This window comes from Pongo pygmaeus, chromosome 3 (genome assembly GCF_028885625.2).
Source record: "Pongo pygmaeus isolate AG05252 chromosome 3, NHGRI_mPonPyg2-v2.0_pri, whole genome shotgun sequence".
NCBI classification, from domain to species: Eukaryota; Metazoa; Chordata; class Mammalia; order Primates; family Hominidae; genus Pongo; species Pongo pygmaeus.
Window position 1 is genome coordinate 165,022,568 of NC_072376.2, and position 72,089 is coordinate 165,094,656.

The window sequence follows — 72,089 nt, forward strand, 5'->3', positions numbered from 1 at the left end:
GGAATGCCTTTGGAACAGTACAGCAATTTCCCACTTCTAACAGACCCCGTTCTGGGACACAAGGAGAGCCCACCGACCCAGCGAGATGCCGGGTTCTGCCTGGAGACTGACTGGCTGAATCCACATGCATCTCAGATAAAGCGTCTCAGATAAGGGACCACTCTGTCCCTGCTCAGGGAAGCAGGGAAGCAGACAAGCTTTGCTGTGATTACCAAACTTAAAAAGGCTGTACCTCTCCAACCTCTGTGTGTTTCAACAGCAAAAGAATCTTCAGCCATCAGCCCTGGCCTTGTGCTTCCACTGAGCTCTGGGTCCCTTTGCACTGCCCTCATTTGATGATGACTGTTTTTATATCTGTCCCTCATGTAATAGAATGAAAAGCACCCCAGCAGAAGCAGACCCTTATTTTTAAAAAGTGACCCCAATAAATCTCATGTATCATTCAGTCATCACAAACCCTGAGGGGTATTTGTTCATTCTCAACAGGTCTAGGCTTTAGGTGATTGGAGAGAGAGGGAAAAGGGGTTTCATAGACCCCTTTGGAAATCTGATAAAAGCTACAGGTACCAGGGGAGAAAAATGAACACACATGCTAAAAGTTGTATATAATTTCAGGAAGTTCAGTCACACTTTCCTTGAACTTCAGATTAAGAAATCCTACTCCAGTTGTTTCCAAAAGTAGGGAGGTGCCTAGATCTCTGTCATCCATTCTTGGACCAGAAGGACGTTTGTATAGAATTAGAGAGGCACTGATTCTCTACACGCAGCCCTCTTCACTTGGACAAGGTGAATGCCCTCTTTGATGCTTGTCTCTTTGCTGTTTATGGAAACAGTGCTTTTACCTGGTAACAGAGCATAGTGTGTGTGTGTGTGTGTGTGTGCAGAGAAAGCCATCAAGATAAAAAATCGCCCCCTCACCCATCAGATAACAATGGACTCTGATAGAAATTGGTTTTTCTTTTGATTTAGAGCTTTAAAAATCAAAATATAAACTACATGTTCATGGACTGCTTCTTAAAAGCTCTCCAAATGGTTTTATGCTACTATTCAACATTATCCACATCCACACACACTGTCGAATACCTACTATAGGGTAATGCCTTTTTCTTGAAGGTTAGTTACCAAGTGAGCTGTAGAAAAATGTTCATGAAATACCTAAGGGTATTGAGATTTCTGATCTAGAGGAGAGGATCACCTAGTGATTTTTTAACTGCCCCTACACCACTTCTTAGAGGAATAGGGATTCAGCAACTCATTTTTTGGCTACAGATTCAGAACTCATAAAGGTAAGGTGCCATGATTTTATTGTTTGTGACCTCCCTCCCAAATTCATATATTAAACTCCTAACTCCCAAGGTGATGGTATTAGGAGATATTGCATTTGGGAGGTGATTAGATCATGAGGGTGGAGTTCTTATGAATGAGATTAATGCCCTTATAAAAGAGGCCCCAGAGAGATCCCTGGTCCCTTCTGCCATATGAGGACTCTACGAGAAAATGACCTTCTATGAACCAGGAAACAGGTCCTCAACAGACACTGAATTTGCCAGTGTCTTGATCTCAGACTTCCCAGCCTCCAGAACTGTGAGCAATAAACTTGTGTTTATAAGCTACCTAGTCTAAGATATTTTGTTTGTTTGCCCTTTCTAGGGCAGCTATGTTTAAGCTGGATGCTCAGAGAAAAAGAGAATGCAGGGAAAGAATGAATAGAGCTGTAGAGAAAAGCAGAGGCAAAGTGCCATGTGGACAGGAAGAAAGAGTGAGCAACCTTGGTGTCTGTGGCTGGCTAAGGAGATTCTGTGCAAGGATGCCCACCAAGAGTCCTCTCAACCCGGTGTGTGTGCATGCTGCTGTCCCCATCAGGAGGTGACGTCTGTTAACCTGCCCTTGAATTCAGCTGGTCTTATGATTTACTTTGACCAAGAGAATGTGTTGAGAGTAATGCTGTGTGATTTCCAGGACAGGCCTTATAAGACCTTGCAGTTTTCATTTTCACCCTCTTGGAAGCCGATCAAATGTAATAATGCATGGCCTTGGTTTCTGAACTATAAAGACCATGTACTGAGAGAGAATTTATGTGAAGGCGAACTGAAAGGTCCCAGCCCACAGCAAAGACCAAGCCCCAGACATGCAACTGAGTCTGTTTTGGATGCCCCAGGCCAGTCTAGCTACCTTAGCTGACACCATCAGAGGGGAGAGACCTAGCCACACCAGCTTGTCTAAGGTGTTTCAGCCATTGCATGTGAAGTCCCAGACATGTAGAGCAGAGATGAACCATCCATCCTAAGCCCTGCCCTAGTTCCTGACCCATAAAAATCACAAGAAAATAAAGTGGTTGTTGCATCAAACTACTAGGTTTTAAGGTCATTTGTTGCACTGCAGAAGATAACTGCTACCCAATATCCCTTCCTTTTTCTTCTTTACCAGCAGAAACAGATTGTACATGAAGTCACAATTGGCCTACTAAAAAAAAAATGCTTTCTCAAATCAAAATTGCAATGAGATACCATCTCGTGCCAGTTAGAATGGCGATCTTTAAAGAGTCAGGAAACAACAGATGCTGGAGAGCATGTAGAGAAATAGGAACGCTTTTACACTGTTGGTGGGAGTGTAAATTGGTTCAATCATTGTGGAAGACAGTGTGACAATTCCTCAAGGATCTAGAACCAGAAGTACCATTTGATCCAGCAATCCCATTACTGGGTATATACCCAAAGGATTATAAATCATTCTACTATAAAGACAAATGCACACGAATGTTTATTGCAGCACTGTTCACAATAGCAAAGACTGGAAACCAACCCAAATGCCCATCAATGATAGACTGGATAAAGAAAATGTGGCACATATACACCAGGAATACTATGCAGCCATAAAAAGGATGAGTTCATGTCCTTTGCAGGGACATGGATGAAGCTGGAAATCATCATTCTCAGCAAACTAACACAAGAAGAGAAAACCAAACACTGCATGTTCTTACTCATAAGTGAGAGTTGAACCATGAGAACACATGGACACAGGGAGGGGAACATCATACACTGGGGCCTGTTGGGGGGTGGAGGGCTAGGGGAGGGATAGCATTAGGAGAAATACCTAATGTAGATGACGGGTTGATGGGTGCAGCAAACCACCATGGCATGTGTATACCTATGTAACAAACCTGCACGTTCTGCACATGTATCACAGAACTTAAGTATAATAAAAGAAAAAAAAAGCTTTCTCATCTTTCTTTCAGTCATGGATCTCCAAGTGGCTAAATTCTAGCCAATGAGATGTCACTGGGTGGAAACCCTCAGGAGCTTTCCAAAAGGTTAGATGTGTCTAACATTCCTTTTTATTTTATGTCCCTCTGTCTTTTTCCAGACTAGGATGCAGACCTCCTCCTTGGATGAGCAGCAGCTACCTTGCAACCATTCAAGGGTGGACAAAAGTTCCACCCCTGAATTGCTAATGACATGGATGACTGCAACTTTTGAAATTATTTCATGAGAAAAATAAGACTTCTGATTGTTTAAGCCAATATAACTAGTTGTTGGGGTTTAGTCGTTGTTTTGTTTCTTTTTTATTATTTATTTATTTTACATATTGTAAATTCCAGGCCCCATTGGAATTTGCAATTCAAGACTCAGCTGAATTTCAGCCCTTGGATTCTGTGAGATAACTCTGTATCTTAATACTTTTTATTCTTTTTTCTTCAGCTAGCTTGAGTAGGTTTCTGTTACCACTAATTAAGCAATCCCTCACCAAGACAAGGAAGCTTGAGTCGAGGGTACAAAGGGAGAGTTTTGCAAGGGTGATGCTCTCTTTTACTGAAGACAAGGCCAGAGACTATTTCTCAGCAGCCAAAGAGGTTAGGGCTATGTCCTACTCAGGTTATGAGCCATTGGAAAGATTTCCAGGGGTCTTTGAACAACCTCCTTCCTTGGAAATCATCTGAGTAGGGTGGGCAGCTGCTTTTGGGGGCTGGGTTAGTTAGGTATGGCCCTCCCTGTAGACAAGCACATCGGAGAAGTAATCTTAGATGTGGAGATGCAGTTTCTTTGTATAGTCAAACAGGCAGCTCAAGCAAAGAGCTAGAGACACTCCCGGCCCTCTGGCTGTACTCCGGTGAGGCTTCAAAGAAGATATTGCCAAGCTAAAGGGAGCACAGGCATGGTCCCTTCTACTGGTATTCTCTGTCCACAGGCTTCAGTGCTGTACTTAATGGCGTAGAATGGAATCATGCTATTCATTAGTTCTGGTTTCTTTGAAGCATCTTCTTCATAGCAATCCTCTGGTTGCAGGTTTCTTCTTTCCTGACTTACTGAAGCAGTGGATACGATTTTTAGATCTGACTGCTCTTGCCACCTGCGGTGGAGGTTGATGCTGGGTAAGGCCATGCTGACTGTGCTGCTGCAGGCCCTGGGTCCGTTTTGATGTGGTTTCTGGGTAGCACCATTTCAGCCCTCCTGGGGTGCTTAAAAAAACCCAGAGCCAACCACCATCCACAGCAGGTGGTGGGTCCCAAGTTGCTGCTGCTCCCCACGAGGAGAGAGCACTGTTCTCTGCTTTCCTGCTTGCAGGATTGTTCCAGTTTAGAAAAGGCCTACAGAAAATCAAATGTTCATTTCCTTCACAGAACAGCTGAGAGCCTCTCTTTTTCACACAACCACGAACTTCCTTCCAATAGAATTATTGATACTTAAATGTCATCTCAATGGTAGCAGAAATTTTTCACTTCTTAGTGATTTGCGGGCTGGGAAAATGTGGGGAAGCAGAAAATTTGATAGTTCTTTTTAAAATGCCTTATACGAAGGCATTTTCTGGAAGATGTTGGTTTGTTACTATCCAGCATTTGACCCCAAAGAGAAAATTGCATTCTGACGGAAAACTAGAAATTCATTTCTGAGCACTAAATTGTAGACATTTATCTGGAAAGATGTTCAGCATGTATTTTTAAGTGAAAAAAGGTGGGTCGCATAGCTATGCATAGCATGATCTTAATTTTGTCTAAATAAAGAAAGAGAGAAAAGGAAATGAAAGAAGGAAAGAGGAAGGAAGAAAAATCATTTTAAAGTTATAATTCTGTATATCCAAAAAAGACTATAAAGGTTAAATATTAACAATTTTTATGATACTTATTTGGGTGGGATTACTTGTGATTTCTGATTTCTTTTACTTACTTTTGTCTTTTTCCAGATTTTCTATAATGAACGGTAAAACATTATTAGAAGTATTATTTTAGCTGACATTAATCTTGCATACCATTTCTAAAAACCTTATATTGTTGTTTCTTACAATATTAACGTATACATGGGTTTTCCAACTATAGCTAGCTATCTATTGCTTTTGTTAATGAACACAACAAACAATGGAACAGATAGGGCACATAAATAATTCAAACTATCTTAGAATCTTGTCTTCCCTCTTCCAAGATTATTTGTAAGTTTCCAGATGAATTTACTATGGTTCTATTACTAGTCATGTCTCTTCATTCACTCACCAAATAGTTTTTGAGCATCTACTATGCGTGGTGAGCTAGAGAGAAACTGTGGCTATGAGACACTATCTCTCTAGGGCCTACTCAGAGTGGATGATGAGTTCCATCCTGAAATCTGGTTTCTGCTGAGGGTCAAGGTCACTGGAGTGCATGTGAAAAAAATGTGCTGAGACCGTGTGTGGGCTCAGGGGGAAAGAAAGCCATGGTCAACTAGGAGGCTCTACCATAGCTGTAGGAAGAAGAAATGAGGAAGGTGCATAGGAGACTGGCCAACCTTGGTGATGTTTATGGTCAGGGAAAAAAAGGAACACAGGAATGGAACAAAATAAGAGGAAAAAATGTGATTAACCTATGTAAGAAATACTCGGCCTTTGACTAAGAGAAAGCTGGTGATATGGTTTGGCTGTGTCCCCATCCAAATCTCATCTTGGATTGTAGTTCACCTAATTCCCAAGTGTTGTGGGAAGGACCAAGTGAGAGATAATTGAATCATGGGGGTGGTTTCCCCCATACTGTTATTGTGGTAGTGAATAAGTCTCATGAGATTTGATGGTTTTATAAGGGGAAACTCCTTTCACTTGACTCTTATTCTCTTCTCTTGTTTGCCACCATGTGAGACGTGCCTTCACCTTCCACCATGATTATGAGGCCTCCCCAGCCATGTGGAAGTGTGAGTCCATTAAACCTCTTTCCTTTATGAATTACCCAGTCTCAGATATGCCTTTATTAGCAGCATGAAAACAGACTAATACAGCTGGCCTTTGCCCTCCCCCGACTCCCACCTCTAAGGCTGCTGGTTTTCCAATTTGCTTTTCCTGTTCCCTGAAGTTCTGCATAGTCACTGAGAGCCTGGCCTGCTAAAATATTTGCCCTTCCTTCCGCTTTTCTCCCATATCCCCTTCTGAAGGGAATAACTTTGAAGGCAATGATCCCACAGGACCTTGATCCACCGCAGCCCCTCTAGCATCCCATCTGCACCTGGATAGTATAGATACCCACTGGAATCTTGTTTCTTTTTCATTCAAGAAAGCAAAGATCAAGGTTAAGTGTGCCATTTTGACAAAAATAAAATAAATTTGAAAATGCTGGGGATATGTGGTTTGCTGATTCCCACCTTTACAGCCACAACCACTTACAAATCTTTCTAATGTTTTGTCAGATTCTGGATCCAATACATTGCAGTCATGCAGAGATGCCCATAATGGTTATTTATGTTCCAGGTGAGTTTATTCTCCCATTCTGCTAGGGTCATTTATTTCCACAGGAGGGTGATACCATACAATATTGGTTTTCATGAGGTGCTGCACTGACATTTTTGTACTGCAGGAGCAATGGGGGCTTAGAGAGGCAGACCAAGTTCAAGGGTAACCAGCTTAGGAGCACATCAGAGCTGAGGAGCCTCTCAGGCCTTTATCCATAGGTGCACCTTAAGTTGGTTTTGTAGGCAAATTCTAAGCATTGGGTTAAAAAATCATTTGTGTAAACAGAGTGGGGTCCCGGGAGTGGGATCCTGTGGAAGGGGACGAAAGAGAGACAGGTACATCGGGTGTAACTTTTATTGAAGACAATTAGCATTTCAGTGGGCTTGCGGAATTCAAACCTGTGTTGTTCAAGGCCAATTGCATTAACAAAAATTATGTGTAAGGCTGGTGTTGGGGGCACACGGAGCCAGCACTTGCTATGAAAAGTCCAGGGAGCTTTCCAGTGGGTAACAGGAAAATAAACCTGAATGTGTAACTTCTGTTTATGATGACGGTGAACAAGAGAATGTACCCTAATTTAAGGAAGAACGCCCTCTTATCTCTGTGCTTGGCTCATCTCAGCCTTCAAACAGTAGTAGAGTCTGAAGTGAGGGAAAATGAGAAATTATAGCAGTAAAGAAAAATCTGGGAGGCTGAGGCAGGATAATTGCTTGAATCCAGGAGGCAGAGGTGGCAGTGAGCCGAGATCGTGCCACTGCACTCCAGCCTGGGCAACAGAGAGAGACTCTTCTCGAAAGAAAGGAGAGGAGAGGAGAGGGGAGGGGAGAGGAGAGGAGAGGGGAGGGGAGGGGAGGGCAAAGGCCCATGAGTGAATAAACTCGGTGACTTTAAGGGTTCCTTGGGAAAAGTGAAAAAGCCATGAAGCTCAGAAGAATTGGGACACATGAAACCTCTATCCGGTTTGGGACATACCCAGTAGGATGAATTCCACCTCGGCCAGCTTCTTGAAAAGCTGGGGTGCCTGAGGAAAAGGGAGATTTTTCTTTCATGGAGTAAATAGGTAGTGCAGGTTAATGTTTGATGGGTTGTGTGAAATCCCCAGAAGTCTCAGGGCATTAAACACCACAGTAGATTAAATGACACCAATTACCATTATATTACCGTGAGAGAACGATTAAAGTGTAAACCATCACAAGGAATTTGAGTGATCTACATGACTCAATCAGCAAAGCAACCACACCATGAGAAGCTTTTGAAGCTAATGGAGAAGCATCCCTGCATGCCAAGTAGCAAAACGTCTAAGTTACAATTCAACCTGCTCCAGGAACTCAGGTGCTCTTAAGCCACTCGATATAAGTATATATCAATTCCTAAAAATTAGTGCTGTGGTATCCTAATAACTTACACTGGAATAGCTCTTTGCAGACACTCAATATAACAGTTTTTATTAAAAAGTTGACACATATTATTGCAGAGCATTTCTCCTCCAATGACAATTCATAATAAGTACAGAAAACTCACAACAGAGAAACATCATGTTTAATAAGCATTTATTATGTCCCCACAGCATGCCATTGCTGAAAAGGATGTAGATATAGAAAGGAACTTTACACTCAACTAAATTAAAATCCAAAGAAAGGAAGAGTTGACTCTTGAACAACATGGAGATTGGGAAGCCAACCTCCAATGCAGTTGGAAATCCAGGTATAACTTCTGACTCCCTCAAAACTTTACTAATAGCCTACCGCTGACTGGAAGCCTTACCCATAACATAAACAGTCAATTAACACATATTTTTAGGCGTTATATGTATCGTATATTGTATTCTTTCCATAAAGTAAGCTAGAGAAAGGAAACTGTTAAGAAAATCATAAGAAAGAGAAAATATATTTACTATTCACTATGTGGAAGTGGATCATCATAAATGTCTTAATCTTTGTTGAGTAGGCTGAGGAGGAGAGGGAAGAGGAGGGGTTGTTCTTGCTGTCTCAGGGGTGGCAGAGGCGGAAGAAGTGGAGGAGGTGGAAGGGGAGGCAGGAGAGGCAGGCACATTAGTGTAATTTTATTGAAAAAGAAATAGCATTTCAGTGGGCTCGCGGAGTTCAAACCTGTGTCGTTCAAGGCCAATTGCATTAATAAAAATTATGCATCAGGCTGGTTGTGGGGGCACATGAAGCCAGCACTTGCCATGAAAAGTCCAGGGAGCTTTCCAGTGGGTAACAGGAGAATAAACCTGAACGTGCACCTTCTGTTTATAATGATGGTGACCGAGAGAATGTACCCTCCTAGCTTATTTTCTTCCCGTCCCACTCCTGCAGGAATAGAATTAGAAATGTAGCTGCATATAGAATTTTTTGCATGTAGGCAGTTATTTCTAAGATAGTCTCCGTTGGCCAACCTGTCCTGATGACATTTCATATAGAAACTCTAAATGTCCTTGCCTCAATAGAGAGTCCTGATATTACCCAGGTGACATCAACACTGTGGCTTCATTGTGTTCTTTCCATCAGAGTTTAATTTCCTCAGTCAAACACAACTCCTGATAAAGAACCACCTATCACTCTGCCCAATTCCTCTGACCTACTTTGACCAAATGAAATAACATCTATATTGAATGTGGCTTTTTTTCCCTGACCAGGCAAATCTTCAGAGGAGATGCTGCCGTGCAGTGCAGTCTTTCCAAGTTTTTCATGCTATAACCTGCGGTCCGTCTTGTAAATTAAGTATGATTTGGTTTGGTGGAGTTGATCTCTGGGACATTGTCCCCATTCTGCCTGAATTTTCCCTCCACTGTTCTAGTCCTCCTCCTCGTCTGTCTCAGATCGTCCCTCACAGAGGCAGTACAGCTTGGTGCAGAGAATATGGATTTTGAAGGCCAGTTGCCTTGGGGTATAAGTCAGGCACTGATACTTGCTGGCTGTGTGGCTTTGGGCAAGTTACTTTACCTCTTTGAGCATAGATCTTTTCTGTGTAAAGACAATAATTCCTCCCTCAAAGGGCAGTCAGTTCCAAAGCTTACATGAGATAATACACGTCAAGTTTTAGACACATAATTGATAATCCATGTCAACTGCCACTAACTTGCCTCACTGACAATCCTGGGGCCCAGGACCAGGTTCCCTGCCCTCACTTGGCTTTATCACAACCAGTTATTGGGTGTTTTTTGTTTTGTTTTGTTTTGTTTTCTTTTTGTCTTCAAAGAAAGAACGTAACAGTTTAATGGATATAAAGGATAAGCGCACAAAATACAAACATTTCACTTTATTTTATATTTCTAAATATTTATATACTCTGCTTACATATAAGAAAAGGTAAATTCTGAAGCAGGCTGAGAATTAAGTAACTGTAAAATTTTTTTAGCAGAAAGTAATTTGGATACTGAGACTAAGCTGAAAAAAAACAAGGTCTCACTCAATATTACAAAGGGAAAGAATGTTTTTGATGCGCCATGATCAAAGAGGGAACCCAGAATGATTTATAACCGTGTTTGTCAAACTCTAGAGTATGTGGAAACCACCTGAATATTCACTGGATATTCACGGTGGGTGCTGAATAGTAACCTGCATTTTAATAAGCTCACCAAGTTTTTTGTTGTTGTTTTGGTTTGTTTTTTTTGTTTTTGTTTTGTTTGTTTGTTTGTTTGTTTTTGATGTAGCAGGACTAAACTTTGGTAAACACTGACTTAGAAAGGAGCCCATCATTAGAAGAAAAGACCAGCGACATAACCCAGCATAACCCAGCAGCCAGACAATGTTTCCCGTCTCTTTCTTCTCCTCCTCCCCTTAGTGCTTTCTCGCCTTTCTGTCTCTGTCTGTCTCTGTCTCTCTGTCTCTCCCAGCTCTGGCTCAACCATGATGCTGGGGAAAAATGGAAATGTAATTGGTTTCCTCACGTATACAGTCAAGGTAGGGGTAGAGGATTGGGAAGAAGGATTACTCAGCATCATTTGCTAAATGAGAAAACCTGTGGCAAACAAAAGATTCCTTTCTTGGGAAAAGTTTAAATCTACAGCAGTGGAAAAGCTACACAAATTAACTATCCGGTGAAACTCCCAGAATTTCTAAAAGTCCCAGTCAAACATGGGGGGTAGGCATGTAAAAGGAGGAGAAGATAAATAAATCCGAGTCTAATCTAAGACCACGGAAAACAAGACTGAGTTAAGCAAGGTTTAAGACGAGTCAAAGATTAGGGAAGAGGCACCCAAATCTACGTAAACACTCATACATCTCCAAAAGGGTGTTTCACACACTTTTTAAAAGCTGTGTATATTAGTCACAATAGGCTAGATTATACGTCAGCGATGTATCAACCCCTAATCTCAGTAGGTTAAAACAGAAAAGGATTATTCTAACTCATGCTGAATATCTATCTAAGGGTGTCTGAAGACTCTGCTCTGTGCCATCCTTGTTTGTCATCCTCATCCTGGGACCCAGGCTGAGTGGCCACTACTTGAAGCAAGGCCAGTAAACATGGCAAAACAAAAAAGAGAGGGGTGAGGGTGATCTGGATGGTCCCGCATTGGCAATGAAATGTTCCAAAACAGAGAGATGTGCTCATTGCCCCAGATCAGTCACATGGCTCCACCCAACCATTAGAGGCCAGGAAGGACAATGCTACCACGCACCTGGAAGGGGAAGAACCAGAATTGTTGGTGGACAGCACTAATGACAAAACAATGTGGCATCGTGGCACTTTTTTATTCAAATAAAATATTATGCAGGACCCAAAATATGAGATATGTTTACTGGAGCTGCTCTGATTCAAGATGAGAGGAGAGGGTGAGGTTGGAGTTCAACCCCCACCATGAGACCCCTCCTCAGGCAGCCCCTGACACATCTCTGAGGACCCAGGACTCCTGGAGGCAGTTTGACGACCACTGCTCTAAAACACGCATTGCATTGTGTGTCTTACGTAAGTGCTGTTCTCTATTTATTTATGATTAATTGTTTTAATAAATAATTTTATTCTAATGGAAAGGTTTAATTAAATAGAAAAGCACTGTTCCGTGGCAAGCCTTTCTGTTTGAAAAGGATGGTTATAAACAAAGCCTTACTTTTTACATATCATAAATGCAGACAAAATACTTATTAGAAGATAAACAACTCTAAAAATAGCCTCTGAACTTTACACCTTGCCCAATAAAATGAAGCGTACACAAAAGCTGGTTTCAAAGAGTACCCATGCTACAGCATGCATAACGCTCAAGGCCATTATGCTGAGCGAGATGAGCCAGTCACAAAAAGACAAATGTCATAGGAGTCTGCATATGCAAGGTATCTAGAGTGGTCAAATGCATAGAAACAGAAACTAGAATTGATGTTGCCAGGGGTGGAAAAATGAGGAGTTACTTAGTGGGCACAGAGTTTAGTTTTGCAAGATGAAGAAAGTTCTGGAAATCGATTGCACCACAATGTAAATACTTCACGCTACTAAACTATACACTTAAACATGGTTAAGATGGTACATTTTATTATATATATATTTGAGATGGAGTCTTGCTGTCACCCAGGCTGGAGTGCAGTGGCACAATCTCGGCTCACTGCAACCTCCGCCTACCAAGTTCAAATGATTCTCCTGCCTCAGCCTCCTGAATAGCTAGGATTACAGGTGTGCACTACCACATCTGGCTGATTTTTGTATTTTTAGTAGAGAAGAGGTTTTACCATGTTGCCCAGGCTGGTCTCGAACTTCTGACCTCAAGTGATCTGCCCATCTCAGCATCCCAAAATGCTGGCATTATAGGTGTGAGCCACCACACCCAGCCAATGCTATGTATATTTTACCATAATTTTTTTTCAAATAACCTTAAAAATGAATACCAATGGTTCCTCATTCTTGAATAAAACTTTATTTTTCATTATACCTGTTCACCAGCTAACATTTAAAACACTTTTCTTCCTTTCTACATCTCTAATTGTAATTGAATTAAAATTTAACCTTCTGATCATAACAGAAAACATGCTTAGAGTCCAGTCTTTATTTGCTGTCATCTTCACTCCCCCATCCTAGATCAAAATAAAATATTTAACTTGTTTTTGCCCAACTCTGTCTGGTAGAAAACTATCTTACCCTGCTATTGACCTACCCATGACTGTAGTGGGTTTGCACCAGGGTCTTTGGAAAGTACGTACTTTTTGAGCTTTTCTGGCCCAGATGGGAAGGAGACGCTGCCGTTTTCAGAAGTTCTGCCTGACGGTAGCCTAGTATCTTAGGAATTTGCTGAACTTGCTTTTGTGGAGGCTGGCACACTCTGAAGTCCTCCACCAGAAGGATGAGTGGGCTGTGGAGCACACACAGAGCGGTGGCTAGAGGGGAACGCACCAGGTCTGCATCATGGGGGGAGCGTGTGCTGGGGAGAAGCACACAGCTCTGAGGTCCGAGGAACCGGTGATCTCAGGAAAATTGCTTAACCTTCACCTTCAGTTTCCCCACCTATACAGAAGGAATTAGCTGAAATCTAAGGGTATATGAGAATTCATTAACTTATTTAAAAAAAAACATATTGAGCACATTATGTGCCAGGCACTGTGCTAGGTGCTGGGAATATATCAATAAACAAAACAGACCAAAATTCTATACTCATGGAGCTTGGATTCTTAGTTGGGAGAGACTATCAGTAAATAAATAAGTAAAGTATATGACATGTTAATGGTGATAAGTGCTATGAAGATAAATAGTGTTCATGGGTGATTGCGTGTGTGTGTGTGTGTGTGTTTAATTTTAAATAGGATGACCAGGGAATTCCTCACTGAGAAAGAGATATCAGAGTAAAAAAAAAAACATAAAGGAGGTGAGGGAGCAAGCCATGGGGATATCTGGCAGAGAGAACATATGTGCAAAGGCCCCGAGGCCAGTGTGGCTGGATCAGAGCGAGAAGCAAGCAAGTGGTAGGAGATGGGGTCAGAGCAATGTCAGCAGGTGCAGAGGCAGATTGCTTAGGGTACTATAGGCCATTGCAAAGACTTTGAATTTTACTCTGAGTCAAAAGAGAGGATACTGGAGCAGTGGGGAAGAATATTCTCTAACTCACATTTTAACACTGTCTTTCTGGTGCTCTGTTGAGAGAAGAGTGAAGGCAACAAAGACAAAAGAAAGGAAGCCTGTCAGGAAGCTTCTGCAATGGTCCAGGTGAAAGATGAAGGCAGCTTGGAGCAAGGTGGTGGTGGTGGAGGTGGAGAGATTAATTCTAGTGAAGCACTCACTACTGTTTCTGGCACAGAATAAGCGCCCAATGGGTGGTGATGGTGCTTATTATTATTAACAAAGTACATGGGGAGAAGTGGGAAGTCAGGGGCAAAAGAAAGCCACCACATTCAGTGTGCCAGACATTATCTGAATAAAGGGAAGGCAGAGCCAGAAACCTAGGATAATGACAGCCTGGGTATCAGGGGTAATCTCAGAGGCACTATTTTGGGACCAGAAAAAAAGATTGTTCTGAGCTTCAAAGGCACCATGCGGGTGCTACAGCAAGGGATCTGTCCCTGAGCCAAATCCTCCAGAGAAGCAGAGAATTAAGAAAAGTCAAGGTCAGCTAGGAGACTATCTGGATTCAGAGACACAGGAGACACAAGAGTGAGGGCATTTTGTTTGTTTATTTTTATGTACCAAGATATATAATGTAGAAACCTCCCTGGTTTCTACATGGAAGCTAGAAACCACATAAACACCTAAACACCATATCAGAAACACTTTAATTTCTCTAAATCAATATACAAAGGGGCAAATGGAAACCAAGTTTGGCCTTTCAGAAACCTAATGATCCCTTGCCCTTCCTGTTTAGGGGTAGATACTGAATCTCTCGCCGTGGCCATGCAAGAAGGGGAACTCGATTTGAGAAAGTAAATGCTTTAAGGGCAATATTTCCATAAGGTTTTTTCTTTGTTTGTTTGTTTTGTTTTGTTTTGTTTTCTGAGATGGATTCTTGCTCCGTCACCCAGGCTGGAGTGCAGTGGCGTGATCTTGTCTCACTGCAACCTCCACTTCCCGGGTTCAAGCAGTTCTCCTGCCTCAGCCTGCCAAGTAGCTGAGATTACAGGCATGTGCCACCTCGCCTGGCTAATTTTTGTATTTTTAGTAGAGACGGGGTTTTACCATGTTGGCTAGGCTGGTCTCGAACTCCTGACCTGGTCATCTGCCCGCCTCGGCCTCCCAAAGTGCTGGGATTACAGGCATGAGCCACTGCCTCCAGCTCTCCATGAGGTATTTAAGATTGCTCCCCGCTTTCCAAATGTAACTAAGTCACTCCGCTAAATGCACAAGCACATTGGCGGTTGCCAATTGCTCCCAGGCCTGGTCACTGCCTGCGCTAACTAGCTCTCCATAACTGTGTAAGAGGCTTTGAGTGTAAAATGTACAGGCAACAAAAAAGATAGGCCTGGGGTGAGTCACTGTCAAGAGCCCCTGTGCAAAGCCCCTCCTCCTTTCATCTCTTTAGGGATGTAAGAAATGCTTGACATGCAATGATGTCTGTTTTGCCTCTGCCCCCATGCAGGTAGGAAATGGCTCTAGAATAGCACTGTAGCTCTTTCTGCAATGACGGAAACGGTCTACGCCTGGGCTGTCCAATATGATTACCACCCGGCCACATGTGGCTGTTGAGCATTTGAAATGTGCCTAGTGCAAATGACAGACTGGGTTTTTAAATTTTATTTTATCTTAACTAAAAGTTAAACTAAAGAGCCAAATGCGGCTAGTGTTTACTGAATTGTACAGCACAGCTCTGGAAGGTTTACTAAATTTAATCCCAACTCCTGTCCTTTGAACTCGGTAAAGAATGTAAATGTCTCTGGGATTGGAGCCTTTTAGTAATTTAGGGAGCATGGCACTAGAGTCCTACATGAGGGGTAAGGTCTGATGAGGACTGGAACTAGCCCTGGAGAGGCAGGTACAATAACCAGCAGCTATAGGACCGGCACAAGCCCTGATGTCTCTCTGAGCCTCAGTTTCTTCACTGACTTCCTCACAAGGAATTATGAGAATTAAGCCACTCTAAAAATTTAAGATTGTTTTATAAAGGGATTGTTCTGTTACGGGTCCTGGGGTTTCTAAACAAATGGGAAACCATTTAATGATAAATATATGTAGAATGGTCTATATTCCTCATTCATTTCTAAATTCATCCCATCTTAAGGCAAAAAGAAAAGCAAGTGGCCTTTTTTGGGCCATATTCCCTATATTTACAATATGAAATCTCAAGGCCAACTATAAGCCTAAGTGGTAGAAGCAGAAACAGTGCCAAGCTCTGAAAATAGCAACCAAAAGAGCCAATCAAAGAACCTCGGTCCCATTTCCACAAAGTGGAGTGTTGGGCTGTCGTTTACATAACTTACCTTCATAATTAAAATGACAGGAACAGAGTGGTAATTTTATATCGGTTACATGACCTTTAAATGGGAAGGTTAATGAGAAATATAAGAATCTATGTTTTTTTTCTTTTCACATTAAAAAAAATTTTTTTTGAGACAGGGTCTCGCTTTGTCACCCAGGCTGGAGTGCAGTGGCATGATCTTGGCTCAATGCAGTCCTTCTTGGGCTCAAGCGATCTTCCCACCTCAGTCCCCCAGTAGCTGGGACTACAGGCATGCACTACTACACCCGGCTAATTTTTAAAACTTTTTTTGTAGAGATGCGGTTTCACTTTATTGCCCAGGCTGGTCTTGAACTCCTGGGCTCAAGCAGTCTTCCTGCCTCGGCCTCCCAAAGTGCTGAGGTTACAGGTGTGAGCCACTGCACCTGGCCAAGAATCTATGTTAAAGTGAAAACTTGTCACTGCTACCCAATAGTGACTGATGCTGACACTAGCCAGAATAAATACAAAACTGTGCACTTCATAAACAAGGCTGGACACTGAAATGGGAAATGTATGTATTAAGCACCTGGCAGGCACAGAAAGGTGCTTTCACTCATGTATCATTTCCTATTTGATCCTTTCAACAAACCTATGATGTCGCTATTATGATTTCAAGAGAGGTTAAGTAAAAAGCTCAAGGTTATAGAGATGGGAAGTAAGAGAGTCAGAAGTCCCATCCAGGCTGCCTCCACTGCATAGCCCAAGCATTTCACACTCAACAACAGAAGATGGCTTGGAATAATATTCAGAAGTTTTTTTTTCTTTAAGTTAAGATTTGTATCCTACTTACTTCCAAAAGACTTGAGGCAGCTTAAAGATTAAAATACAGTGCAAGAGAAGGCATTTAAGGATAACACTCTTGCTGAAGAATGCAAAAGAAATAGATGGTTTTAGACACCTGAGTGGAGCAGATTCTAACACTTGGGCATTTAATTAGGTTCTAACTTTTCTGACAGCTAAGCCAAAAAGAGAAGCATATTGGATTGAACAGAGTTTTGTTTTCCAACAATGTAAAGCATACATATTCATCTACAGAGACAAAACGTTTTCCTGGTAGGAAACTTAGGTAGAAATTCATCATGTAGGTCCTTGGATAAAGGACACTGAGTGACACAGAGAACCTTACTCTCTTACTCTCATTTGTAAAAGAAGGGGGCCACATTAAGGTCACCTTCCAGTGCAGTGAGTGCATGAAATACTGCTAACGAAAGTTCCACAAAAGAGTCAGAAACACTGTTCAACAGAGCGCTGCTTTTATGGACCCTCTATAAAGACTGAAGACATAATATACTAAAGCACAGCTTAGTGAAGGAATTTCTGTAAGGAGCTGAGAGAATATGCGCTGGGACTTTGCTTTATGGAGTCTAGCAGAGCAGAGAATGCCTTAGAGAATATCAATGATGAAGGGTTACCCAGTCTTCGGCCCTCAGAGACGCTACACATGCTGGACAATGGGAAGATTATGTGGGTAATGTGGGTGAGGCACCACTCTTTGGGCAGTAGGCCTCTACCTACAGGTTCGAAACAAGATATATAAATGCATATTAAACATTTATAGTCATTCATTTTAAATAATTGAATAACATTCTATTTCAAGCTGTGTACTATGGAGGATAAAAAGAATAGGAGTGTGGTCTCTGCCTCCAGGAAGCTTATAATCTAATACAGGATTTCTCAACCTTGGCTCTGTTAACGTTTTGGGCTGAATGCTTCTTTGGTGTGGGGAGCTGTCCTGGGCATTGCAGGGAGTTCACAGCAGCATCCCTGGCTCTACCCATCAGTAGCATCACCGTAGTGTGACAACCAAGAATGCCTCCAGACACTGCCCAGTATGCCCTGTGGTAGAGGTGGGAATCACTCTGGTTGAAATCCACTGATCCATTATGTAAGAGAAAGGGGGAAGAAATGCATGAAGCTGAGAATTTTAGTAATTCTAGTGCAATGGGTATAAATTATTACAATGATCTAAAGGAAGGAAGTGTTCTCCCAGTGAGAAAAGCAGACATTGAAGAAAAAGGAGGAAGGCAGCTAAGCTGAGCCTTGGTGGATTTGGTTAGGTTCTTGCCAATAGCAGCCTAAGAGAAGGCACGGAGAAGAGGCTGAGAAGCAGGTTGGGAGAGGCATGATCGTTTCTGTGGAGCACACAGGGTGTATGCAAGGGAGAGATCAAGGTCAGGCTGGACGCTTGAGGGCAGAGAGGGGATGGCTGTGAATATCAGGCAACAGACTTGGAGCCTGATTCAGTCATGCAGGGGGAGATTTGAAAGCTTTGTGTAGAGAAGAGAATCCTCTAATCTGCCCAAATAAAATATCAGATATCTGTGTAAAGGCTGGGTCCTATCATCTGCATGTTTGTGTCTCCCCAAATTCATGTTGGATCCTAATCCCCAATGCAATAACGAGGCGGGGCCTCTAGGAGGTAATGAGGTCATGTGGGTGGTGCCCTCAAGAATGGATTAGCGCCCTTACCAAAGAGACTGCAGAGAGGTAGCTCGCCCCATCTACCATGTGAGGACACAGCGAGAAGCTGCCGTCTATGAGGAAGAGGGCCTTCACTAGACGGAATCAGCTGGCATCTTGAGCTTGGATTTCCCAGCCTCCAGAACTATGAACAATACATTTCTGTTGTTTATGAACACTCAATTTAAGGTATTTGGTTATAGCAACCCGAACAGACTAAGACACTGTGTAAGAGGGAGTGGGGAGAGGAGGGAAAATGCAGCAGCCCAGATGAGAGCAGAGAGTGGCAAAGTCAACAGAACATAGGAATGTTACATGGCAGGGAAAACTGAGGGGCGGGGAGGACCCAAAAATCCTGTGGGGATGTGCCTTCCATCAAACACACACAAACTCCCCTCCAGAGGGCTTTAAAAAGACCCCACCATTGCTGCTCTTAAAAATGTAGGCTTCCCAGGAGATTCTCTAAGGAGAGAGAGAAGAGTGGCCTCTGAAGACAGGGACAGGGACTCCTGTCCTGGTACAGATCGTTTGCATTTGAGATCAACTATCCATGATCACCTGTTAGAACTGCACTGAGAGCTCAACCGTTCCTGTGTCCTCAGCCCTGGCTTCATTTCTGTCCTCATTTGCCAGATTGCCCCAGCCCCTTTCCTTCAAAAAGGAGGCCTCTGAAGCTCTGCTGTGCTGAGGACTATTCTGCAGGGTGAGCACTGAGAAGCCCCTTTCCCCTGCATGATTTCAGGCTTCAATACAGAAGACATTTTATAGTCTCTCTGTTCCTTCCAGTCCACTGCTCTGTTGGGGCTGAATAAATATTGACTAGCCTATAAAACATAAGGCCTTTTATTTATACATCCTCCTGCTCTGAGGGCTGTGCTGGAGCCCAGTCTCAGAACACACAGTGCATGTGTGGAGGGCTAGGAGCCACCACTGCAGTGCAAACCAGCAGCCACAGCTGTCAGGATGGGGCTGCCTTTTCTGGGATGCAGCCTATAGCAGCAGGTATGAGGGCTGGCACAGTGGGGCCATGTCTGCTGGGAATGCTTATTTTATAGCACATGGGAATGCTTTTGGTTGCAAGCAGCAGAGGAGTCCAGGACTGTGGAGTACCATGAGGAATCCTGGCTTTTTCTCATTCTTTGCTTTGCTGCCCTTAGCTGTTGATTTTCCATCCTTGGTATTATTATCTTATGGTCCTAAGATGGCTACTGGAGCTCCAGGCTAGAAGGAAGGGAGGGCATAGCAACTCCCTCTTCACCAAAGCAGTCCTCCTGCCTCAGCCTTCCGATGTGCTAAGGTTACAGGCGTGAGTCACTGCACCCTGCCAAGAATCTATGTTAAAATGAAAATTTGTTACTACTACCCAATAGTGACTGATGCTGAGACTAGCCAGAATAAATACAAAACTGTGCACTTCATAAACAAGGCTGGACATTGAAACGGGAAATGTATGTATTAAGCACCTGGCAGGCACAGAAAGGTGCTTTCACTGATGTATCATTTCCTATTTGATCCTTTCAACAAGCCTATGATGTCGCTATTATGATTTCAAGACAGTTTAAGTAACAAGCCCAAGGTTATAGAGATGAGAAGTGAGAGAGCCAGAAGCCCCATCCAGGCTGCCTCCACTCCATAGCCAGTGGATTTCTCTTGCTGTCTCTCTCCTCACTGGCCATACCTGAGTCACATCCCCAACCACTGGCAAAATGAAGGGACATAACCATGGCTGGCTAAGAGAATCATGATTCATCCCCTGGGTTGGGGGGAAGGGTCTATTTTGCCCAAGACCAAGAGACCTCTGCCTGACCCAATCACAGGTCCCATCTGCAAGAAAGAAGAAGGGAGATGGCTGTGGGGGTAGGCACTGGAGGGTCTGCCACCAGCTGCCGTCAGAAAGGCTGTGGGCAGGCAAGGGTACCAGTGCAGACTGACATCATTTTTTCAACAACAAGTGCCCCTCTCCTTGGGGAGTGGGCACGTGGACACTGTCTTCCCTGTCTCTCATGAAGGAAAGTGAGCCAGGCCTTCTTAGGGGGCTCGGTGATCAGAAGTAATGCCCTCTCCAGTGATCTGCTGCCAGCCAGACATCACCCAGGAGCACAGTGGGTACAGCAAGGTCTGTGGAAGGAGTGGGCCAGCGTCAAAGCCCCAGCTCTGTACTGGCTCAGCCAGGTGAGACTGTTACCGAATGGCAGGAGTTCAGCCTAGGTCCCATTGCTCACCACAAAGAAAGCCGATCCCTGAGACAATGAATATTTCCAGGAAAGAAGGCTTTTTATTTGGGTGACTTCAGCCAGAGAGACAGGAGCCAAACCTCAAATCTGTCCCTCCCCTGCTGACTGAAGTTAGGGGTTTACATAGCTGGGAAGGAAAACAGGAGGGGCTAGGGAGAGGAGTTGGTCCACAGGCAGCAGGTGCGCCTCATTGTACAAATGTAAGTTCCTCAAGCTTCGCTTCTGTGGGCATCCAGCTTGTTGGAAAATTGGGTCAGTTTCATGACCATGTGCATTCAGCAGGGACTAGTCAGGGGACAGGAGCCCCACCAGGTATTCTGGTCAGAAGGATTTTATATAAAGACTTATTAGCTAGGTAAAAAGCATTATTAACTAGAAAATTAAAAGAAAGTTAGAGAAGGAACACTAAGATACCATGGAGGTGGCAGCTTGAGGAAGCAGCTTCCACTCTAGGCCTGGGGAAATCAAGAGAAGAAGCTGGAATTGGGAACACCATGGTGTTCCTATAACCTGGAAGCTAGAAGCTAGAAGCTTGGAGGAGAGGCCCCAGGGAGCCAAGGCTTCACTGAGGAAGGGGCTCTGCTGGGCTGGTGCTGGAGTCTCAGAAGGGGCACACCAAGGCTGGTTCTGTGAGTGCTGGAAAAGCTGTGACAGCAGCTGCTGGGCAAATGCAGAGGCTGGAGTGATGCTCACAAAGACCATGGCAGGGAAGAAAGCCTCGGACAGCACTTTGGGAGGCTGAGGTGGGCTGATCACAAGGTCAGGAGATCGAGACCATCCTGGCCAACATAGAGAAATCCTGTCTCTACTAAAAATACAAAAATTAGCTGGGTGTGGTGGCATGTGCCTGTAGTCCCAGCTACTTGGGAGGCAGAGGCAGGATAACCACTTGAACCCAGGAGGCAGAGGTTGCAATGAGCCGAGATCGCACCACTGCACTCCAGCTGGTGACAGAGCAAGACTCCGACTAGCAAAAAAAAAAAAAAGGAAGAAGAATGAGAGAAAGAAGGAAAGAAAGAAAGAAAGGAAAAGAAAGAAAAAAAAGGGAGAGAGAGAGAGAAAGAGAGAAAGAAAGAAAGGAAGAGAAAGAAAGAGGGAGAGAGGAAGGAAGGAAGGAAGGAAGGAAGGCTCTGAAAGCACCCAGGGGGATGCAGGTCCTTTTCCTCCTCTCTTGCCTCCCCTAGCACCCCCTTACTGATAGAATCTACCACGGAGCAGCTGGCAAAGGCTAGAAAAAAATTGGTTTAGAGTCCCAGCCCCAGCATCACAAAGCGGAACACCGAAGGGTAGGTTAGCACCAAGAGGCAATGACCCATTAACAGGCACCCATGGGCAAGTGCTTCGCCTGCCATCACTTCAGGTCTCTAAACCTTAGTGGCCTCAGCTCTAAAACGGGAGAAGTATTGCCTGTCTGATGATCCGTGGATATGAGCTCCAGGATATGAGCGTGGTTGTCAGCTTGCTTACCACTGTTCCTCCAGCTCCTGGGACAGTGCCTGACCCATAGTGGCCATTCAAGAGTAAAGGCCGTAATTGGTCATTGTTATATTATTATTAACAAATGGAAATTCTAAAGCCTAGATATTTAAACAAAATTTTGTTTTTTAGACAGGGTCCCACTCTGTTGCCCAGGCTGGAGTGCAGAGGCATAATCCTAGCACACTGCAGCCTCCACCTCCTGGGCTTATGTGATCCTCACACCTCAGCCTCCCAAGTACCTGGGACTACAGGTGCACCACCATGCCTGGCTATTTTTTTTTTTTTTGTAGAGATGGGGTTTCGCTTTGTTGCTTAGGCTGGTCTCAACTCCTGGCCTTAAGCAACTCTCCCACCTTGGCCTCCAAAACGTTGGGATTACAGGCGTGAGCCACTGTGCCTGGCCTAAAAAATTTTAATTAAAAAAAAAAGGGTTGAGGCAGCTCTTGCCTAGATTACTAAGTCACTCAACCAAATAAGTGCCAGGGCCAAGAATAGAGCCCGAGGCCTGTCTCGTACCCTGATGAGGACATTATGTACTAGTAATGGTTTTATTCTTTAGAATAATGATGAGAATGTTATAAAAACAATTTAGCCTTGGCAGAGATGAGGCATTATCTGCCTTTCTAGGAGGATGTTTGCTCACCAATTTCTATTACAGGTGCTCCAGCACCTCTTATACTCAAGCCAGTGGTGTGTGTCTCGGAGGTCCTCAGAGGCATCTCCTCACAAGCCTGGCTGTGTGGCCTCAGTGGTGCTGAGGAGGAGATGCGTCTTCTCTGGCTGGCCCCAGGCCTTAGATGCACTCCGTCCAGCTCCGCCTCCTCTCGCCTCTGTGTCCCTCATGCCTGTTCCTGCCTCCCGGGCCACTGCCAACATCAACGTGCTTAGGGACCCGAGACCAGTCTCCTCAGAGAGTGTGTAATGAGCCGTCCAACAACCACTGTGGATGTATCCAGACTGTCTCAAAGGCTGTTAGATATTTGCTGGGTCCGCTCTGGGTAACCTTCCCTTTGTGCTACGGAGGAGGAACAATGGCTGGATCATCCTGGAACCTCCTCCTGCAGAATGAGCAGCAGCATTTGTCCTGGCTGCCTTCTGGAGGAAGTGAAATCCAAGCTGCAGCCACTCGCACAGCTGGTGCTGGTTCAGTCTACCCCAGATGCGAAGTATCTAATGGACTGCCTCTCGTCTAGGGGCAGGTGAGAGCAGAACTCGTCTAACACACTTTGAAGACAGAGGGGCATCACCCATCTGCGGGCATTCCCAGCCACGTTTCCCTCCCGGGTTCAGGAGGAAGGTCTCCCTGCATTATCTAACTCCAACTCATCATGCTCAAAAGAAAAGTCAGGAGATCAAAAGCTTACAGACAGCTTTGCTCACCTGTCTCTGTCAAAAACACATACGAAAGCAGAGAAAAATCCGTCAGACGTGGAAGCAGTTGGGGAAGAGACCGGGAGAAAACAATTAGGTAATGAAGATGTGCATTAAGCCATCTCTGGCACCTTCTTGACCCAGAAACATTCTTTAAGTCCTGGTAATGATGGCACATTGAACACTCCAGGGAATTCCAATCCTGGAAATCAAGAAGGAGACTTACTCTAAAGGCGTAGGCGAAAGTGAGCTGTCACCAGGGTGCATGGCTTCCTGGACAGTCTACTGGAATAAAACGTGGCTCCCCAGGGGCCAGCAGGAGTTACCCCAGGGCAGGTCCCAAGCCGTCTCCCTTCCAGGCTGTGTAGTAAAAATGAACCACTCTTGATTCGAGGTTCAGAGTCTGAGGTCAATTTCCCCACCCCAGATCTCACTGGGGGCACTAGATCCCCTAGAGCCTTCTTCAGACCCCTAAGATTTATCACTGGCTTCAGGGAAATGAACCAGTTCAATTAGTTTTTCCATTCTCCCAGCTTCTTTTCCAGGAGCGGAGTGTGGGGCTCATTGTTGCAGTCGAACAAGCTAAAGAGACTGCAAGGCCCAATACTGACTCCAGGAGATACTGGGAAGGGCTTGCTAGTGATGGAACCTGGCTATGAATCTTGCTTTCCTGATTCTAAAATCGACTCTGCCTGAAGGTGCTGCTGAGGTGCCCTGGGTACTTCTCCAGTGGTGGGTAGAGGAGTGACAGAGGGAGGAGGGCCCCTGACACACAAACAATTTCAGGAAGACAGTTTCCCCATTATCTATTATATAGATTGGGGGGGTGCATTCATTTATTCATTTAATATTTATTGAACTTCCATGTATTCCAGGTACTGTCTAGGCATCTGGGCCAGGATAGACAAGAGAATAAGACAGACCTTTCCTTGCTGTCACAGAACTTAAGTCTTAGTTGGGGAGACAGGAAATAAACAAGTAAGATAAAAACCCATAATTTGGGGTAGAGGCCCACAGGTCGGGTTCTACAGGAAGTAGACTCTGACAAAGAGATTTGCAGGAGGTTTTTTGGGGCGTGATTTCAGGAGCAACAAGTGTGAAGAGTGAGAGACGCAGATCAGACAGGTGGAAAAGCTGCTTTCTGTCTTCCTCCTGACAAGCTTTGCAGCTTGGGACAACAAGCAGTGTCGTCCTAATTAAGATTGGAGGACTGGGCATTTGCACTCCCACGTGACCAGCCTTTGGATGCAAGCTGCCTCCAGGAAGTGGGTGTACGTGTGGGTGGAGCAGCTTCCTCTGACAGAGGAAATGACACACCTCTGATACTTTCCAATGCTTGGAAAGTGTCTCAGGTGTGAGTTGGTGGTGCCTGCACTCCCAGCAGCTAAGGCGACGAGCGTTTCTCGGTCCTGCCAGGGGATCTGAGCGGCACACAACAACATCCACTGTGAAATGTGGTGTGTGCTGGGTGAGGGCTGACTGAGGAGCTTGAGAGTAGGAGTGAGGCAGGCTGTTTTAAAGAGGTGGCAAGGGAAGGCCTCTCTGAGCAAAGGCAGAGACTTTGGGCAAAGTCTTGATTGGTGTGAGGAAGTGAGCCATTCAAAGTCAAGGGCACCAGAGGTTCTAAGCAGAGGAAACAGCAAATGCAAAGCAGAGAACAAGCTTGGCACATTTGAGAACCAACAATAAGTCCAGTGTGTCTGGAGCCACAAGAGTCAAGGAGAGAGCAGCTGGCAGTTCAGCCAATGGGGTACCAGGAAACCAGATGGCAGAGAGCCTGGTAGACCATGGTAAGGAGTTTGCAGTTTACTCTAAGAGTGATGGGAGATGTTGGAGCACTTTGAACAGGGGAAAATCACCATCTGATCTACATTTTAAACGTATTATTTCACTAGAGAAATAATACGTTTAAAATGGTAGTAATTAGTCATTGTTACGTTATCATTAACAAGTAGAGATTCTAAAGTCTAGACTTCTAAAAACAATTTTAAGTGGAGCAAATGTTGCTCCATCTGACAATTATGTAAGCCAGCCATGCCTGTTCTTTCCCTGTAGGTAGAAACATATGGGAAACTGCATTCCAATCCAGGGAAGTATAGGAAGCAGTAATAAAAGTGGGAAGACCTATTACAAGTTTGTTGCAGTCATCCAGGTAAGAGGGGATGGTGGCTGAAAACAAGGTTTCAGCTATGTGGGCCCTAGCTTGGAAGGGATGGGATTCTACATATGTTTTGTAGCTGGAAGCAGGAGTTTGAGGCTAAGAAATGACCTGAGAATAGAATGATTTTAGGTGTTAGGCCTGAGAGATGAGGGCACATTGGGGAGGAGCAGGTGCAGCGGGGGCAGGGCATCCAGAATGCTCTTTGGACATCTTATATTTTAAGTGCCTGTCAGACACCCAAGTAGAGATGCCTGATGTGAATACATGAATATCTGCAGCTTGGGGGTCCTTCGTAAGATCATTTGAAAATAAGAGTTGTGCTACTAAAATAAAATGTGCAAAAAAATAAAAGAGAGAGAGAAGAAAAAAAGAAAATCGCTGCATCATGCTGTCTTGTCTATAGTTGAATTTTCACATGCTGTGGAAATTCAGCCAGAGATCCTGTGGAAAAATACTGAAAGGACCATTGGATCACTGATTCTAAGTTTGAAAAAGGGCTTGGCTGGCTGCTTCTAAGCTTGGCTGGCTTGCTTCTATGGGGCAAGTTCGGGAATCTTTTTGTTTTTTTTTTTTTTGTAATTGAGGCAATTGACTTTGTCAGCAAGCCAAGAGTGGATTTCTCTCATAGGGGTGAATTCACATTGATCAATGTAACCAGGCTCCTAAGAGACTGATAAAGCAGAAACTCTGTTTACCTTGAAAAATATAGTCACCTCACAATTATGTAAGCCAGTCATGCCTGTTCGTTCCCTGTAGATCAAAGCATATGGGAAACTGCATTCCAATCCAGGGATTTCCTGGTGAGTTAGATTTAGACAAAGGAGTTGAACCGAATAGCTCAAACATGTTAAGTTATCAACATATTAAAATCCTGAGCTAATTGGTAAGGAGACTCTTCCTGGAGCCTCCTGTCTGCTCCTACTCACTGCCCTTCTCATATCAGGGACCTCACAGAGCTCCCAGCCACTAGAAGGTAAATGCAGATAGAATGGGGACCCTAGGTCCCTGCTCCAGCTGTAGCTGAAGATCTTGCTGTTTGGGTGATGCCTGTGCTGTATGGATTGTTAAAGATGTTGACTCTCATCCCCGCTTTAGGGCACCCAGTCATGATAGCTGGATGCCCCTCATCTTCTCCATAACAGAGATGCAGCCAGGAGAGGCCCAGAGCCTACTAATGTGTGGACACCCATCACCCCAGCCCTGTCTCAGTCAGAGCTTGAATCATCCTGATGATCCTCCTCGGTCTCATTTCTCTCCGTGTCTGTGACGCTGCATCCATTCTGACAGGCCCTTCTGTCCCTCAGGATGTTCCTGCTGTCAGTCCAGGCTGCTCTGGTCTGAAATTCATCCTGTCCATATAAGGAGACTTTAAATAGATCTCCTTTGATCTGGTGCTGGCTGGTTTTATAATTTTTCTCTCAAAGGGAAATTGTATTTCCCATTTCCAAGTTCTTGGGGGATGCCTCACAGTCACGTCCCATAGACTGTCTACCCAGAGGAGTTTAATTTTCATGGAATGCAATAGGGCCGGTGTGGAAAGAGACCTTAATAATCATTTAATTCAACCCTCTTGTTTTATAGACAAGGTGACTGAGAACCAGAGAAGGAATGGCAGGTGGAATTATGATTTATAATGAATATAATATTTACAACCGGTACAGATCACAAAGAAGACATTAATAAACTGATCTATACCAGGAAGCTGTTCCCTGGTTTTTTATAGCGCTCTAAGCCTGGTGACCTTCCTGAGCAAACAGAGTTCCTCGCCTCACTGAGGAGAACTCCAGGGAACACCAAAGGCCAAGGGAGACACCGCAGGCAATAAAACATCCCTGAGCAAAGCATCTCAACACCCCCAGACAAAGAAAGGCACAGAACTCAAGAAAGCAGTGACAGAAGAGCTTTAGTAAATGTTTAATGAAGACGGAGCATAGAGGTCGTCCAATGCAGCCCCTCTTTTTCAAGCAAGGAAATGTTATGCGATAGATATCTGTCATTGTTTCAGCCTCCCAACATTCATTTCCTCTTTTGACAGCTGCTGATTTTCTCTCGAGGGCTCACCCCCCTGGACTCTGGGTGGTCCTGGGAGGATGTGAACCCTGTACCCTGACTCGCATCACTGAGGCCAAGGGTCTGGACCCCTCCTCCTCCTCCTGCCCCAGCACTGCAGGGAACCCGGCAGGACAGCTGTCCTCTGGGACTCTTGAGTTCACTCACTTCAGCCACCGAGCACTGACTGTGTTTCCACCAAAGGGCAGTTCCTGCGGCGTCTACCTCCCCTCTCCAAGGTGCCAGGGTTACTGCCTGTCCTCCAGGCTTCCATGGCATCACTGTCTCTCCAGATCATCTCATTCTATTCTCTCATTGCTCCAGTGAGCCTGGATGGTTTTCTGTTGCCGACAACAAAAAACCCCAACTGATACCCTTCCCCTTCCCCAAGGTCACTTACCCAGGGCAAGGTCCAGCCTGAGATTTGAGTTCCTAGTGAGTCCACTATAGGGGCACAGCTATGAGCTGAATTGTGCCTCTCTCCAGGTTCATTCCTAACCCCTGAGACCTCAGAATGGGACAGTATTTGGAGACACGGTCTTTATTGAGCTAATACAGGTTAAATAGTTTACTGAGGGAATCCTCATCCAATACAACTGGTGTCCTTAAAAGAGGAAATTGGGACACATGTTAGTGTGCAGTGGGAAGACCATGTGAGGACGGACAGAGAAGCTTGGCCATCTGCAAGCCCAGGAGAGAGACTCAGAACAAATCAATAAGTGGACGCCTTGATCTTGGACTTCTAGCCTCCAGAACTGTGAGAAAATACATTTCTGTTGGGTAAGCAGCCCAGCCTGTGGTCCTTTGTCATGGCAGCCCTGGCAGATGAGTGCAGGCCGCACTTCCCACTGCCATGGTGCCACTGTCTGTGGACAGCATGCCAGCCTCATCGCACGAGTTATCCCTGAAGATGCTCAAATTAGCGGGCTGTTCTTAGAACCAAATTTCCTGGACAGGCTTCAGAAAACATTCTCTCTGGTGATACAGACATCTGAAAGACACACACACACACACACACACACAACCCCCTCAAAAAAACAAACAAACAAAAATACCAAAAACAAGCAAAAAACCCATGACCAAAAAACGGACCTTTGTCCCCTTTCATTTCTTTAGTAATGGACAGCGCCCAGAAGAGCAGGATAGATGGCTCCTTGGAGAAAACAGAATCATTTCTTAATAAACAAATGAGAATTTAGAGCCCAAGCTGACAAGGAATTTAATCTTGTTCTCCCAGCATCCGCATGGAGGAGGGAAGCAAGCAGAGGCAAAGACAGACATCGTGGTTCCCCTTGATTCTAATATTGGGTTGGACGGGGGAGGGCGAAGATCTGCACGCCGAGCTCCTTTTCTCCACCCACGCCCCTCCTGGCATACACTCCCAGCAAAGCCTCACCAGGTTCCCCCTGCAAGTAATTGCAGAGGTCTCTTGGGGACAATAACCCCGATGTTACCTCTTGGAGGGTCAGAGGGAAGTGCTTAGGGCTGAGGGAATGCAAGAGGGTGGAGGCCAAAGGGCTGAATATTAATGGGGGCTATCACCACCAGCTCTTAAGGTAATGGAAAAGCCCTCTGCAGAGCCAGGCTGGGGCCGGCCTCACACGGAAATGCAATCTTCTGCAACACAGAGTAGGCAGTGACAAGCAGTTTATCTTCCATTACTCCAAAGCCTTAAATCATTATCAACCCGAAGCCAGCAAAAGAAACCAAACCACTGACTCCAATGTCTCCTTATCTTCCCAGCAAATATAAATGTGTATGACATTGAGGCACCTGTGTTGGGGTTGAACTGTATCCCTCAACCCCCCACCCCCAGAAAGAAAGCTATGTTGGAGTTCTAACCCTCAGTACCTCAGAATATGACCTTATTTAGAGGTAGGACCTTAACAGAGGTAACCATGTTAAAATAAGGTCCTTAGGGTGGGCCCTAATCGAATGTGACTGGTGTCTTTATAAGAAGGAGAACTTGGGCTGGGTGCGGTGGCTCACGCCTATAATCCCAGCACTTTGGGAGGCCAAGGCAGGATGATCACTTGAGGCCAGGAGTTCGAGACCAGCCTGGGCAACATGGTGAAACCCCATCTCTACTAAAAATACAAATTATCTGGGCATGGTGGTGGGCACCTGTAATCCCTGCTACTCAGGAGGCTGAAGTGGGGGAATGGCTTGAACCCAGGAGGTGGAAGCTGCAGTGAGCCAAGATTGCGCCACTGCACTCCAGCCTGGGCGACTGAGTGAAACTCTGTCTCAAAAAAAAGAAAGAAGGAGAACTTGAACATAGAGACACACACAGGGAGAGCACTGTGTGAAGATGCTTCTGTAAGTTAAGGAACACCAAAAATTGCCAGCGAACCTCCTGATGCTGAGGGAAGGCCTGGAAAAGATGCCCCTCATAGGCCTCGGAAGGCACCAACTCTGACCATACCTTGACTTTACTTCTCGCCTCCAGAACTGGGAAGCCATAAATTTCTGTTGTTTAAACAATCTACTTTGATGTACTTTGTTATGGTGGTCCTAGGAAAATTTACACAGAAAACTCTAATCCACAGGGGAAGGGAAAAGTGGTCCCATCTCATCATAAAATAGGAATTTTTCTGAGGCCACAGGAATGGGTGGAGAAACGGGAGGCTGAGTCATTCCTTTTGCCAAGGGTTTGCCTGGATAACAATGACTCAATCAAATGGAAGTTCCAAATAAAAGTCATTTTTCAAAGCAGTGTTTCCTCTTTTGAACAGTGCTGACTCAGCCCCAGCCAGCTGAATCAGCGTTTTTGGTGGTGGCAGGAAGTAAGGAGTGATCTTCCTAAAGTGGAGATGTGTTTCCTAGCAGGGTTGCCAGATTTAGCAAATAAAAATACACAGGATACCCAGTTTCATCTGAATTTCAGATGAATGATGAATAATGTTTCAGTCTATGTCTCAAACACTGCATGGGATAAAACATTCCTATATTTTGCCTGGCAGCCCTCCTCTGATCTCCCCATCTATCCTCCATGTCCATTCTCTCCCTCATCCCTAGTGGAGGAGGGAGGCCCTCAGGCACATCGAGGCACCAAAGTTATGGTACAGTGCAAGGTAAACTCCCAGCAAGAGGTAAGGTGTGTCTCATGATGCACCCTTTGGAGGAAAGGCCTCTGCCTCCTACTGTGGGGAATGATAAGGTTCTCCTGCTCTGAGGATCCACCAGAGAGCAGCCTTCACAGCTTTGACCATATGGGGATCCAACCTGGGGTTGAGCAGAGGACCAGGAAAAAATAAGAGAGAAAAAGGCCAGAAGGAAAGGAGGATCCTGGGCACCCATCCAAAGCTGACTCCGTGGGACTACAAGGTCACTGTAAGAGAGTGTCTGAACCATGCTCTGGCCTCAACTGTTCGTGTGATTAGATATTCAAGTTTGTGGCCTTTCTAGTGAGAGCTGCATCTGCCCATTGCATGGGATGACCAAATGTGCATGGACTTTGTTCCTGGGCATGAAGCCGGGCAACCTACCGACAGAGCCCGCACCCTGCCTCTACCCTGCACACACATGGTGGTGGTCAGTGAGTGTTTGTCAAGTGACAAATAAATGAATACTCACCGCAAAAGAGAGTCCAGCCAATTTCTCCTCCTTGGAAATATAAAGCCAGAAGGTCAAACCCGTGGTCTCTCTTCTCCCAGGCATATTAAAACTGTCAGCTGACTGAGTGCCAAGACCCTGGCTTAGAGATATTGAGGATACACACCCTAGCAGGGACATGGAGCTACAGGTATGCATGAGCAGGGCCTGGAGGAGTCCAGTGGGAAGCTGGCCTTGTTTGCGGCTAAATAAGGATTGCATGGACATCTCAATGTTTACGTAGCTGGAGGAGAGTCTGATGTGCATGCCCAAATGTCCAAGACTCTTCTCACAGACCAGGGAGATAAATTGGTGGGCCTCCTGAGGAAAACAGTGGTGGACCAGGGAAATGCCAGGAGGTGTGAAATGCAAACAAACTGCCTGGGTGACAATTACCCTTTTAATTTTTCAAAGGCTGAACTTGGAGCAATTGATGTGGTGCCTGTTACACATGATAGAGAATGTTACCGTGCTTCAGAGGCAGTGCCTGTGTAAAGGGCAGTAATCTGGACAAAAGGAAGGGGCAGGGAGATGGAAGAAGGGAGGTCAGGAAGCAGAGCAGGAAGGTATGAAGTAAGGAAGAAGGGAAAGGGGAAGAAGGAGAATTTGAATGGAGATTTAGTCTGGCCAATACCCAAATCTGGTTTCTTCCTCTCAGCGTGAAGTGCCCTGATTGGATAAGGAATTCGCTGCAAGCCTTTTCAAACTGGCTGGTTTCTTTTTAGAGAACAAGGCTTCATTTGATTAGTTGCCCATTAAATCATAGGAGGAGGGCTGGGCTGGGTAAGGGAATAGGACAGTTAGAAGCTGGTAAAGCAAGAATAGCTTCCCTTCTGAGGCTCACAATGCTCTCTGAACTTGCTGTTCTCCTGTCAACGAATCCCAGTCCAATGAAAACAGTTTTCATTACTGAAATCCACGTTGCTTGATAGATGGATGGATTCGACAAAGATTTATGGAGAGTCCATTATGTGTGAGTGGGCCCCAAGTGAGGCCCTGGAGACATAAAGGCAAATGAAGTGCAGACCCTGTACCCCAGGCCCTCCCAGCACAAACGGGCACGCTGGCATATTTTAATAAGACAGCATGTGCAGCTGTGCACAGCAACTGCTCTTCAGGCACATGAAGGGGCACCTGATCCAGACTGGAGATGGGTGGGGAAGATGAGATGAGGGGTGGAGATGAGATGGGAGGGGAGATGAGATGGAATGTATCAGGTGATACAACCCAAAGACGTTTAAATAAATATCACGGAACCACACACCTTCACCTCTTTAGTTTATGGCATAGATACCAGCATTGCAGGCAGCATCTTGCCCTTTTCCAGCTAAGTTTGCCATTTGTTTTTCTATTCTGCTCATGCCAGTGGTTATAAGGTAATAATGGGTATGAGTTTTCTATTCATAGAACATGTGGGTACTCCCATGGTGTATGTCACGTACACCACGAAATTCCTGCACACTGTATATATACTTGAATGTGTTAATTAAAACTAGGAGGTTCCTGACACGTCCTTACCTTCCATTTCCTCATACCTAACCTTGATGAATGAGGTGGGATTGTACTTCCTTTTTGTCTTCAATAAAAAAAACCCCAATAGGTCTCATGAAATTCCATTCATTCATGCAATAAATATTCATCGAGTGCTTCTGTGTTCTAGACACTGTGTTGGGGCTCGGTATACAAGGAAGCAAAAGGTAGATATGAACCTTCTTCCTGGAGTTCAGAGTGGCTCTCAGATGCTTCTGGGCATCACAATTCCCTAGGGAACTTGTTTAAAAATGCAGATGTCCCAGGCTTGGTCTGGAGGAAAATGTGATTCCATGTCCCAAACCAGGAGACTGACCCATGCACACTGCAGAACTGTTAGGATGAGGAGTCCCTGGCATCCAGAAAGGGTGGGGTGGAGATCCAGAGGTTGATTCTAGAGAGCCCGGGGCTACAGGAACATGGGGATGGGGTGAGGGAGGGATGCCATGAACACATCCCTAGAGCCATCCCCATGCTCCATTGGCATATTGTCCCAACATAAAGCCCAGAAATGGAAAAGAGCATGAGAAAGGGTGGCCCCCAGTGTGAAAACGCCTGAGTACTTTGGCCTGATTATTATTCCATTTGGTCTAATTGCATTTTAAAATGCTCAGTGGGGAAAAAAATGCCAAGTCTTTTAATAAATTAAGAGCAGGTCTGCTTTTTAACCTGCAGCAGGTTTTTAAAAAGTCCTGCTGAGGGCACACTGCTTAGAGAGACATGGTCTTTGCAGATGAAGGTAATTAGTGAACACCTTCACCTCTGGAGTCGGGAGGGAGTACGAGGGGCTTTGGTTACTGCAGTAATCTCTTCCTGATTGGGAGGAAATTGGTATTTACAAAGGATGCCTAAAGATTCAAATGTGGTTTTCTCTTTCCGCGAATCAGGAGGCAGAGTGTGTGCAGGAACTCAAAACCCATGGAACAGCAGGATGCAGCTTTTCTTGGCTCCGTTACTGAGAGATCCTGTCTGATGTTTCCTCTCTGACAGGCCGTGACTGGGGACACTTGGATGCCCAGCAGAGCTGGATTTAGGGGCAGAAGAGCTGGGCAGCTGTCCCAGTTACCCATCTATGAGGGGAGCTGAAAGATCATGAGAATAAATCAGAAAGATGGTGCCAGTTAACCCTGCTTTCCACACAAGACTCTTGATATAATTGGTGAAGTGGAAACTCCAGCCAAAGTACACTCCATCCTCAAGCAAAACATAAAACACACTCTTGATGGATACAGAAAGTTTTGGTGGCCTTAGAGCCTGATTTGGTGCCAACCTGCCTGTGTTCAAATCCAGGTTCCACTACTCACTGGATGTGTGACCTTAGACAACTTCTTTCACCTCCTAGTGGTCTGTTCCCTTGGCTATGAAATAAAAATTATAATAGTGCCAGTTTTGAATGCTAAATGGGCATAAAGGAAACACTTAGACCCCAGACGGGCATGTAGCAGGAACTTTATAATGGTTAGCTACTCATTACCATCTTTGTGACCAGCTCAAGCAAGTTGCCTAGTGCCACTGGAGGCTGCACCCCTACCTGAGACAGCCACCTGAACGTTCCCTTAACGTGCAGCCTCCGAGAGCTGAAACTCTGAAAGGAAGTCCTGCATAATGAGCATTTATTGTGTTCAAGTAATTAATTTTCTCTCTTAAAAATGTAACCCCCTTAGTACATCTCAAAAGAAATCATCTGACTTAGAAAATACAAAAGACATCTGAACAACATCAAACATTACAGAAAAGTTTTGCCCACGTGAAAGTCCCACTCCACCCCACCGCACCCCAAGAAAAGCAAAGCAAACATAAAACCAACTTTTGAACATTTTGAACAAGTGTTTGTAACCATATCGATATATGCATTACCTCTGTCCTGAGTGGGTAAGTAGCCAACTCTCTTCATTTAGGAGTGTTAGAAAAACTGTGAAGGAAAGACCACTTCAAGTAAGTCAAAACGTTATGCCGTGTTTGATGTTTGTAATAAATCCCTTACCTTGAGCAGAGAGGCACATGACTTCTACTAATGGAAAATCGGATTTTCCTCTATCCCCACTAAATGAGTGTGGAACCATATTTAAGGATACACTTTGGAGGGTGCCAAAGCATTGGCCTAATCTGTCAGCTTGATCCTAGGCTCCCCTGTCCCCTGTCCCCACCCCACCCTGAGCACAACTGGACTCAGAGTCAAAGCCAGAGCTGGGACAAGTGCAGCTTGTGAAGGATTCCAGGCCCAGCAAGCAGTTATATTAAGCACCACTGAGGCTTAAGAAGCATTAGATAAGATGTGGCTGATAATAGTCAAGGCCTGGTTACAATTCCTCCTAAGATGTTTATATTTCCTTCTAAATTATGTGATCACATGAAATTTGACAAATAATCAATTTACTTAAAATTGACTATTTGCAGTGCTACTTGTGGGTGACTGGTATGCCATGATACTGTTACTGTGTAGCTAACTCTTCCATTTTATTTCAGTTTTGTTTTAAAGTATACATTTATTTAATTTTTTTTTCACTTTAAAGGTGATACATAATTATTTTCAAGGATGTGGAAATTACAGAATTGTATAAAGTAGACAACAAAAATCACCTACAATCTCACAGCCCAGAGGCAATGACAGCTAATCATTCAGTCTATTTCCTTCCAGTCTTTTCTTTTTTCTCCTATGTGTAGATATATGCACATATATATGTTTTTCTTTCTAAATATATTTATTTATTATAGAGTTGGGATTGTACTGTTTTCTAACCCAATTTGACCACTATATATATATATATTTTTTTTTTTTTTTTTTTTGCATTGCATCAGTTAGGGTCCTAGCAGGATACAAGTTTCCCTTTAATCTCCTGAGGCTAGATTAGACGACCAAAAGGAATGCTGAAATAAACCTGGAGTAGGCACACTATGAAGCTGTTCCCACCCTAATCCTGAAGAGTCAAGGGGAGGGAGAAGTTACTGGAACAGGAAGGAAGTAGGTAGGGAGGGTGAGTGGAGGAGTGTGCCACCTGGCCAAATTGATGACCTTGAGTAGAGAAGCCCAGGAATGAAACCCCGGGGTCTCAGATGGGGGCTGTGTTTATGGGAAGAGGGCTTCACGGGCCCCCACCCCCAGCTCTGGATTTACCCTCCTCCTCCTCCACCCCATTATTCTCCTCTCCTCCTACTTCCCCACTCTCTTCTCCCGCTCCTCCTCCTCCTCCTCTTCCTCTTCTGACTTTGAGGCCTCCTTCTCTCATCCTGGTGCCCCACCTTGTCCTGGCTTCTCATTTTTGCCCCAGTCCTGCCCTGACCTTCTCTGGCTGGAATAATAATTCCCCAAAGTAGCCCCATGAAGAACCTTATATGACCATCCTGCCCTCCCGCTCCTCAGGGTGCACTTCCCCTTGGACACACCCAGAAGGAGTTCAGAGGGCAGGGAGCCTGGCTGGTGCAGGATGAATCTGGAAGGCAAAAGGAGAACGTCCATCATGCACATCATCCAATATGCTTTAAGTACACCTTTAAAAAAGGCACCGCCTAGTATTCCTTTATAGACAAGTACCATAAATTATTTAACCCAGTCCTTGTGGAGTGTTTCTCATTTTTTTACCATTATAACTAGCGCTGCAATAAATATTCTTAACATACATTTTTGGCTGCATCTCTGATTATTTTCTCAGGATAAATTCTTAGCGGTGGCATTACTGGGTCAGGGGAAGCTACATTTTTTAAGGCTTTTCTTATATATCACCAAATATTTCTCCAGAATGTTATTATACCAATTTAAATGCCTGCAAGTAATATATACAGAGTCACCAATCATGTTCACCCAGAGAACTGGCGATGGCTGCCTGCAGTAAAAGAGAAGATGCTAGGGGAAGAAGCAGCCTGTCCTGGAGACTGTGGTGTAAAAGGTCACAACTCCCAGCTGTGAAAACTGACCTGTTTTAAGACTGAAAGAAGCTTCACAGTCAGTTCACTCCAAGGTCAGTGGAAATGTCTGACAAAGGGAAGTGAGGTGATGGCTGCTGGGTGGGAGTTTTGTTTCATTTGACCTCACTTACCTAAGGCCAAATGTAACGTAAACAACAGTGGATGGTCATATAAGGTTCTTCATGGGGCTACTTTGGGGAATTGTTCCAGCCAGAGAAGGTCAGGGCAGGACTTGGGCACAAATGAGAAGCCAGGACAAGTTGGGTCACCAGGATGAGAGAAAGAGGCCTCCACGTCAGAAGAGGAAGAGGAGGAGGAGGAGGAGAAGGAGGAAAAGGGGAAGAGAGTGGGGAAGTAGGAGGAGAGGAGAGTGATAGAGGGATAAGGAGGTGGGTAAATCCAGAGCTGGGGTTGGAGGCCCGTGGAGTCCCCTTCCCATAAACACAGCCCCCATCTGAGACCCTAGTCTCCAACTTCCATAGGCAGGGATGAGGGGAGGGGACAGTGGGGCAGAGGACAGGGATTCCCCATTGAGGAAGCTCCATACTGGATACTATTTCCTCCCCTTCAGGGGAATAAACAAGTGCCCAAGGGGCCAGAGACCACCCTTGACTTTGCCTGTGAATCAAGAAAAGGGGTTGGAAGTTCTAGGGTCCCAGCAGATAAGCTAAGGCATAACAGTATTGTGAATAAGACTGCCTATGTTTGTTCCTTAGCAGATAAATAACATGAATATTTGATCAGTGCTTTATAAATTCAATACAAAGAAGTAACAGGCCAAGTCCAAATGGGCATAGATACATATAGATTTACAGTTTATTATTGATTGGTAAGAATAGTAATAATAACAGCCAACCTCTAGAACATAAAGGCCTGTGCCCTTGGTGCTAAGACCTTTACAAACATGAAATAATATAACCCCTCCTGACAACTGCATGAGGATCATATTGAGTTTCAGGGGACAACTAAGGTAACCTATCCTGTCTCACCCAGGTCCCATGTCTGAAACCTACTCCTGACGAGTTCCTTCCCATCCTATGCCCCACTGTAGGCAAATCGGGAAGAACTGCAAATGATGTGTGAAGAACTGTACCCTGCGTGCCAGGCAGATATTCATTCACGAACAGATATTTACATGACAGAAAGTGTCCTAGGCCTGGTGGATGTGAAGAAAACAGACAGAGTCCCTGCTCTCAGGAAGCTGTGCCAGCAGGAGAGACAGAGAGGTGACACTTTTTTTTTGCCTTGGCATCTTTTCACTTGGGGCTCCCTTTGCCTGGAAAGCTCTTCTGAGTACCCGACTTGGCTGCTCCCTCACTCCATTCAGGCCTCTGCTCACCACCCCCTACTCCAAATAGTCTTCTCTGACCACCCCATCTAAAATACTGCCCACTCGCTCTCTACTCCTTCATTGTACTTTATTTTTCTCTTGTCACCACCTGACATATGTGTGTGTGTGTGAGTGTGTGTGTGTGTGTGTATTTATGTATAGATATTTATTTATTCTCTGTCTCTCTCACTGGAGGATTGACATTCTGAGTCGCTTGCAGGAGGGTAACTTTCATACAGTGTTTGTGTCTTGGGTCCAGTTGAACCTATTGCTCAGGCCTTATAGCACATCCCTTCGCTGTTCTACATTGTCAAGGTTCTTGGCAGCAAGCAACAGAAACCCAGTCTGACTGACTTGGGTGAAAGGAAAAATCACTGCAAGGCATAAAGGCTGGAAGGCCAGGACAGGCCCAGGAAATACACAGAAAGCAAGGGAGGCCAGGGAGCTGGAACCAGAGCCCAGTTCGCTACGGGAGAAAGTAATTAGAACACGCTACGGGAGAAAGTAATTAGAACACTGGAGTGAGATGTCACCACGCTGGACACTTGATGCTGCACCTCTAGACTTTCAATAACTGCCAATAATTTATAAACCACATCTGCCTCTTTCTGCCTCTCTTGCAAGATTCAGGGTCCCATGTGGTTGACTGATCCTGAGTCACATTCTCACCTCCTGCTTCCCCCACCCCAGCTTTGGCTTCCACAGCAGGAGGTGGTACATTGGGACCCTCTGAGATAATACACAGTGGAGAACGCCTCCTGATTGAAAGAGGGATTGGATGCTGAAAGACCAAAACTCTCCATAAACAGCTACAGGATCTGTCAGTAGGAAGTGGCCTCATTCCCAAAAGAGTGATGGAGACTCGGTAACCTTTCTTGGTAACAGGTAACTCATCCACAGGCCCCAAACCTGGATTCCGAAAGTTCCTCTTTCTGGCTGGAGCTGGTCAAAGCCATGCACAGGCAGAACTCGCCAGCATCTTGGAGGCTCAGCTGTCAGTGATGGAGAACAGCTGGGGTGGTGGGTCGTCAGGGTCACCTGTGAGAAGCTAGGGAGAGGAGGGAGTTTCTATGGGAGGCAGTTGAGTCCCTGCTCTCCCTAAACCAGGATAATCAACTGCCTTCCTAGGGCATTGTCACATCACTTAAGGGATTCGTTTTCTCTTTGGCAGGCTTTCCTGAGGAAAGAGCAATTAACCTCAAGTCTGTCTTCAAAAGGTTAGACTCTTTTTTCTCCTGAGAAACAGAAAAGAGACCCGGGAAGCTGACATGCCTCTCTGTTTATTCTTCGTGCAACTCCTACCAAGATCTTGGAAAAGCAGTGATTCCTTCACAGTCACCCCTTTAGGGTGGTCCCTAAAACCAGATGCAGAACATTTTAGAAAACTCCAAGTCAGTGCTCATTCCTTGGGGCAACCTGCTCTGCGCCTTGTTGAAGGAGAGGTCTGGTTTGTGACATTAACAAGTACCTGCTGACAACAAATAGAACCACTTCCTCACCTGCTGCCATGAGGAAACCAAGGTACCAGGGTTGCTGGCTTCGAGGGAAACTTAACAAACACCCACAAGAGATGGTGGCTTTTGGCCCCTCACAGCCTCCGTAGTCTCCTGGATTTCCCTGGCAGAAGGCCCTCAAACTATGCACAAATGAGGGGCCTCCGTCCTATTTTTAAAAACTCTCCAGGAAATACACTTGCTGCCTACACTTCCTCACCACCCACTCGCTCTTCGGGGCTTCTAATCCGGCTTCCGCCCCACCTCGCTCCTGATGGAGCCCCAGGAAGGACTCCAAGGACCTCCTCCTCAGCCACAAATCCTGCAGCCTTGCCCCAGTCCCTCATCCTCAGCCGGTTCAGCATTCCACAGGAAATCTCTCCCCTCTGGGTTTCCGTGGCAGGAAACTCCCGTTGTTTTCTCTTTTTAATGTGTGTGCCTCCCCAAGGATCTGAGCTTAGCACCCCTCCCTCTGTGCTGCCTCCTTCATTATCCCACCTACCCTGGGGCTCACCTGACACCTCCATGCAGATGGTCCTCACTTCCAGCCTCTCTTGTCAGCATCAGCTCTGAGCTCCAACCCCTGTAGGGCATCAGGTCTCGGGTGCCTCTTCTGAATGTCTAAATATCCCAAATGGAACGGGTCATTTTCTGCTCCAGTTCTGTCCTCCCTTTATATCCTCCTCTCCTAAGAGCCCGCCACCCTCCAGTGTTCACTCTCCAAATCTTAGCGCCATCTCTGGCTTACCCAGTGGCCTTACCCCCCAGATCCAACCAATTGCAAGTTCTCTCTTTACCACATCTCTCCTATATCACCATCTTTCTATTCCCATCAAGTGCTTATATTCTACTCTTTCTCAGACTATTGCAGTAACCTCCTAACGGATCCATTTCTACTCTCTCCTCCTCCCACACCCCTTTCCCCACAATCTATATTCAGTGCTTCTTTGAGGACACTCTTCAAGTTCCAACAGGAAGGCACTATTTTGTCTCCCTGCTCTAAAACCTGCAATGGTTCCCCCTGCTGATAATAAGTCCTAAGCCTGGCTTTACACTTATCATAATTCGAGGCTCTCCCAGTCCACTTTCCATCACTTTCCCACTAGGTACACATTTCTGCAGTTTACCTCACATTCCCACTCATCTCAAAACACTCTGTCTTCCCATCTCCAGGCTTTTGCTCAAGCTGGACCTTTCTCAGGTAATGCCTTTCTTTTTATTTACATCTACCAAAATCTTACCTTTCCCTTTAGGGTCATCTCAAATGCCACTTCTTCCAGGATGCCTCCCAGGGTTTCCCCCGCCAGGAGTGCTTTCCATTCTGTGCTCCCTGGCTTCACTCAGTTTATCCCTGCACACTCCTCACACTCAATCTCATGTCGCAGTATTTGAGTATGTGCCTCATTGCCCTGCCTCTGGGTCAGGGACGTTGTCCTACTAAAGGAGTCATTTGCTCACGGTTGATACTTGCTGAGTTGAGTCATCAGGTTAGATAACCATGCACTTGTTTACCTTTCACTGTTTGAAAATACACATCCAAAATATATAATCACAGGGACTAAATCAAAGTAAAGAATGTGGAAATATGTTCTGTTCACATCTATGGGTGAAGATCAGAATGTAGATCAAAACCCAGTTCTTGAGTGACTTGGACCGTTGCTGGATAGATTTTAACTAATCTTATGGAAAATATTCAAGGGACTTAATGAGCCTAGCTAGGAAAGGAGGAGAGCAAGTGAGAGGAAGCCAGAGCGGCTGCTGTCAAGAAACACTTTCTTCCTGTAACCATATCTCCCGGGACCAGGCCAGTACCTTTGCTTAATCTCCCTCTCTGTGGTCACTCAGGATATGATTACTGGCATCAGATGCAAGCACATGTTTCTGTTCCATTAATCTGAGTGAGGCTGAGAAAATGAAAAGGGAGTCACAAGGGCATTGCTGTGTTGGTCTGGTTACCACCTCAAAGAGGAGCAAAGAGAGAAGGGGGAGGAAGGATCTGGCACATGGGCCAGGAGGGGGGCCGTAAGGGAGCAAAGGGAGATGAGAAAACCACACAAAGAACAAGTTCCTGTAGCATGGAGGGTGATTCCTTTCAGCTGTTACAAGATGGGGCATGGAGGAGGGATGTACACACACACATAGACACACACAGATGCACACAGGGGCCCCCACAAAGCAACCTATAGACTCAGAGCATCTCCACCATAGGGCTTTGGCAATCAGCCTGATAACCCTTGGTGAGTGTTGTTGCTCAGGGTGTACAGAAACCCACATAACATAAATCTGTCTCACACACAGTAACAGCCTTAATGGGAGGCTGCAGCACAGTAATGAAGACGTGAACAGCTGAAACACAATGTCAGATGGCAGTGGTGACATCTGAAAGCTATAATTTGCGGCTCGGCGTATTTTTGTTCCAGGTACCAGAGCCTGCACAAATGCTCGCTGACTTGTCTCTCTCAAGCAGTATCTCTGCTGGGCTTGGCCAGGGGCCAGGTGGTCTTTGCCTTGCCAACAGGTTTCTGCTATAGAGAGCCCAGGAAGTCTTTCCTCTCTATCATCCGATGGAGCCGAAATGGAGCAACAGAATAGGTATAAACACACATCTTGTTCCTGAAGTTCGGGCCACTTAAATAACCCATTTCCCTTTTGTCCAATCAAAGTGTCCTGGCCGAATATCTTGAGGGGTGGCCGAATGAATCAAAATAATTTTAGCTAAGCCAGAACTTGGGGGCTTTTGGAAAGGAAAGGTGAGACATTACGGAGCACAGAGGCACCAGATTCTGTTTTTCAGCTGTGACTCTCCCTTCTTTCAATCCCTCCTTCTCATTGCTACCTTCCCAGAACCTCAGCACTGCAGACAAGCAATTTCTTCAAGTATAGGCCTTCAAATTAAAGGTTACATTTCCAGTTCTAGCTAGCTACCTGGCAGTTAAATGGCATCAGTGCATAAGTTAAGGTTTATAAATGCAAGGGAACAGGGGCTCCACTGAGGAAGCAGTGTTATGTTTAGCCCCAAGGAACTGAGGAATTCAAAGTCTAGGCAGAGTGGCCTTTTCCAGCACCTTAATCCTCCCTGCTGGGTCTCCACTCAGCAGCCCGTATACATTTGTTGACCTGATGCTCTGGACTGCCTTCCTGCCAGGCTCTGTGTCGTGGGCGGAGAGGATAAAGTGACTGTTAACAGCAGGAGTCTTAACTCCTGGCCTGGGTCCCTAAAAGCACAGGCTGCAAAACAGTTTAAGCTGCCACCAAGACACCCCGCCCCCACTGTGGTGGCTCTGGGACGCTTTCACTTGCAAAGAGGTTTGCTTCAAGGAACTTTGAGGGTCAACTGGAGCTTCATTCTGAAGTTGGGGGGCTGGCGAGGGCTGCAGCACCTACCACAAGCGCCTTAACGTGCGCATTGGGAGGCTGCTATGAATCCCCCCTTACAAAGGCTCAGCCGCATGACATCAGGAGAATCTCTGGGAACAGGTGCGGCGGGAGCTCAGCGTCCACAGGGCATCAGTCTGAAGGCAGTCTGCAGGCAGGAGTGAGAGGAACAGGGTCACACAGCAGAAACTGGCCCCACCCCTGAGAAGCTGTCCAGCACCTGCTTTGCAGAGATGAGTCTGACCTGAGTTCTTGGGATCCCAAACATTTTCCCACCCAGAAGACAGCACACGGTCTTATCAGCAGTGAACATCAGGTCACTTGGGGAACTGGGGGACTAATTTATTTTCACTTTTTACTATAAACATTTTAGATTTTTGTTCAGATTGACATTTTATTGGGATATGATTTATATACAGTGAAATTCACCATTTCTCTCAGTTTAAACAAATATAGATGTTCATGTAACTCTCCCTACAATCAAGATGTAAAACATTTCCATCTTTCCAAAAAGTTCCCTTATGCGTCTTCATCATCAAGTTTGACCCCCTCAGCCCCATTCCCTGGCAGCCACTGATCTGATTTCTGTCTCTATAGTTTTGCCTTTTCTAGAATGTCATATAAATAGAATAATACAGTATATAGCCTTTCAAATATGGCTTCTTTCACTTAGCATGATTCATTGTGGATATATACATGTTGTGCATAGCCATAGCATGTTCCTTTTTTATTGCCGAGTGGTATTACAACGTATGAATGTACCACACTTTATTTATCATTAACTAGTTGAAGGACATTTGGGACATTTGCATTTTTGTGATTATGAATAAAGTTGCTGTAAACATTCAAACATAGGTTACTATTATATGAATTTTCATCCCCTCCAAAACTCATGTTGAAATTTAATCCCCAATGTGGCAGGATTGGGAGGTGGACTCTGTGAGAGGTGATTAAGTCATGAGGGCTCTGCCCTCTGGAATGGATTAGTCCATTCATTTATTAATGGATTAAAGGGTTATCATGGGAGTGAGACTGGTGGCTTTATAAGAAGAGGGAAAGTGACCTGAACTACCACGTTCAGCCCCCCGGCCATGTGATGCCCTGTGTCACCTCAAGACTCTACAGAGAGTCCCCACCAGCAAGAAGGCCTTCACCAGATGTGGCCCCTCAACCTTGGACCACAAGTTGGCCCCTCAACTTAGCCTCTAGAACTGTAAGAAATAAATTTTCTTTTTTAGTAAATTACCCAGTCCCAGTTATTCCAGTACAGCAACAGAAAAGAAACTAAGAGACAAATTTTTGTGTGACGATAGGTTTTCATTTCTCTTTGGCGGATACCCAAGAGTGAGATTGTTTGGTTGTCTAGTAAGTGTATGTTTAATGTTGTAAGAAACTGCCAAACTGTTTTCCAAAATAGCTGCACATGTTATTCCTAGCAGCAGTGTATTATAGTTCCAGTTGTTCCACATCCACTTGGTATTGTGAGATTTTCTTTTCTTTTAACTATTCTACTAGGTGTGTAGTTGTATTTTATTGTTGCTTTAGTTTGCATTTCCATAATGATGAAAGATATTGAACACCTTTTCACTTGCTTATTTGCCATTCATATAGCTTCTTTGATGATATATTTGTAAAATTTTTGGCCATTTTTTATGTAGTTGTTTTCTTATTCTGAGTTTCGAGAGTTTTGTATACAGTCTCAGTATCTACAGGGGAGTGGTTCCAGGGCCCCCGTTTATGACCAAATCAGAGTATACTCAGGTCCTGCAGTCCGCCCTGGGGAACTTGCCTGAAGGAAAAGTTTGCCCTCCATATTCATAGTTTTTGTATCCCATGAATACTGTGAATACTGTATTTTCAGCATTTGATTGAAAAAAAATCTGCGTATAAGTGGATTCGCACAATTCAAACCGATATTGTTCAAGGGTTAACTGTATTCTGCATATAAGCCATTTATTATTGTCAGATATGGACTTTGCAAATATTTTCTCCCAGTCTGTGTTTTTTTTTTTTTAATTTTCTTAACGCTGTCTTCTAAAGAGCAGAAGTTTTTAATTTCGGTGAAGCCCAAGTTGTCAATTAGATTGTGGTTTTGGTTTTATATCTAAGAAGTCATTGCTTAACTCAGGGTAACAAAATTTTTCTCTTACATATTTTATAGAAGTATGAGTTCATGTTCTTGTTTCTTTGTTTTTGGTATATCGATATCCAATTCTTCCAGCACCATTCTTTGAAAGTCTATCCTTTCTCCATTGAATTGCCTTTGAACTTATGTCCAAAATCAATGAATGGTATATGTGTGGTTATATTTGTGGACTCTCTACTCTGATCAGTTGATTTAGATGTTTATCTTTTCACCAATATAAGATTATCTTGATTATTGTGCTTTATAATAAGCCTTGAAGTAAGGTAACATGGGTCCCCCAAATTTATTCGTTTTTAACTAGTTTGGCTATGCTAGTTTCTATATGTATTTTAGAATCACCTTATTGATTTCTACAAAAAATCTTGCTGAAAATTTTTGGGTCAATTGAATCAATAGATTGGTTTGGGGATAATTGACATCTTAAAAATGTAAGCTTCCATAAACATAGTATATATCTCCATTTATTCAGATCTTTGATTTCTTCCATCCAAGTTTTGTAGTGCTCAGAATACAGATCTTGCACATTTTAAAAATATTTCAACCTTAGTATCTAATATTTTTAGATGCTATTGTAAATGATACTTTCTTTGAAATGACATTTTTTAATTGAAAAACGTTTGTTGCTAGTATATAGAAATATAATTGCTTTGATATACTGATTTTTATATCCTGTATCCTTGCTAACCTCATTTACTCATTCTAGTTGCTTTTAAAAATAGATTCTTTAGAATTTCCTATATAGATTATTATGATGTCTGCAAAATGGAGACAGTTTTTTTTCTTTCTAAACTGTATACCTTTTATTTCTTTTTCTTGTCTTATTTCACTGTCTAGGACTTCAAAGACAATTTTGAATGCAAGTGGTGAGAATAGACATCCTTACCTTGCTTTCCGTTTTAGGGGAAATTATTCAGTCACCCACTGTTAAATATGATGTTAGATGTAGGGTTTTTGTGGATTCCCTTTATCAGATTGAGAGCGGTCCTTTCTACTTCTAGCTTGCTGAGAGTTTTGTTTGTTTTTGTTTTATTATGAATGGACTTTAAATTTAATCAGATGAGATGCCCTCATTTTTCTTCTTTAGTCTATATATATGGTAAATTATACTGACTGATTTTTAAAATGTTAACCTAGTCTTGCACTCCCAGGATAAGATCCTAATGTATTGTCCTTTTTATATATTGCTGCGTTCATTTTTTTAAATATTCAGTTGATGAATTTTGCATTTATGTTCATGAGGAATATTGGTTTGTAATTTTCTTGTCATGCAGTATCTCTGGTTTTGGTATCAGCGTAATGCTGGTATAAAATGAGTTGGGAAGCAGTTGCTCTTTTTCCATATTCTGAAAAAGTTGCTGTAGAATTGGTATTATTTTTTCCTAAATCTTCTCAATGATGCCAGCTTGGCCTTGAATTTTCCTTATAGAAAGGTTTTTACCTAAAAATTAAATTTTTTAAATAAGATATAAACGATTAAGATTATCTATGGCTTCTTGAATATACCTTTTAAGAAACTAGTCTTATAACCCAACTGGTTGAATTTATGGACATAAAGTTGTTCATAATATTCTCTCTTAACCTTTTAAAGTCTGTATGATTTATAGCAATGTTCGCTTTTTCATTCCTTATGCTGGTATTTGAGTCTTCACTCTTCTTTTTTTTTCTTGATCTGGATAAAGGCTTATCAAATTTATTTTTAAGGAAACTGCTTTTTGTTTTGTTGCCTATCTGTATTGTTTTTCTGTTTTCAGTGTTATTGCTTTCTGCTCCTATTTTTATTTTCTGCTGTCTTCTTATGTTAGGTTTAGTTTGTTCTTTGTTATACTTTCTTAAGATAAAAGCTGAGATTATTGATTTGAGATCTTTCTTATTTCTAATTAGGTGTATATTGCTATACATTTCCTTCTAAGCACTGTTTTCATTACACCTCACAACTTTTCATATACTGTTTTCATTCCATTAAAACTTTTTTCCTTAAAAAAATTTTTTTATTTCCATAGGTTATTGGGGAACTGGTGGTGTTTGCTTACATGAGTAAGTTCCTTAGTGGTGATTTGTGAGATTTTGGTGCACCCATCACTTGAGCAGTATGCGCTGCACCCTATTTGTAGTCTTCTATCCCCCACCCTTTCCCCCTGAGTCTCCAAAGTCCACTGTGTCGTTCTTATGTCTTTGCATCCTCACAGCTTAGCTCCCACTTTTGAGTGAGAACGTACGATATTTGGTTTTTGCATTCTTGAGTTACTTCACTTAGAATAATAATCTCCAATCTCATCCAGGTCACTGCAAATGCCATTAATTCATTCCTTTTTATGGCTGAGATACATATACCACAGTTTCTTTATCCATTCGTTGATTGATGGGCATTTGGGTTGGTTCCATGTTTTTGCAATTCCAAATTACGCTGCTATAAACATGTATGTGCAAGTATTTTCTTCATATAATGACTTCTTTTCCTCTGGGTAAATACCCAGGAGTGGAATTGCTCGATCAAATGGTAGTTTTACTTTTAGTTCTTTAAGGAATCTCCACACTGTTTTGCATAGTGGCTGTACTAGTTTGCATTCCCACCAGCAGTGTAGAAGTGTTCCCTGTTGACCACATCCACACCAATATCTATTATTTTTTGATTTTTTTATTATGGCCATTCTTGCAGGAGTAATGTGGTATCAATTGTGGTTTTGATTTGCATTTCCCTGATCATTAGTGATGTTGAACATTTTTTCATGTATTTGTTGGCCATTTGTATATCATCTTTTGAGAACTGTCTATTCACGTCCTTCGCCTATTTTTTATGGGATTGTTTATTTTTTCTTGTTTATTTGTTTGAATTCATTGTATACTCTGGATATTAGTCCTTTGTCAGATGTATAGTTGATATTGTAAAGATTTTTTTCCCACTCTGTAGGTTGTCTGTTTACTCTGCTGACTGTTCCTTTTGCCGTACAAAAGCTCTTTAGTTTAACTGTCCCAGCAATTTATCTTTGTTTTTATTGCATTTGCTTTTGGGTTCTTAGTCATGAAATCTTTGCCTAAGCCAATGTCTAGAAGGGTTTTTTCAATGTTATCTTCTAAAATTTTTACAGTTTCAGGTTTTAGATTTAAGTCCTTAATCCATCTTGAGTTCATTTTTGTATAAGGTGAAGGATGAGGATCCATTTTTTTCTTATATGTGGCTAGCCAGTTATCCCAGCACCATTTGTTGAAAAGGGTGTCCTCTCCCCACTTTATGTTTTTGTTTGCTTTGTTGAAGATCAGTTGGCTGTAAGCATTTGGGTTTATTTCTGCCAGTACCATGCTGTTTTGGTGACTGTGGCCAAATAGTATAGTTTGAAATCAGGTAATGTGATGCCTCCAGATTTGTTCTCTTTGCTTAGTCTTGCTTTGGCTATGTGGGCTCTTTTTGGGTTCCATATGAATTTTAGAATTGTTTTTTTCTAATTCTGTGAAGAATGATGGTGGCATTTTGATAGGAATTGCATTGAATTTGTAGATTGCTTTTGGCAGTATGGTCATTTTCACAATATTGATTCTACCCCATCCTTGAGCATGGGATGTGTTTCCATTTGTTTATGTCATCTGTGATTTCTTTTAGCAGTGGTTTTTAGTTTTCCTTGTAGAGGTCTTTCTCCTCCTCGGTTGGGTATATTCCTAAGTTTTGTTTTTTTGTTTTGTTTTGTTTTCGTTTGTTTGTTTGTTTGTTTGCAGCTATTGTAAAAGAAGTTGAGTTCTTGATTTGATTCTCAGCTTTGTTGCTGTTGGTGTATAGAAGAGCTACTGATTTTTGGACATTAATTTTGTATGTGGAAACTTTTCTGAATTCTTTTATCAGTTCTAGGAGCTTTCTGGAGGAGTCTTTAGGGTTTTCTAAATAAATGATCATATCATTAGCAAATAGTGACAGTCTGACTTCCTCTTTACCAATTTGGACTCCCTTATTTCTTTCTCTTGTCTGATTGCTCTGGCTAGGACTTCCAGTACTCTATTAAAGAGGAGTGGGCACACTTGTCTTGTTCCAGTTCTCAGAAAGAATGCTTTCAACTTTTCCCCATTCAGTATTATGTTGGCTGTAGGTTTGTCATAGATGGCTTTTATTATATTGAGGTATGTCCCTTGTATGCCAATTTTGCTGAGAGTTTTAATCGTAAAGGGATGCTGGATTTTGTCGAATGCTTTTTCTGCATCTATTGACATGACCATGAGATTTTTGTTTTTAATTCTGTTTATGTGGTGTATCACATTTGTTGAATTGAGTTTGTTAAACCATCCCTGCATCCCTGGTATGAAACCCACTTGATCATGGTAAATTGTCTTTTTGATATGTTGTTGGATTTGGTTAGCTAGTGTTTTGTTAAGGATTTTAGTATCTATGTTCATCAAGGATATTGGTCTGTATTTTTCTTTTTTAGTTATGTGCTTTCCTGGTTTTGGTATCAGGGTGATACTGGCTTCATAGAATGAATGAGGGAGGGTTCCCTCTTTATCTTGTGGAATACTGTCAAAAGGGTGGGTACCAATTCTTCGTTGAATGTCTGGTAGAATTCTGCTGTCTGATAGAATTCTTCTGTGAATCCGTCTGGTCCTGGACCTTTTTTGTTCATAATTTTTTAATTACCATGTCAATCTCACTGCTTGTTATTGGTCTGTTCAGGGTATCTAATTCTTCCTGATTTAAGCTAGGAGGATTGTATCTTTCCAGGAATTTATCCATCTCCTCTAGGTTTTCTAATTTATATACATAAAGATGTTCATAGTAGCCTTGAATTATCTTTTGTATTTCTGTGGTGTCAGTTGTAATAGCTTCCATTTCATTTCTTATTGAGGTTATTTGAATTTTCTTTCTTCTTTTCTTGGTTAATCTTGCTAATGGTCTATCAGTTTTATTTATCTTTTCAAAGAACCAGGTTTTTGTTTCATTTATCTTTTGTATTGTTTGTTTGTTTTAATTTCTCTGATCTTGGTAATTTCCTTTCTTCTGCTGGGTTTGGGTTTAGTTTGTTCCTGTTTCTCTAGTTCCTTGAGGTGTGACCTACATTATCTGTGCTCTTTCAGACTTTTTGATGTATGTGTTTAAGGGCTATGAACTTTCCTCTTAGCACCGCCTTTGCTGTGTCCCAGAGGTTTTGATAGGTTGTGTTACTATTCTCGTTCAGTTCAAAGAATTTTTAAATTTCCATCTTGATTTCATTTCCTACCCAATGATCATTCCAGAGCAGGTTATTTAATTTTCATGTATTTGCATGGCTTTGAAGGTTCCTTTTGGAGTTGATTTCCAGTTTTATTCCACTGTGGTCTGAGAGAGTGCTTGATATAATTTCGATTTTCTTAAATTTATTGAGGCTCATTTTGTGGCTTATCATGTGGTCTATCTTGGAGAAAGTTCCATGCACTGTTGAATGGAATGTATATTCTGCAGTTGTTGGATGGAATGTTCTGAATATATCTGTTAGGTCCATTTGTTCCAGGGTATAGTTCAGATCCATTGCTTCTTTGTTTACTTTCTGTCTTGATGACCTGTCTAGTGGAGTATTGAAGTCCCCCACTATTATTGTGTCACTGTCTATCTCATTTCTTAGGTCTATTAGTAATTGTTTTATAAATTTGGGAACTCCAGTGTTAGGTGCATATATATTTAGGATTGTGATATTTTCCTGTTGGACAAGGCTTTTTATCATTATATAATGTCCCTCTTTGTCTTTTTAACTGCTGTTGCTTTAAAGTTTGTTTTGTCTGATATAAGAATAGCTATTCCTGCTCACTTTTGGTGTCCATTTACATGAAATGTCTTTTTCCACCCCTTTACCTTAAGTTTGTGAAAGTCCTTATGTGTTAGGTGAGTCTCTTGAAGACAGCAGATAGTTGGTTGGTGAATTCTTATCCATTCTGCAGTTCTGTATATTTTAGGTGGAGCATTTAGACTATTTACACTCAATGTTAGTATTGAGATGTGAGATACCATTCCACTCATTGTGCTACTTCTTGCCGGTATACCTTGGTTTTGGTTTTGGTTTTTTAAATTCTATTTTTTTGTTTTATAGATCCTGTGAGATTTATGCTTTAAAGAGGTTCTGTTTTGATGTGTTTCCAGGATTTAGCTCAATATTTAGAGCTCCTTTTAGCAGTTCTTGTAGTGTTGGCTTGGTAGTGACAAATTCTCTCAGTGTTTGTTTGTTTGGAAAAGACTGTGTCTTTTCATCATATATAAAGCTTAGTTTCACTGGATACAAAAATCTTGACTGATCATTGTTTTGTTTGAGGAGGCTGAAGATAGGGCCTCAATCCCTTCTAGCTTGTAGGGTATCTGCTGAGAAATCCACTGTTAATCTGATAGGTTTTTCTTTATAGGTCACCCGGTGCTTCTGTCTCACAGCTCTTCAGATTCTTTCCTTCCTCTTAACTTTAGATAACCTGACAACAATGTGGCTAGGTGATGATCTTTTTGCAATGAATTTCTCAGATGTTCTTTGTGCTTCTTGTATTTGGATGTCTAGTTCTCTAGCAAGGCTGGGGAAGTTTTCCTCGATTATTCCCCCAAATATGTTTTCCAAACTTTTAGATTTCTCTTCTTCCTTAGGAACAGCAATTATTCTTGGGTTTGGTTGTTTAACATAAGCCCAGACTCTTTGGAGGTTTTGTTCATATTTTCTTATTCTTTTCTTTTTTCTTTGTCTTTGTTGGACTGGGTTAATTCGAAGACCTTGTCTTTGAGCTCTGAATTTCTTTCTTCTACTTTTTCAATTCTATTCCTGAGACTTTCCAGAATATTTTGCATTTCTATAAGTGCATCCATTGTTTCCTGAAGTTTTGATTGGTTTTTCTTCATGCTATCTATTTCCTTGAATATTTTTCCCTTCACTTCTTGTATCATTTTTTGGATTTCCTTGCATTGGGCTTCACCTTTCTCTGGTGCCTCCCTGATTAGCTTAATAACTAACCTCCTAAATTCTTTTTCAGGTAAATCAGAGATATCTTCTTGGTTTGGGTCCATTGCTGGTGAGCTAGTGTGATATTTTGGGGATGTTAAAGAACCTTGTTTTGTCATACTACCAGAGCTGGTTTTCTGGTTCCTTCTCATCTGGGTAGGCTCTGTCAGAGGGAAGGTCTAGGACTGAAGGCCGTTGTTCATATTCTTTTGTCCCACAGGGTGTTTCCTTGATGTAGTACTCTCCACCTTTTCCTATGGATGTGGCTTCCTAAGAGCTGAGCTGTAGTGATTATTATCTCTCTTCTGGATCTAGCCACCCAGCAAGTCTACCAGATTACAGGCTTGTACTGGCTGTTTTCTGCACAGAGTCCTGTGATGTAAACTGTCTATGGGTCTCTCAGCCATGGGTACCAGCACAGTATTAGGAGTGTCTCCTGAGTTCTGCAGGAGCAATCCACTTCCTTCGGGCGGTCTGTGGGTCCTCTCAGGTTTCCTGATTTATTCCTGCAGTCCTTCTGGAGCAAAAATTCATGATACGATCCTCCACACACTGCTCTGTCCGTCTGAGTTGGAGCTGCAATCTAGTCCTGCCTCCCGTCTGCCATGATTATGGATTGTCCACCAATTCCATAATCAGAAAATTTCATTTCAAAGCTTCCAGGGGGTCCTGGTGTCTTAGCTGTGGATCTCCCAATACCTGCAGGTCACAGGGCCACAGAGGCTGGACTTCTAGGAGCAGAGGACACAGAGCAGTGAAGACGAGACCTCTCAAAATTTTTTTCTAATTCCCTTGTGACTTCCACTTTGATGACAGGTTATGTACAAGTATATTATTTAATTTCTAAATATTGTGGGTTTTCCAGATATCTTTCTGTCATTGATTTCTAGCTTAATTCTATTAAACCAGAACTCTGGCAGGAGAACATACTTTGCACTACTTCAGTTCAGTTAAATTTGCTAAGATTTATTTTATGGCTCAGAATATGTTATATCTTGTGAATGTTTCATGTGCATGTGAAAAGGGAATGTGTATTGTGCTGTTGTTGGGTGGAGTGCTCTATGAATATCAGTTAGCTCAAGTTGGTTTATAGTGTTGTTCAGTCACCTATCTCCTTACTGATTTTCTGTCTACCTGTTCCATCTGTTGCTGAGAGAGAATTGTTGAACTCTAGTCACAATTTTGAATTTATCTATTTCTCTTTTCAGTTCTATCAGTTTTTGCTTTACGTATTTTGAAGTTCTATTGTTCAGTCCATATTTCTTTAGGATTGTTAGGTCTTCTTGATGAATTGATCCCCTTATTATTATTATCTTACATAATTTTGTAACCCTAGTAATATTTCTTATTCTAAAGTCTACTTTGATATTAATAAAGTCATGCTTACTTTTTTGATTAGCATTTACTTGGTATACTTGATATATCTTTTTCATCCTTTGCTTTTCAACCTCTCTATGTTTTTGTATTTAAAGTAGGTTTCTTATAGACAGCATCTGTCTTGCTTTATTAACCAAACTGACAATTTCTGTCTTTTTATTTGATGTGTTTAGTCATTTACATTTAATGTAATTACTGACATGGTTGAACTTACCTGCCATATTGCTATTTGTTTTTTATTCGTTCAATGTGTTATTTGTTTTTTGTTGTTGTTGTTGTTGTTGTTCTCCTTTGCCTGCTTTGGGGTTGAATACCTTTAATTCAATTTTATCTCTAGTATTGACTTATTATTTATGCCTTTAAAATTTTTAATGGATGTCCTATGTTTTATAATATACATCATAATGAATTACAATATACCTTCAAATAATATAGGGCTTCATGTATAATGTAAGGACTTTACAACAGTATACTTCTCATTCCTCCTTCCCATTCCTCCCTCCTACTATTTTTGTTTTAGAGAGTCAGTTATCTTTCATTCTAGAGAATGATTAAACATAACAAAAAATATTTTTACCTTTATTTTAACCATTTCCTTAGATCTTTATTTTTTGTTTGTAAATCTAAGTGTCTGTTGGATGTCATATCTGTCTAGAAGAATTTCTTTTAATATTTCTAAAGGTGCAGATTTGCAGGTAGTGAATTCTCTCAGCCTTTGTTTGCCTAAAACAGTATTTATTTTACTTTCATTTTGAAAAATATTCTGGCTAGTTATAGAATTCTGGGTTTACAGTTTGTTTGTTTGTATATTTCCTTTCAGTACTTTAAATTTTTCACTGTGTTGTCTTCTGGATTGTATAGCTTCACAATAGAAATCAGTTGCAATTCTCATCTTTTTCCTTGTGTCTATTTTTCTTTAAATCTTGTTTACGGGAATGTGCATGCATAAGATGTGTCAGGCATATTGTTTCTCTTCTTCCTCCTCCTCCCCTTTCTCCTTCTCCTCCTTCTTTTTTATTTCTCATGCTTGGGGATATCTGAACTTCTTAGATCTGTCCAGTAATGTTTTTCTTTATTTTTGGAAAATTCTATGCCATTATCTCTTTAAATATTTTTCTGCTTTGTCCCTTTCTTATCCTTTGGGATTTCAATTACAGGTACATTGAACAATTTGATATTGTCTTACAGTTCTATTCTGTTTTTCTTACTTTTTATTTATTTTAGTGTTTCAGTTTGGGTAATTTCTGTTGACCTGTTTTCAAGTTCACTGATCTTCCACTGTGTCAGTTCTGCTTGTGAGCCCTCAAAGGCATTCTTCATCTCTTTTTATTTTTGGCATTTTCATTTGACTCTTTCTTATAGTTTTCATCTCTCCGCTCAAATTTTTCATCTGTTTATTCATGTTCTTCACTAGCCCACTAGAGCTTTTAAATATTAATTATAGTAATTTCCTGTCTGCCAGTACCAACATCCAGGTCATCCTTGAGTTTGATTCTGTTGATAACTTTGTCTCGAGTTGATTTTTCCTGCATTTTCCTCTGTCTCATGATATTTTGTTGAGTGCTGTAATCATGTGTAAAATAATAGAGACTGAGATAAATATTATTTCTGTCTAGAAATGAGCATGTCTTTTCTTCTGTCTGGGCTTTAGTGTTGAGTCAATCTAGTTAGGAGTTGAGGTGGACTTGGGTTTCGGTTTGTGGCCACCTTTTGTTCAGTAGTAGCTTCCAATTCCTCTAATGCCGTGGTTTTCAACCAGGGGTGACTTCCAACCCCCAACGAATATTTGGCAATGTCTGGAGACATTCTTTTTAGTTGTCACAACTGGGAAAAAGAGATGATACTGCAGTATAGTGGGTAGAAGCCAGGGTTGCTGCTAAACACACTACAACACACAAGACAGCCTCTCACAGCAAATAATTATATGGCCAACAATGTTAATAAGACAAGGTTGAGAAATCCTGGTCTAACTTTGAATAATACTTAGGGTAGAGGGAATAGGATTCTAGAGATTTATTCTCAAAGATTCTTGTCCACCATCATGTTTCAGCCTTTACTATGTGCCTGTACCTCAAAGAGAGTCTCTTTTAATACTCTTGCCTGTCATATAACAGTAGACAGCTGTTGCTTGTTACTTGGATTTGCTGGTGGTGGAAAGGGGGAGGGGGCTGGTCTTTATTTCCCAGCTCACCCACAGTCTCAGGCAGGCTCTGTGTCCTGGATATCATTCTTGGGGCTTTTTCAGGGATTCTACCCCTCCTACCTATAGCAGGCAAACTGTGTCCTGTGTCTTTGGTGAATCTTCCTGCCTCCTCTAGCAGTAGAAGACCTCTCACAGCATTGGTGTAGGATCCTTGGCCCAGGAGTGCCTCCTCCCCTTTGCCCAAAGGTAACAGTGTTTTTCTCTTTACCCTTTCCCTGTATCCTGCAGGTGTCAAGATTTATTGCCCACCTTCAGGAGCTCAAAGCTTTTGCTCAATGGAAGAGAAGGCTTTTGCCTTTCCTGCAGTGGCAGCTGCTTCTTCCTCCAGATCTGCTTTCTCAGGTCTCCCACCATTGCCCCAGTCTTACCTGTGAGCACCTAGAGACGGTCCGTGGAGAAGATCATTGGAGTAGATACAATGTCTCTTATGTCTGTGGGTTCTATTCTGTCTCAATAGCCAGACTCGTTTTTTACTATTCATTAAAATGTTAGCTTAACTCTTCATATCCATGAGTATGGCACATGATGTCTCTTCCCCCTCTGCTCTGCCGTAGGGGAGCCAATGTTCATGCCCATCTTTTCTAGGAAGGGCCTGTCTTTCCTTAGATTTCAGACTACTTGGCTGCCCTGCCCATATGTTTCTCCTTGTTGCTCTTTCCAGCTATCTACATTCTAGGCACCGTCTTTGCTGGGCATAGAGTTTTTAATAAAGTCTGTACTGTGGCGATGCATTTTCTTTTAATACAAATGAGCTTATAAGTAATCAGCAAGCAGGGGATGAGTCAGTATTATGCAGAAGTTGTGTTGGTTCTGAGGCAACTTTCCCCAGCATGTTAATATTTTGAAGCAATTTGAAGTAAACTTTTTCAAAACTAAAGTCTTAAAAATATATGCTAAAACTTCAGGAAAAAAAACCCTGAAAATCTGCAGTCTTGCCTTTCTTTAGTTCAAGTAGTTTCTGGTTCAAGCAATGGCTTCCAGAACTCTATGCTTTCACTTTCTTAAGCTATCTGGGCAGACTGAGAGTGCAGATAAGATATTATGCCCTGTGTCAAAACAAGAAGTTAATGAAGAAGGCTATAACCTAGATCCAAATTTTAATATTGATGAAAATGTTCTCAGTCAAAAGCGAATGCCCTCTAAAACATATTTCAAAAGAGGAAGTATTAGCCATAGACTTCATATTCCGGAATATACCTACGTCAGTATTTTGATTAGGATTACTAGTGATCTTTATTAATATCTTGCTTTCAAACTTCCATAGGTTTCAGTGATTTGTCCCAATCCTATTTTCCCTATAAGCTCTGTTATTTTTGGTGCATAACTTTTCAGAATGGGAGTTTTTAAGAGTGCAAGAATGATAATATTGCAAAAAATGCCTGTAATATGTGTTTTTCTTCTGATCATGAAAGCAATACCTGCTCGTTATTGAAAAACTGGAAACTACAGAAAAGTACAAGAAAATAATGCAATAATTAATCATTATTTTACTCATAGATATTTTTAATATCTTACTAGTTCTTTTTCCAGTTCACATATACTTATTTTAACCATAGTGAGAATCAAGATGCTACATTTTTTCAAAATGAAAGAATGCAAAGCATTTTTTAAAATAATTTCTGCAGCAATAAGGGAAAGAATGCACTTAGGGAAACTAGACACACACACACACACCCCCCATAAAACAACCCTCCTACCCTGAGAAAATAACTCTTTAGGGCAGAAAATGGGCACATTCAGAGTTTAATCCAATTGAAGTTAAAACAGATGGAACTTAGGTTATGATTTTTTTTTGTTTTGTTTTGAGACAGAGTCTCGCTCAGTCGCCCAGGCTGGAGTGCAGTGGCGTGATCTCCGCTCACTGCAAGCTCCGCCTCCCGGGTTCATGCGATTCTCCTGCCTCAGCTTCCTGAGTAGCTGGGACTACAGGTGCCCATCACTATGCCCGGCTAATTTTTTTTTTTTTTTTTTTTTTTTTGCATTTTTAGTAGAGATGGTATTTCACCATGTTAGCCAGGATGGTCTCGATCTCCTGACCTCGTGATCCGCCTACCTCGGCCTCCCAAAGTGCTGGGATTACAGGCGTGAGCCACCGCTCCGGGCCAGGTCATGATGATTTTTAAGCAACAAAATCTATATTAGTCAGGGTTCTCCAGAGGAACATAATCAATAACATATGTATAGCTTATATATGAGGGAATTTATTATGGGAATTGGTTCACACAATTATGGAGGCTAAGAAGTCCCACAATATGCCCTTTGGAAGCTGGAGAACCAGGGAAGCCAGTGGTTTGAATCAGACTGAGTCTGAAGACCTAAGAACCAAAATGGGAGTTGGGGATGAGGGGCTTCTGGTGTAAGTCCCAGAGTCAGAAGGCCTGAGAACCTGGAGCTCCGATGTTGGAGGACAGAAGAAGAAGAAGGATATCCCAGCTCATGAAAAGTGTTCTTCTCCAGATATGATGACCTTGAAATTTTGGACCTTTAAAAGGATTTTTCTGAATCAAAGACATAAAAATGTATGGCTTATGTAGATTCAATTAAAACTTTTTTGGCATGTATGCTACAGAAAGTAATCCATATTTCAATCGTACAGCAAAACTCCAACACCGATTTGTTTTAAGAATAACCATCTTGCTGAATCTGCTGAAGGAATGATCTTCCACAATGCTCTCTACTCTCCAGTGTTGAACTCTGGAATTCTGCAAGTGACCAGGAAGAAATGAACAGGGCAAAACAACTGCAGTAATTCAATAAGAATATGATGTGTATATTTCATTTCTCAAACTTCATTTTAGATTCAGGGTATGCATGTGCTTGTTTGTTACATAGGTATTACATGCACAATGGTGGGGGTTGGCTTCTAGGGTACCCATCACCCAAATATTAGACATTGTACTCAGTAGGTAATTTTTCAACCCTCACCTTCCTCTTTTCCTCCCAGGTTTGGAATCCTCAGAGTGTATTTTCTTCATCTTTATGTCCATGTGTACCATGTGTTTAGCTTACACTTCTAAGTGAGAACGATATGTGCATATTTGATTAATATAGTAGCCCACCCACTGCAAATGGGTCTTTAAAGAGAGAGAGAGAGAGAGAAAGAGAGAGAGATTGCACAGGGGAAAGGATCATCCTTCCTTTCCCTCTCCCCCATCAAAGAACACTCACAAAACAAGAGCAAATACTCTGGAATTCTCTGGCCTCCAGATGAAGGCTAATGTTAGTTTCATTTCTTGATTTAAAAATAACCTCTTGTCAACATGTTTACATGGATGGAAATGCACAGACACAGAGAGACACAGGCACATGCACACATCATTATTATTAGAAAAGGTAAAGCTGTCATTGAGCTTAAAAACAAACAAACCACTAAGCCACAGGTCTAAGGGCAAATGCTGTGGTAGGTAAGTGCATGTAACCACTGGACTTAGAGACTCTATTTTTGATTGCATTTCTAATTTACTTTGATTTACTAGAACTAATTTGCAATAGTGACTGGCAGTCAGCCCTTGGAAAGGGTGCTTCTAAATTTAAAATTCAATTTTAATTCATTTCAACAAATGCTTATTGAGCCCTTTCTAAGTGCCGGGTATTATGCTAGGGCCTGGGGATAGAGATGTGAATAAGAAACATGGTGGCCCAGTCCACAGTCTAGCAAAATGTCAGAATTAAGATTACCCACTGATTTCTCTCATAATACATCTACTACCAAGCACTTTCTAGGATTCCAACTCATGCTCTCCACTTGGCCAGTCGTCTGGGGCTGCCTCACAGGGGCAGGGACCATGAGGCACACCCTCTGGTAGTAGCAGGGTTTACAGAAACATGGAGCCTTTGAGCCAGCAGAGCTGGTGCTGCTGGTATAGATAGGGTTGGTCATAGCATTAGGGCTCAGAGGCAGCCCAGCAGAGTCCTCACCCTTACCAGGCAAGCTCTGCAGCTGATTTTGGATATTGTTCTGAATGTGCAGGTCCTCCATAGCCTCAGCAACTCTGTGAGCCAAGTGTTATCCTTTTAATATATTCTTTTTGTGCTTAAAGCAGCCAGAATCTGTTCTGTTGCTTGCACCTCAGAATCCTGACTGATACACATGGTTAACCTTCTACCGGCTAAGAACATTCTGTTCCATTTCAAATCCCATGCAGGAAAATACCTGGAGAAAACAAATAATGTTCTATATTACTGTGACATACTTTATCAAATTTAAAAAGTCCTTTTAGCCAGTGGTTCTCAGATGCAGTCCTGGTTCTCACATGGACATATCATCACTAACTGTAGGTGGTGCATCTGTAAGTCTGTTACAAATCAAAAATGGAAATGTAGGGATTTTAGTTTTCCATCAAATTAGAACCAATTCAATGCCACCACTGCCACTCACTTGCATTCATATCTGCTTTCTTGAACAAGAAAAAACAAGAGGAATGAGGGTGCTGAAAATGTTTTCACAGACTACAGTTTATTCTGTTTGGGCTGCATCTTGAGAAGTGTCTTAGGTATGGCTGACATCTACATTAAACTGTTTCATCTTTCCAATATGCAGGGGAGAGCCTGCTTGCACACATGAGCAAACACTGTACTATGAGAAGTGACCATTTCAGGAATGGCTGTATTTGCGGTACTGTCCACTCAGGACACACGTGTTCCTTGCAGGTGCCCACCACCAACTTTGGTGGCCATGGTATCAACCCATCCACCAGCAGCCTTTCATATTAAGTTACAGAACACATATCATGGGGGCCCAATTTAACTCAAGAATGGGGAAATGTTTTAAATTCTAGAGCTGCTCTGAGCCATATGAGACCAGTAACGTTGTATAACCTTTCTTTACTCTTTCTATGTGTGTTCCATGCACAGCTGTTGCAAGGTATGATATTATAGTTTGCCCAGACTCTGGCACCTGTTGTAGGCAATTTGAAATAAAAACAAGTTGGTGGGGAACATGATAAGATATCTGAGAGCACATTTCATTCACTCAGAATACCCCCGCAGACTATTCTATTTCAGCAAACTCCGTAACCATTCTTCTTTTTCATTATTTGCCAAGAGGGGGGAAAAATAACACATCTCTTTTTATAGAAAACAAATCGGTGCTCTGTGGTCCAGAGGCTGCAGATACAGGCCTCTTTTGCTCCCTCTCTTCCAGGCTGTTCTTCCTTCTCTTGTTTGTGCTCATATTTCCTCCACCCTTTCAATTTGTCACAGTTGCCTTTCCCAAAAGAGCTTTCATTTCATCTTGTTTCTCTTTCTGCACTCCCTCCCCATTGCTTTTTATGAGAGGACATTGAGGCCCTGGCAGACCCAGGAAGGAAAACAAATTAATGCCACAGCCCCCTCAGGGATGGACACGTCTGGCTCCATGAACAGAGGGGACCTGGCATTGGCATCCACCTAGTAACCCTTGAGACGCCCTGCTCAGGGGCTCACCCATGCCCCTCCCACCTCAAAATTGTCTCCTTGACTATGAGATTGCTTGGGACTGATTTGAGAAAGAGCTCGGAGGTCAGCGATATCTACTAGCATAGGAAAGGGAGATTTGGAAAAGGCAAGAAAATGCAACTGCACTGTGCATTGTTGACCCCACTGGAGTCCTCCAGATTCATTCATTGATGCTCAGACTGCTTTTTGGTCTTTAGTTTCTGTTCTGAAAATGGAAGTGCTATACCTAAATTCTTTACCAGCCAACATAGTTTTTGACAACCTGTTACGAGGCTGGGGATGGAGAGACTTGGCTCAGAGCATACAAAAGCCAGAGAAGGACTCTGAACAAAGAGATGTGAGGCAAGCCAACTGTGTCTAACTCAATGCTGCCTGAGGAATGGGTAGGTGGTCTGCTATGTAAAAAAGAGAACTTGGTTTACAGCTAGACATACCTGAGTTCAAATCTCAGCAGCTCTATGTAGTCTTAGGGAAGTCACTCTGTTTCCTAGAGCTTCAATTTTCTCATCTGTAGAATATGGATCGCAACAACTTCCAGGGGTATGGTGTGTATTCAAACAGATAAGGTATATAAAGTGCTTAGTGAAGTGCCTGAGTATGAAATAGCCCCTCAATCAAGTACAGCAAATATTTTCAATACATATAATACTGTTGGAATCATAGCCAAATAGTCATAGTTGAATCTCCGTTGAGAAGGCTCAATCTCTTTTCTACTTGTTTCTCCTTCTCCTTCTTCTTTTCCTTCTCCTTCTCATTCTCTTCTTCTTCTCCTCCTTCTTCTTCTTCTTCTTCTTCTTTTTCTCCTTCTCCTTCTCCTTCTCCTTCTCCTTCTCCTTCTCCTTCTTCTTCTTCTTCTTCTCCTTCTCTTCCTTCTCCTTCTTCTTTTTAGCAGCTTCATTTATGTAAAATTGAGTGATTTTAGCTGTAAGAGCTTGGAGATCAGCAATATCTACCAGGATAGGAAATGGAGATTTGGAAAGGGCAAGGAAATGCAACTGCACTCTGTATCAGTTTGTAAGCCTTAGCCCTAACCTCTAAGCAGATCGACTCTGGAGAGCATGAAGCAGGATGGTTCTGGGGGATCGGCTGCATCATGACCACAAATGCCACAGTGCCATCTGTTCATGCAAGATGCAGACAGGCAAAGATGTGAAGGAGGAAAGAGAGACTTTGGGACCTCACCTCTAGCAGCCCTCCAGCTCTGGGGCCAACACAGGCAGGGACAACCCCTGCCCCTGCAAGCTGTCCATAGGAATGGCCCCTCCCTGCTCTGATTTCCCTTTTATGCTTCTCTTCCACAGGGGGATTTGGTCTTCCTATGCTGCATTCTCCCCAAGGGAGCCAGTTTTCCTCCAGCCACCTGAACTCTTGCTCATCTCCACATGCCAATTGCCACCATTGACGATACTCCCAGCACACACAGGAGAAATGGCAGCTAGAGATAGCACAGCACAGGCACAGAGACAGGCCCCTGCCACCCACGCTAGCTCACGGGCTGGAATGGAAACAACCAGGAACTCGAGTGGGACCCAGAAAACCAGAAAAGTCACATTTTACATCTTGGTCAGCCTATGCCTCTGGAAGTCTCATTATGTCCAAGTGTCTGGTAAATAGAAAGGACCTACTGACATGACTTGCAGAGCTAGTGGGGAAATGGAAACCTGCAAAAATAGCTGTAAAATGATCAAGAAAAATTACTCTGGAGAAAGATGATTCGTATTCCCATGTTGAAGATTTCAGCTGAGAAGGAATCAATCTCTGTTCTTCCTCATTTATTTTTGTTACAGCTTTATTTGCATAGAATGGAGGCACGATAAATGCACATATTTAAAGTGTAAATTTGATGAAACTTGACATAGGTAGACACTGGTGAAACTTTCACTGCAATCAGGATTATGAATGTCTCCATCCTTGCTAAAAGTTTCCTCATATTCCCTTGTAATTTGTCCTTCCTTCCCATCAGCCCTAGGCAACCACCGATGTTTTGTTTTGTTTTGTTTTTGCCATTATAGGTTAGTTTTTAGTTTATGAAATTTTATTAAATGGAATTATATACTAAATAGTCTCATTTGGGAGGTCTGGCTTCTTTTACTCAACAAAATTCTTTTGAAATTCACCCATGTATTTTCACACATCAATACAATTGTGTATTTTTGTCATACATTGTTGTTGTTGAGTAAAACTTACGGGACAGATATACCACATTAAAAAAAATTACAAATGTCTGTTTCTTTCTAAATATTGTTCCCACCTACTTTTTGGTGAATGAGATGGTAGACACTTGGTCATTAAGAGTTCCTCAAGCTGGTATCATTCCTTCCGAAACTATTCCAATCAACAGAAAAAGAGGGAATCCTCCCTAACTCATTTTAAGAGGCCAGCATCATGCTGATACCAAAGCCTGGCAGAGACACAACAAAAAAAGAGAATTTTAGACCAATATCCCTGATGAACATCGATGCAAAAATCCTCAATAAAATACTGGCAAATCAAATCCAGCAACACATCAAAAAGCTTATCCACCACGATCAAGTCAGCTTCATCCCTGGGATGCAAGGCTGGTTCAACATATGCAAATCAATAAACATAATCCACCACATAAACAGAACCAATGACAAAAATCACATGATTATCTCAATAGATGCAGAAAAGGCCTTTAACAAAATTCAACAGCACTTCATGCTAAAAGCTCTCAATAAACTTGGTATTGATGGAACATATCTCAAAATAATAAGAGCTATTTATGACAAACCCACAGCCAATATCATACTGAATGGGCAAAAACTGGAAGCATTCCCTTTGAAAACTGCCACAAGACAGGGATGATCTCTCTCACCACTCCTATTCAACATAGTGTTGGAAGTTCTGGCCAGAACAATCAGGCAGGAGAAAGAAATAAAGGGCATTCAGTTAGGAAAAGAGGAAGTCAAATTGTCCCTGTTTGCAGATGACATGGTTGTATATTTAGAAAACCCCATCATCTCAGCCCCAAATCTCCTTAAGCTGATGAGCAACTTCAGCAAAGTCTCAAGATACAAAATCAATGTGCAAAAATCACAAGCATTCCTATACACCAATAACAGACAAACAGAGAGCCAAATCATAAGTGAACTCCCATTCACAATTGCTACAAAGAAAATAAAGTACCTAGAAATCCAACTTACAAGTGATGTGAAGGACCTCTTCAAGGAGAACTACAAACCACTGCTCCATGAAATGAAAGAGGACACAAACGAATGGAAGAACATTCCCTGCTCATGGATAGGAGGAATCAATATCAAGAAAATGGCCATACTGCCCAAGGTAATTTATAGATTCAATGCCATCCCCAACAAGCTACCAATGACTTTCTTCACAGAAATGGAAAAAACTACTTTAAAGTTCATATGGAACCAAAAAAGAGCCCGCATTGCCAAGTCAATCCTAAGCAAAAAGAACAAAGCTGGAGGCATCCCACTACCTGACTTCAAACTCTACTACAAGGCGACAGTAACCAAAACAGCATGGTACTGATACCAAAACAGATATATAGACCGATGGAACAGAACAGAGGCCTCAGAAATAACACCACACATCTACAACCATATGATCTTTGACAAACCTGACAAAAACAAGAAATGGGGAAAGGATTCCCTATTTAATAAATGGTGCTGGGAAAACTGGCTAACCATATGTAGAAAGTTGAAACTGGATCCCTTCCTTACACCTTATACAAAAATTAATTCAAGATGGATTAAAGACTTAAATGTTAGACCTAAAACCATAAAAACTCTAGAAGAAAACCTAGGCAATACCATTCAGGACATAGGCATGGGCAAGGACTTCATGACTAAAACACCAAAAGCAATGGCAACAAAAGCCAAAATAGACAAATGGGGTCTAATTAAACTAAAGAGCTTCTGCACAGCAAAAGAAACTACCATCAGAGTGAACAGGCAACCTACAGAATGGGAGAAAATTTTTGCAATCTACCCACCTGACAAAGGGCTAATATCCAGAATCTATAAATAACTCAAACAAGTTTACAAGAAAAAAACAAACAACCCCATCAAAAAGTAGTCAAAGGATATGAATGGACACTTCTCAAAAGAAGACAATTATGCAGCCAACAGACACATGAAAAAATGCTCATCATCACTGGCCACCAGAGAAATGCAAATCAAAGCCACAATGAGATACTGTCTCACACCAGTTAGAATGGCAATCTTTAAAAAGTCAGGAAACAACAGATGCTGGAGAGGATGTGGAGAAATAGGAACACTTTTACACTGTTGGTGTGAGTGTAAACTAGTTCAACCATTGTGGAATACAGTGTGGTGATCCCTCAAGGATCTAGAACTAGAAATACCATTTGACCCAGCTATCCCATTACTGGGTATATACCCAAAGGGTTATAAATCATGCTACTATAAAGACACATGCACATGTATGTTTATTGCAGCACTATTCACAATAGCAAAGACTTGGAACCAACCCAAATTGTCCATCAATGATAGACTGGATTAAGAAAATGTGGCACATATATACCATGGAATACTATGCAGTCATAAGAAAGGATGAGTTCATGTCCTTTGCAGGGACATGAATGAAGCTGGAAACCATCATTCTTGGCAAACTATCACAAGGACAGAAAACCAAACACTGCATGTTCTCACTCATAGGTGGGAATTGAACAATGAGATCACTTGGACACAGGGTGGGGAACATCACTCACTGGGGCCTGTCAGGGGGTGAGGGGCTGGGGGAGGGATAGCATTAGGAGAAATACCTAATGTAAATGACAAGTTGATGGCTGCAGCAAACCAACATGGCACATGTATACCTATGTATCAAACCTGCACATTGTGCACATGTACCCTAGAACTTAAAGTATAAAAAAAATAAGAGTTCCTCAGCCCACGGCAGTCACTCAGACCTGTAGTTCCAAGCTACTTGGGAGGCTAAAGCAGGAGGACTATGTGAGCCCAGGACTTCGAGGCTGCAATGAGCTATGACTGCACTACTGTACTCCAGCCTGGGTGACAGTGAGACCCTGTCCCAAAAAAAAAAAAAGTCCTTTAGTCTTTTGCACATGAAATGATTCCCTTTCATGTGTTTCATGTGTTTTATTTTAGTGGCAAGGAAGTGAAATTCTTGTGTTCATCCAGAATTTGTCAGCAGCTGAACCACGAGTCAGGTTTCCAGTGAGTGATGCAAGGAGTGGGGACACATAGGGACTTTATATAGAGAAAAGGAATGCAGCATGTGCCAGCCTAGAAATCTTGGAAATGGCAGAAGTGGTCAGATGGAGATGATGCTAATCAAACATTTTCTGAAAAAAAAGTTAAATTTCTGAGAGCTTTTCATGTGTGGCTTTCAAAAAATATTTCTTAAAATTCACTGTTCATGAAATTCAAGGATTTTAATTTTACCCTCCCACTATTCAGTAATAGTTTTGTTGCAGTTCTGAAAAATCACACCCCAAAGTATGGCACTTTGGCATGCTGAGTACTTTCAACTGAAGGAGGTTGGAAGGCTTCTGAAGCAACCTCAGAAGCAAAGTCACCCTAACTTTCTCCTGCCTTTCTGTGTAGGAGCTGTCCTTGAAGAAGTTCTCTGACCTACTTTGACTGATAGTTGGCCATAAGACTCTCATTCCTAAGGAGTCCTGCCCTATACCAGGGAAGGAAAAGTGCTACACAGAGAGGCCAAGAAGAATTTGGATAGGCCTTGCTAGGTTTCCCCCCAAACTCTGTTACCATTAGATCCTACCTGTATTAATTTGTTTTCATGCTGCTGATAAACACCTACCCAAACTGGGAATAAAAAGAGGTTTAATTTGACTTACAGTTCCTCATGGCTGGGGAGGCTTCAGAATCATGGCAGCAGGTGAAAGACACTTCTTACATGGCAGTGGCAAGAGAAAAATGAGGAGGAAGTGAAAGCAGAAATACCTGATAAACCCATCAGATCTCATGAGACTTATTCACTATCATGAGAATAGCACAGAAAAGGCTGGCCCCCATGATTCAATTACCTCCTGCTTGGTCCCTCCCACAACATGTGGGAATTCTGGAAGATACAATTGAAGTTGAGATTTGGGTGGGTAGACAGCCAAAACATATCATTCCACCCCTGACTCCTCCAAATCTCATGTTCTTATATTTCAAAACCAATCATGCCTTCCCAAAAGTCCCCGAAAGTCTTAACTCATTTTAGCATTAACCCAAAAGTCCACAGTCTGAATTCTTATCTGAGACAAGGCAAGTCCCTTCCGTCTATGATCCTGTAAAATCAAAAACAAGCTAGTTACTTCCTAGTCACAATAAGCATACAGGTATTGGGTAAATACAGCCATTCTAAATGGGAGAAATTGACCAAAATGAAGGGATTATAGGGCTCATGGAAGTCCAAAATCCAGTGGGGTAGTGAAATTTTAAAGCTCCAAAATGACCTCCTTTGATTCCAGGTTTCATATCCAGGTCATGTGCATCTGATGCAAGAAGTGGGTTCCCATGGTCTTGGACAGCTCCATCCCTGTGGCTTTGCAGGGTACAGCCTCCCTCCTGGCTCCTTTCACAGGCTGGCGTTGAGTGTCTGTAGCTTTTCCAGGTGCACGGTGCAAGCTGTCAGTGGTTCTACTATTCTGGGGTCTGGAGGAAGGTGGCCCTCTTCTCACAACTCCACTAGGCAGTGCCACAGTAGGGACTCTGTGTGGGGCTCCAAACCCACATTTCCCTTCTGCACTGCCCTAGCAGAGGTTCTCCATGAGAGCCCTGCCCCTGCAGCAAACTTCTGCCTGGGCATCCAGGTATTTCCAGATATCTTTTGAAATCTAGATGGAGATTCCCAAACCTCAAGTCTTGACTTCTCTGCACCCACAGGCTTGACACCATGTGGAAGCTGCCAAGGCTTGGGGCCTCCACCCTCTGAAACCACAGCCCAAGCTCTACATTGACTCCTTTCAGCCACAGCTGGAGCAGCTGGGACATGGGGCACTAAGTCCCTAGGTTGCACACAGCATGAGGAGCCTGGGCCTGGCCCATGAAACCACTTTTTCCTCCTGGGCCTCCAGGCCTGTGATGAGAGGTGCTGCCATAAAGGTCTCTGACATGCCCTGAAGACATTTTCCCCGTGGTCTTGGGGATTAATATTAGGCTCCTTGCTACTTATGCAAATTTCTGCAGCCAGCTTGAATTTTTCCTCAAAAAATTGGGTTTTTCTTTTCTACTGCATCATCGGGCTGCAAATTTTCTGAACTTCTATGCTCTTTCCCTTTTAAAACAGAATGCTATTAACAGCACCCAAGTAATCTTTTGAATGCTTTGCTGCTTAGAAATTTCTTCGGCCAGATACCCTAAATCATCTCTCTCAAGTTCAAAATTCCACAAATCTCTAGGGTAGGGGCAAAATGCCACCAGTCTCTTTGCTAAAATATAACAAGAGTCACCTTTGCTCCAGTTCCCAACAAGTTTCTCATCTCCATCTGAGGCCATCTCCACCTGGACTTTATTATTCATATCACTATTAGCATTTTTGTCAAAGCCATTCAACAAGTCCCTAGGAGGTTCCAAACTTTCCCAAATTTTCCTGTCTTCTTCTGAGCCCTCCAAACTGTTCCAACCTGTGCTCCAAAGTAACTTCCACATTTTCAGGTATCTTTTCAGCAACACCCCACTCCTGGTACCGATTTATTGTATTAGTTTGTTTTCACACTGCTGATAAAGACACACCTGAAACTGAGAATAAAAAGAGGTTTAATTGAACTTACAGTTCCACATGACTGGAGAAGCTTCAGAGTCGTGGTGGGAGGTGAAAGCCACTTCTTACGTGATGGCAGCAAGAGAAAAATGAGGAGGAAGCAAAAGCAGAAACCCCTGATAAACCCATCAGGTCTTATGAGACTTATTCACTATCACGAGAATAGCACAGGAAATACCAGCCCCCATGATTCAATTACCTCCCCCTGGGTCCCTCCTACAACACATGGGAATTCTGGGAGATATAATTCAAGTTGAGATTTGGGTGGGGACACAGCCAATTCATATTGCTACCCTTTTTGTACAGTCACAAAAAGGATTCTAAATGGCTATCCATTTTTCATTAAATCTAAACCTAAAAATGGACAGCTTTCCCTGGGTCTTTGGATCTTCACTTCTGAAGCCTCCCGTGTCAGAGAAAACCTTGATTAAAATAAGTTGGTTATGCTTTTCCTTTATTAACCTGTCTTTTGTTATGGGAGCATTGGCCGTGACCCTAATGATGGGTAAGGATAGGTATTAACACCTTCCAGCCTCTTGCAGTTTCCATTAGTCTTTCTGCAAAACATTAGAATTCGTTTTTCTTAGAAGACAATGCAATAGAATGAATACTAGTAAGTAATAATATAATTTGAGAATTCAAATATCTTCTGGTCTAGTATAGGCATCATAGTACATACTTTTCACTGTTTTCTTCATTTAACCATGAACATTTTCTTAAAATCAAAATCAGCCCCACACTGTTTCTCTCCTAGCTTGGGTTGTATAGGAATATTTTCTCTCCAGCTGACATGGACTTGCTTTATTCCTTTTTTCTGCAGACAAAAAATGTCAGTAGGCAGATCTTCAATGGAAGCCTGGTTATTTATGACTGTTCTTTTGTGGTGAAAGGTGAATGGTCAGGTTGAGTTGTAAGAGAGGAAGGGAGAATTAGGAAATCACTACAGCAGTCGATGCTGGTAAGTTCAGGATTAGGACGAACGAGTAGGGAGTGAAAGAATAGGGAGGGAAGTTAAGAAAAGACTGAGGTGAAAGAGTCGAGAATCTTTCTGTCTACAGCGCTGTCTTCCTCAGCCAGGAAACCAGTGACAGAAGAGCCAGCTGTTGAGAGAGAATCACCCAAGCTAGACACCCGGGAGCCACTTCAGTCTTCTTTCCTCTCAATTTATTTAGAAACCAAGACCTGTTGATTGTATTTCCTTAGCCTCTCTTTTGCCCTTTCCTCTCTTCCACTCCCACTGCGTTGGTTTAATGCCCATCACCTGTCAATCAACTGTGTTCCACCAGAGAGCCATTGCAAAGGTGCTCATCTGATCCCACCTTGCCAGACAAAGTCCTAAACTTGGAGTCCCTGCAAAACCTGACCCCTGCTCACATCTGCAGCCTCATCCTCAGCAACATCAATTCCCCAGCCATGCCAAACCTCTTGCAGTTTCCTATAATTGCAGAAATACCTAGAGTACTTTTTTGAAAAATAAATTCCCAGGCTCTACCTCAGGAGGTTCTGGTTCAGTGGATCCAGAGGGAGGCCCATGAATCCCTTCTTTTCAAGATGCTCCCAGATGATTCAATGGTCATCCAGCCTGGAGATTACTTCCTAGTTTGAGAATTAAATAGGTGAATATACATAACAATACCTTGTAAACTGTCAGTTTCCACACAGATGGCAGCCAGTGCTACCAAGAAAGGAAATGCACTGAAGAGCAGGCGGATGGTGCCAAGGCTAACACAGGTGGGAATTCTCCCCTCCCAGAAAATCTGACCGGCAGTGAAAACAGCCCCACAGCCCAGCCCAGGAAAAGTTCATAATACTCCCAGAAGATTTTTCAACCAATTTTTAAACTAGCCAAATTGTTTAATCAAATGATTCATATAAGGAAGCCAAATTCTCACAGACACTGTTAGTAGAGTACCAGCAGCATTTCTCCTCTCTGTTCTTGCTGGCTGAGCCCAGATCCTGTTCAGGGTCTACATCTTCCATTCATGGTTCAGGAAAGGCCAATTATGGAAGGCCTTCTTGCCACAACTGGTTTAGACAGGGTTGGGACATGGCAGAGGAGGCCTGCACAGGAGCTTCTTGAAGAAATTACTTTTTCCTAGGCAGAGACATTTTGCCCTTTTCCCCCATTGGATATTTCCATGTCTGTGCAGGGTGCTTGGAACTATGGCAGCCCTCCTGCCACCTTGAGAAGGGTTAGCACAAAGATCACACCCTGAGGAAGGCAAAACAGAAAACAGGAAGAACCCAGGTCTTCAAGGATGTTTCTGAGCCATCAAATTAACCAACCCTGGAATTTCTTTTTAAGTGAGATAATAAATCTTCTTTTTGCTTAAGCCATTTTTAGTTGGGTGTCTGCACTTTGCAACAGCAATAATTCTTTTACACTAATGTATAAAACAGATTAAAATTGACAAATTATTATTAAGCATTTATTTTATACGCTTTAATTTGTAACTTTTATTATAAGAAGATAATGAAGAATTGCTGAGACACAAAACTTAAAATGGAGAGTTATGGATATAAATTGAAGTTATATCAGTCTTAGCATCCAATTTATTTTAGCATTTTGTTTTGAATGTGTAATAGTGAGGGAAGTCTAATTTCCACAGATGAGTAGCTGCAAAAGGAGTACCAGTTTCGTTTTTTGGGTTTTTTTTTTAATTTGCTTTGCAAACTCAAGACACTCTTCACTTAACAGTGATATCAGGAAAAGCTTTATTCCGATATCTGGGCTTACACACGCAAAATTAGGTTGGCAGGCACAAGTTAATGTGCTGATTGTTAAAAGTTGATATATAATATCTTGCTTGTTTACATTAAAATATATGGTATTTTCAAATTTCAGCTGGGTGCAGTAGCTCACGCCTGTAATCCCAGCACTTTGGGAGGCTGAGGAGGGCTGAACCCATGAGTCGGAGGTTGTAGTGAGTGGAGATTGTGCCACTGCACTCCAGCCTGGGCAGCAGAGTGAGACTCTGTCTCAAAATAAAATAAAATAAAATTTCAAATCAAGTGTTTGCAAAATACTCAAATGGTCTCAAAAATATCCACAGGGATCTTAGGTTCCTCAGAATACACTTTCAAACCCTCTGTCCTAGCTTGTGCTAATTATACGCAATTCATCTAAAATCTAAGTTTCAAATGTGGTAGACAAGATCCTTTCCTCCTTCTATAACTCCAGTTTCCAAGACTCAAAGCTGAACCCTGTTTAATGTCATTCAAGTCTGGCAATAGGACAAATATTTCTTTAGCTTC

The 72,089-nt window shown here is 42.7% G+C and overlaps 1 long non-coding RNA gene across 1 annotated transcript; it reads left to right on the forward strand.

Annotated features, from left to right (window-relative positions):
• The first annotated feature begins 24,965 nt into the window (after nt 1-24,965).
• On the forward strand, nt 24,966-28,871 carry LOC129035789 (uncharacterized). Its single transcript, XR_008502330.1, has 3 exons — nt 24,966-25,364; nt 25,630-25,726; nt 27,771-28,871. It is a non-coding gene; the product is annotated as an uncharacterized LOC129035789 (long non-coding RNA).
• Nucleotides 28,872-72,089: the final 43,218 nt, after the last annotated feature.